The 72,089-nt window shown below is 37.7% G+C and overlaps 1 protein-coding gene across 2 annotated transcripts; it reads left to right on the forward strand.

The window, feature by feature from the left end:
- Positions 1–3,260: 3,260 nt before the first annotated feature.
- On the forward strand, positions 3,261–48,071 carry DSEL (dermatan sulfate epimerase like). Of its 2 annotated transcripts, XR_012585702.1 has the most exons (3): positions 3,261–3,737; positions 4,455–15,108; positions 47,977–48,071. XR_012585702.1 is itself a non-coding variant. In XM_074576556.1 (2 exons), the coding sequence occupies exon 2, from the start codon at positions 5,420–5,422 to the stop codon at positions 9,068–9,070; it is 3,651 nt and encodes a 1,216-aa protein (XP_074432657.1). In that variant the 5' UTR covers positions 3,261–3,737; positions 4,455–5,419; the 3' UTR covers positions 9,071–15,453. The 2 variants fall into 2 exon arrangements, 1 of the variants encoding a protein (XP_074432657.1); XM_074576556.1 differs by lacking the exon at positions 47,977–48,071 and having other exon boundaries at positions 4,455–15,453.
- Positions 48,072–72,089: the final 24,018 nt, after the last annotated feature.

Consider the following 72,089-nt stretch of genomic DNA (forward strand, 5'->3'; position numbering starts at 1 on the left):
TCCACTGCCTTGTCCTCCAACGTATTTTTGTTTGTCTGTTGTAAAAGAAGGAGATGTCCATGAAGTATATCTGAAGAATACACAATGAATTAGATCTACGAGTGGAGTTAGATTAAGATAACTGTATCTTTCAGGCCACATTTAGGTTTAGTTATGAAATAAGCACCAGGCCGTGCCAGTATGGAGAGATTTCTGAGTGGTCAAGAACTCTCCCCCAGACTTGTGATGCCTCTGAAATCAAACCTGTACTTTAAACTTAGCGGTTTATGTTAGGCAGAAGTTTCAAGAGTCCACCATTACTGGACACTTAATTACCTTAGTCCAGCTCCTACCTAAATATCTGGCTCTTTTTCTGTACGTGGACCAACGTCTCATATTTGACAGCAGCACCCCATTCATTTATAAACTTTTGAATTATTATCCTCTTTGACGCTGGCAAATAATTTGTTGCAGTCCAGCTGATTATCCTACTCTTCACTTCCATCTGTTAGCACTTGGCCTGTACTCAAGCAGGATAATGCTGCTAGCTTTTTCAAGATCATTCAGATGGCTGATTTTGGTATCAATGCAGAAAGCTATCCCTGAAGCAGTACACCAGAGCATGTCACTACCAACAACCCCTGATTTCTTATACTAAGAACTAGAATTGACAAGGAGGTCACTTTCCCATGAGTCAAAACTCATTTTCTTGGTAGATATTTTACAGCATCTTTTTCCTGCTGATAGCCCATAAGCCTTGCTTTTCAGCTATTCATAGTTATGAAGAATATTTGAAAATGCAACAATATAATGTAATTTGTTGCCAGATGGTCAGTGTTTCTACAAATAAAAATGTAAATGGTAACTTTTAATAGTTACCATCACAATTAGCAGTTGTTCCGAAAGTGACCTTGATTTTACTGATCACTCTTTAAACAGTGTTATGCAATCAAGTAAGGTGGAATGCCAATGCAATTCAGGCTCATTTTATGCAAAAGAGTTCGTTACAAACCAGGGTCACTATTTCTAATTACCTTAAGCCAACTCCTTTGAAGTTTGCTTAATTGTTTCTCCTGGATACCAGTTGAATCCAAGAGTTTTGTTTTTCAGTTGTAGTATAGTAACTATGGGTCTCTGCTGACTATTGAAAATTACTAACAGAAAAATAATTGAATACTAGTTCTACCACTATTGCTATTTGGTGGTTTTGTTGATTTTTTTTTTTATTTTTTTTTTAAGCATAATGACTTGAAAATGGCAGAAAGTAAGTAGCCTATACTAGTTGAAATCATACATGGGTAAGGATGGTCTTGCTTTGCAATTGGCTTAGCAGAAAATCAGCTTTAAGTATTCTGTCAGTGCATCTTTGATATGTGAAAGAGCTTCTGCAGAAAAAGCTAAATGTTTTACAAATGCCTTCACTGCCTTATAAATAAGACTTTGTCAAAATGGTATCATTTGTGAATATATGGGGCCAGTCAATAATTCATTTTCGTGCTTCTCCACAAATATCACATTGCAATTGAACACTGTATAGGTAATGATCTCACCACAGGTCTCAAAGAGCGAGAAGGGCTCTTGGGAGAGTTTTACTCTTGCTTTTAACCGAACACAATTCCTCCACATGTTCTGCTCATTCATAATTGTCTGTCAAATTATGGGAGAAGTCGTTCTCTGAGACTTCAATATGTTCCAGAATGGGTCAGCCTTGGGAAAAACATCATGGGTACAATCCAGAGTACAGTGGGAATAGAAGGAAAAAGATTTGAGAGGTTTTCAGTGTATTCCACTAAGTTTCTATCGACTTAAAGAGGAATCTGGCCTCTATTGTTGCTTTACATTTCCTTTGCTCTCCTCCTGGAATAAATTCCCCAGTAGCATGAAAAGGCAGAATTTTAACAGATTCAAGGTCAGGGAACTATGTGCTGATCTTTGGTCATTATGCAAATTTCTTCCAATGGGAAGATATGATCCAGGCAATAATCAGTATTTTTGCCTCTTAAACCAAGCCCATAAGGCACATCTGAAAGATTAGGATGGTTCCAGACGTAGTTCATCATTGATGGAAATGTGCATAATTTAATATTTTAATCCTTCTAAGGTGCTCTCCATAGTACAAAGAAAGAGAATCAGTATCCATAATGTATGGCCATTATATATTCATATATTCATTTCAAGATAGTTAAACATCGAGTAGCTTAAGAAATACTTAAATATGCAACTGTATTTTCTAAGATATTGGGGGGGGGGGGAAGAAACGTTAAGAAGAATATAGGCTATACCTGGGAAAAAAGTGGTGACTTTTGCTATCGGGATGATTAAATCCCACGTCCTTTAAGATACAGCTTATAAACATAGTAATTGGTAACACAGATAAAAAATCTCACACCCTTTCTTTTCCTAGAGTGCGCTTACTACCAAAGAAGAGCAGGTTATAAAATCAGGCTCGGAAAGTCATCACCGGCAATCCAAACCGCCATCCAAATCCGAGAATGGCGTTATACCTCTTGAATTTCGTGGGTGGACCACAGGCACCAGGCCGGCTGGCCAGCCTTTCCCACCGGCCCTTCACCGCGTCGCTGACCGGGAATGAGTTGAGGGGCAGAGGTTTTTACACCTCATTACGGTTTTATATTTCACTTCAGAAGCCGTCAGCTAAAGCTGAATGAGGACCATTTTAATGGATCGCATAAAATGAAGTGCCCGAGCAGGGAGGTAGTTATAAAAAGCGGGACCGCTGCAACAAGCAGATGCTGCGTATCCCCCTGGTTTCTGAGATAACCGGAGCACTGTTAATGTATTTATTCCGCACTCACAAAGTTGCTACCCACAGGAGAGACGGCTCCCGCCGCCCTGCCCTGCCCTGCCCGCCGCTCCCCGGGCCGCCGCCGTGCCCTGCCGGCCGCCGAGGCGACCCCCCCGCGGCACCTTTTCTTCCACAGAGCCCTCTCACACCTGCCTGCTGCCCTCCTCTCCGGGACCCGCTCCACCCTCGCCCCCCGGACCCTCCCTCGCCATCCCTCACCGCCTTCTCGGGGCAGCGGCCGCCGGAGCCGCCCCGGCGGCGGGGCCCCGCCTCCCCCCCGCCGCTCCGGGCTGCGTCCGTGTCCCCCCCGCTCAGCTCCGGCCCCGGCCCTGCCCCCCGGGCTCCTCTCTTCTCCGCTCCGCCGGCAGCCGGCCGCCGAGGCGCAGTGGCGGCGGTGGCATCCGCCGCCGGGAGCGGCGCTGGGCTCGGCGGCCGGCTCACGCAGTCGCAGGGAAGAGGAGCAGCCGGGAGCGGCGGCGGGGCCGGGAGCCCGCCCGCCGCCGGAGGACGGCGCGGAGGATCGGCACATCCCTGTTCCGCCGGGGGCGGCTCTGCCAACTCCCCCTCCCCGCCGCCGCCTCCCCTCCCTCGCTCCCTCCCTCCCTCGCTCCCTCCCCGCCCCTCTACAGCGACATCCCTGCGAGTTTGCTCCGCTGCCCGCACCCGTCGCCGGGCGCCCCGCCGCCGCATCTCCCCCGCCATCAACTCCGGGGAGCCGCCGGCGGAGGGCAGGCAGAAGGACCCGAAGTTGCGGCCAGCCCGGGTGAAAAGTAGCGGCGACGCGAAAGGCGACGGAGCCCAGCACAGCCCGGCTCAGCCGAGCGCAAGGCGCCGCCACCCGCAGCCCCCCGGACGGGGGCTGGCACCGCGCCCCGGGCCGCCCTGGACGGGGCAGAGCGACGCGGCCCCGCGGCGGCTTCCGGCCGCTCCGACCCCCGCCCAACCGGCTGCGGTAAGACGGGGTGACACTCGGGGACGCACTCGGCTCCCGGCCGCGGAGGAGGGGGGGAAGGGGGGAGGGATGTTTCGGGGAGGCGGCCGCAGCGGGGGAGGTCGCCGCCGAAACTTGTTCAAGTTGTGCGGCCCCGGGGCGGCGGGGAGGGGCGGCGGCGGCGGAGCCGGCGGGGGGCGCCCTCTGCTGGCGGCGGGCGGCGGCGGGGGCGCGGCAGGGGCTGTCAGGGGCTGTCAGGCTTCGTCCCGGCGCTGGCGAGGCGACCGCCCCCGGGGGTCGGTCTGGCTGCTTTCCCTCTCCGCGCCTTCCTGTCGCCGGCAGAATCGCGCGTGTGGTATTACGGAGACGTACATGACATTTACTTTGTTTCATTAATTAATTTATTTGAGCTCCATTTAATTTTTTGGTGGCGTGTTTCAAATTTGTTTTCTTGGGTAGCTCCTGGTAGCATAACAGGAAAATACGCCCTGAGACCTCACAGCCACGCAGGAAAAGGCGAAATAAATCGAGCTTAAGTAGCCAATTTGAATTTCTGTTTTGCCAGAGATAAATTCTGTGGAACTTTGAAAATGCTCCTTTTTTGTTTAATTTCTGTAAAAGAAAAGGTGTATTAACTCATCTTTCCTAGGAAGTTAGCAATACTTTGTTATCTTAAGTACTTTAAATATTTTCTGACACCTGTACAGCTTCAGAGAACTTTTGTTTCTGTTTCCACAGAAAGAACCAACATGCAAAGTGGAAGGAAACCCGAAACTGCTCTTTTTACAAAAAAACGTTGGCTTTCTGCCTCTTTCACATGTTTTCCTTTTGCTTCGTAATGGAAGGAGCAGGATTATATGAATCACTGAGGCAAAGTTTGGGCATCATTGACTGAAGATAAGATGAAAGAAGACTTGAAAATATGTCGATACTCTATGACTATTAGTTCAGACGCACCTTTTACAAACAAAGGGGAATAGCGGTTAAAAGCACTGCAGTTTCATCAAAAGGAGCTAATGGATGACCTATGTTGATTTTTTATTAATTTTTTTTCCTACCTACTCTCCCATGAGTCCTAAAAGAGAAAGATGGAAAGAGTGTGTATGGAAATTGAGATAAGGGGAAGGCTGAAGACAATAACTTCAGTTTTGAAGTCTGTTTTCCAAGTGCTGTAAATTCCCTATTTCATCAAATGCAACACATTGTTTTGAATAAATTATATAGTTTTGTGATCAGTGGAGTTTTTGTCAGCTCTAGAAGTGGAATTTGACCTGATTGAAAGCTTTTTAAAAAAGTAAATGCATGACTCCAATTCCTTTTTTCAAGTCAAGTTTTTCAAGTTATCAAGAGACGGTGTTTCAGTCTCTTACTGAGCGTTGTCAACCTGTGTTTTATATGTGTATCTTAGAGATTGTACTTTTTCCCTTATTTTAGTATTTATGCTGTAGTGTTGTGTTTGAGAAAAGTGAACTGACAAGACACCTGAGATTTAAATTTTCGACAGCCTTGTTATTTCAATGTTGTAGCGCAGATTGCAAGTAATTTGAGTATCTGTTAGAATGCACAGTACACGCTAAGTTTTTTCTCCTAAAAATATGCCTTAAGATGTTAATTTTTTTACTAACTGGGTCAAAGTTTGATATCTGAACATTGTGTTTTGTTAGGAAATGCATGCCTGGGGAAGAGGAGCAGCCTAATGGATCATGGCTCTGATGTTCATGGGGCATACTTTATTTCTAGCATTAACAATGTTTGCTGTCTTCGCTTTTGAAGAATCTGTAAGCAATTACTCTGATTGGGTGACTTTCACAGAAAATGTAGATCGGTATGAAAAAGAGCAACTTGAAGGTCTTAGTGCTGAGCAGAAGATGAAGAAACCAGTTCTTCATCCAAGCTTGTATTTCGACGCTGAAGAAGTCCAGGCACTGAGACAGAAGGCTCATACAAGCCATTCGCATCTATTTAGAGCCATCAGAAGTGTGGTGACGGTTATGCTATCCAACCCATCATACTACCTACCTCCACCCAAGCATGTTGATTTTGCTGCAAAGTGGAATGAGATTTATGGTAACAATCTGCCACCTCTAGCATTTTATTGTTTGCTGTGCCCTGAAGATAAAGCTGCATTTGATTTTGCCCTGGAATATATGGATAGAATGGCTGGCTACAAAAACTGGTTGGTTGAGAATGCACCTGGAGATGAAGTGCCACTCGGCCACTCCCTAACAGGATTTGCCACTGCTTTTGACTTCTTGTATAATTCACTGGAAAAAGAGAGAAGGCAAAAATACCTGGAGAAGATATGGTCTGTAAGCGAGGAAATGTATGAGTACTCAAAGGTTCGTTCCTGGGGAAAGCAGCTTCTCCATAATCATCAAGCAACCAATATGCTTGCTTTGCTTATTGGGGCTTTAGTTGCAGGGATGGACAAAGGATCTCAGGCAAATATTTGGAAACACACTGTTGTTGATGTGATGGAGAAAACAATGTTTCTGCTCAATCATATTGTAGACGGGTCTCTGGATGAGGGAGTAGCTTATGGGAGTTACACCGCCAAGTCAGTAACCCAGTATGTTTTCCTGGCCCAGCGTCACTTTGGTATTAACAACTTGGAGAATAACTGGCTCAAAATGCACTTTTGGTTTTACTATGCCACCCTGTTACCAGGCTTTCAGAGGACTGTGGGTGTAGCGGATTCTAATTACAACTGGTTTTATGGTCCTGAGAGCCAGCTGGTGTTCTTGGATAAGTTCATCATGAAGAATGGAGCTGGCAACTGGTTGGCACAGCAGATTAGAAAACACAGGCCCAAGGATGGGCCAATGGTGCCATCCACTGCACAGAGGTGGAGTACACTACACACTGAATTTATTTGGTACGCTGCCGAAATCACTCCTCAGCCACCTCCTGATTATGGTACTGCTAAAATGCACGTGTTTCCTAACTGGGGAGTTGTTACTTATGGGGCTGGATTGCCAAACAGTCAGACAAACACCTTTGTGTCCTTTAAGTCTGGAAAACTCGGTGGACGTGCTGTCTACGATATCGTTCACTTTCAACCGTATGCCTGGATTGATGGGTGGAGAAGTTTCAATCCCGGACATGAACATCCCGATCAGAACTCTTTCACTTTTGCTCCCAATGGACAGGTGTTTGTATCTGAGGCTCTCTATGGACCTAAACTCAGCCACCTGAACAATGTCTTGGTCTTTGCTCCATCTCCTACGAGCCAGTGCAACCAGCCTTGGGAGGGACAGCTTGGTGAGTGTGCCCAGTGGCTGAAGTGGATTGGTGACGAGGTTGGAGACTCAACTGGAGAAATTATAACAGCCTCCCAGGCTGGAGACATGATGTTTGTGAGTGGTGAGGCGGTATCTGCTTACACATCAGCAATGAAATTGAAAAGTGTGTATCGCGTTTTGCTGCTCTTAAATTCTCAGACATTGTTAGTAGTAGACCATATCGAGAAGGAGGAAGACTCCCCTGTTAATTCTGTCAGTGCCTTTTTTCATAATCTTGACATTGATTTTAAATACATACCTTATAAATTTAAGAACAAATACAATGGAGCTATGATGGATGTGTGGGATGCCCACTACAAGATGTTTTGGTTTGATCATCATGGGAGTAGTCCTGTTGCTAGGATACAGGAGGCAGAACAAGCTGCTGAATTCAAAAAACGATGGACTCAGTTTGTAAATGTTACCTTTCCAATGAAAAACACACTTACAAGGATTGTTTACCTTTTCTATGGCCCATATGTCAATGTTTCTAACTGCAGACTCATAGATAATGCAAAATCAGGATTTCAGATTTCGCTTAGTGTCAACAACACTGAAAATACCATCTCTGTTGTGACTGAATATCAGAATTTAAAGACAAGGTTGGATTACTTGGGATTTGGTGGTTTTGCCAAAGTAGTTCATGAAAACAAAGTGACAAAGTTTGGTCTAGGTACTGAATCTGTGGAAAAACAGATAAAAAAACATAGGGTGGGTTTCCCATTTGGATTTAAAGTAAACATAATTGCAGGGTTAATTTTGGGTGTTAGTTTGGTCATACTGGCTTTTCAATGGCGGTTTTACATATCCTTCAGTAAAATGTTGCGTTGGATCCTGATACTGGTTGTCACACTGTGGCTTATTGAATTGGTGGATGTGTGGAGCATGTGTACTCAGCCCATCTGTGCAAAATGGAGCAGTGACATGACAAAGCTAGAACATGATAAAGGCAATAAAGCCAAACAATTAGAAGGAAACCCTGTTGTTTTGCCAGATGTGATCATTACTTCACTTCCTGCTTCTGGAGCAGAAATTTTAAAACAGCTGTTTTTCAATACCAGTGACTTCTTATACATCAGAATACCTACACCCTATCTCGAAATTCCCGAGACTGAATTTGAAATTGATTCCTTTGTAGATCCATGTGAATGGAAGGTTTCTGATGTTCAGAACGGTCATTTTCGTCTTATCCAGGGGTGGCTCCAGTCTCTAGTTCGAGGCACAAAATTACATTTACAAAACATTAATTTATATGAAGCTAGCAGAAGTAAAGCTGCTCAGCATTCTGCCATAAGCAAGGACAAAAGGAAAAGATCGAAAAAGAGAGAATCTCTGTCAGAGCAAAGAAGCAGGGCAAGAGGGAGTCAAGATAAAGATGCCGAATATATTAGGGAACTGAGAAGGCACCTCATCTATTATCCTAATGCACGACCTGTGCTTAGTTTAAGTAGTGGGAGCTGGACATTAAAGCTTCCCTTCTTTCAGGAAATCCTAGGACCGTCAATGAGAGCATTATATGTAGTAAGGGACCCACGGGCATGGATCTATTCAATGTTGTACAAAAATAAGCCAGGCCTTTACTCCTTGAAAAATGTTCCACAACGCTTGGCTGCAATGTTTAAAGGGGAAAGTGGCAAAGGAAAATGTAGTTTAAATGAAGGCTATGCCTTTGAATATGAATCATTAAGAAAAGAACTTTCAAATTCTAATTCAAACGCAGTTTCTGTGTTGTCCTATTTATGGCTCACAAACACAGCAGCGGCACTGAGAATAAATGGGGACTTGCAGACAACAAATTATCAGCTGGTGAAGTTTGAAGATATTGTGAGCTTTCCTCAGAAGACGGCTGAAACAATTTTTGCCTTTCTTGGTATTCCTCTTCCTCCTGCTAGCTTAAACCAAATATTATTTGCCACCTCCACCAGTCTTTTCTATCTTCCTTATGAAGGGGAAATTTCACCAAGTAGCATTCATGCATGGAAAAAAAACATGCCTCATGAAGAGATTAGACGGATTGAAGATATCTGTTCTTCTCTAATGGACCACTTAGGATACCCAAAGTTTGTAGAATAAATGCTGCCGGTCAGCAGAAATTTGCACTAATGATCTCCGACTCCCAATTTGTGGATAAATATTACAGAAGTTTGTTTATTCTTGTAAAATGTGTACAGTCTGCTACTTTCAGAGAGATTATTTTAAGAAAAAGATAGTTGTTCTTGCAAGTGTGGGGTTTTTGTTTTGGTTTGGTTTATTTTTTTAAAAAAACCTTGTAACTACTTTTGCTGCCTTTCAAAAAAAGCTGTGTGAGCCTTTGTAGAACTGCCAGCTGGGTACTCTATAGCTCAGGGGATTAGTAATAGAATATGGAGCTTTTCACCTCCAGCTCACCAGTTTGACTCCAGCTCAAGTGGTTAGCTCCTGAAAGTACTTACCATCTGATGATTGTAGGACAGCTTACATGAAATTAAACTGGTTAAACTGGCCCAGTTCCCAATGGTGATAATTAGCCCCCGTGGGCAGGTTTACTGATGCATTCTGCCTGTGTCTCACTGGTCACTGTAGTGGTGCAAAACAGACATAAGCTGAGGCTTAAAGGCTGTGCAGCATCCCTTCAGCAGGAGGAAACAGCCAGAACATTTGAGTGAATCTAGTTCTTTATTTACAGTCTCAGCAGAAAGGCCTGGGACTGGAATGGACGTGGATATTGAATATCATTATAGGATATGGTTCTTTCAGCTCAGAGATGTGGCACTTAAATTGGGCTTTGTGCTTGAGGAAAGACTTTATTCTCCATGCCTGACAATGTGGTACCCTTTGTATCCGGAGAAAAAGAAATGGGGCAAAATCTGAGAAACCAACAAGATCTCCCAAACTAGCAGTTATATTTGGAGAAGATTTTGTGTAGTTTTGACCTGCCTCAACCTAACTTAATTTTGAAGGTTAACATCTTGGTTCCTTGCACTGCTTTAGCTGATACCTCTTGTCTAAGAGATTCTGCAAGCATTTTCTCTTTTTGAGTGAGACTCTTCCATCCTTCTTTTTTGTAACACATTTCTTTGCTGTTTCTTGTGCATAATTTCACTGAGACCAGTGCAAATATTTGATGATATTGTCAATGGCTTATTGTTGATGTCTGCATAAAATGGCAATTTGAGATTTAGAAGATCTTAAATAAATGTCCAGGTCTGTGTTGCTGAGGGATGTTTTGCTTCTCTGTATAATGGGTTTCTGAAGGACAACCATTGCTAACCTCAGGTCTTCTTTCAGAGAGGGGAGAAATCCGGAAGTCACCCATCCCTCAGCCACCTCACATTTGAGTGATGTTTCCCTGCAGTAAACTATTTCCAAAGTTGTCAGATTTTTATCATGATTTGTGTTTCTTTAACATGGTGCTGTAATATGATATTGGTTTGGAAACAGATAGGCTAGACAGGATAGATGTGTCTTTGTCACAGCTTATTTTCTTCTTGAGTTTGCGCATGCCCATTAAGAAAAAAAATTCCCATTTCCCAATTTAACTTGCTCAGCATTCTTTGGAAATGCATGCATATTGTAAACGTCTGCAGATGTGTAAATCAGATCACAAAGAGACATCTGTTTCCTTTACCATCTGTTTTTTATTACAAATGGAATTGTCTTGAAATATGCCTCAGTTGGTTTGTGGGAGCTGGGATTAGAGTTTTGGCTTATTATATTGAAATATGCGTGTAATCACTGTTTATTTGGGTGGTAAGCATTAGACAATGTCAAAAGTGCAGTGAGTTTCTTTGTACAGATTACAGGTACCCTTGCTGATGTTCAATATAGAGTTCTTGCCTTTCCTTCCAATCTTACTATTATGTCCCTGTCTTACCTTGCTGTCTTGTCCCTCCCATACGTACATTTCACATCCTTGGGAGCATGTTGTGATGTCTCATTTTATCCTAGATAAAAATAGCTCTTTCTCGGCCAGTCATTACTATGTCAAAATAGGCCTCTAGCACAATAAAGCTATTGATAATTTGTGGTCTCATTGACCATAACTTAGCTGTCATTTACTAGCAGCAGTTGTTTTTTTCCCCCTTCAGTCCTAGGTCTTACCTCTGGCTAGGTGGAATGCCATGTTAAAGGATGCATTAAACAAGTTCATACACACTGACATGTTAGTGAAACTTTGGTTTCCAAGTATCATTCTCTCAAATTGGCTTCTCTCTGAAACCATTTTTGATTGTATGCTTAAAATAAAATAAAAAAAAGTATTGATGTCTGTACAGTCTGTACTTGATAGAATAAGTTTCAGCATTTTCCTTTTATTTCCAGGATTTATGCTCTAGAATCAGAAAAATGAAAAGGCTTTTCTCTGTCAGATGTTTTAGGGCAGCAGAAGGTAAGCAATCAGATTGACTGTGTGTTTGTGGAAGTATAAAGACATCTTAAAATCCCTTTCTGAAAGTGACATGAAATGACACAATAGCCTGTAAACCAACTTTTTGTTTGTTTTTGAGGAGTTAGGGTGGATAGAATTGTCTGTTGGGAGCATCATCTGTGCTGCTTTTGCAATGCAGGTTGTTCCATGCACTTACGTTCATAATAGCATCGTTGCTGTCGTCATTATATGCAAGATTTAGGAGCTATTTCTTTTCTGTACTGTACTTTCCTGGTTCAAAGAATGCATCATCCATTATTCAGATTTTGTTGCATTATGTGTCCTTATACAGTTGTGAAAAGGTGGAAGAGAATTCTTTTCTTTATTTTTAGATCTTGTTGTGAGGGCAAATGCATTAAAATCATTATGCTAAAAAATATGTAAAAGGAAAAGCAGTGTCTTTGAAAACAACAGGGTAGGAATGCCTAAGGTACGGAAGTCACCAATTTGCAATCAAATGATTGTTTTGTTGAGTTTTAGATGTTAAGTTACATGACCACTTGACCGAAGTTAGTACCAGACAGGAGGCATCCCAACTATGGAGCTGAATGACTGTGTACTGGGATTGTGGCCTTCTACCTGTATGAATAGCAACCCGAGACACAGCCGAAAGCTGAATAAACACGCATATGGTTGACAAGAATGCCCACTAAAAGATGCAGATCTGGGACTTTGTAGAATAAATTTCAGTGGCGCCATCCATAAAATGACAGTTGTTGTGGTATGGAGAAGCAGGAATACTGTGGAGGCCTGGTGATAAAAAAAATAAAAAAATAAACTTGCCTTTGTCTATTAAAGGATAAATTCCAATTTTTTGTCTGTGCTGATCTTAAGTCAAATCGGTCATTAAATAGAACTTTTATTTTTCTTATGCAAATGTTCTCATTGAGACTAGTGTGGTTCCGTGAATGAAGAATATAAGTGCAATTTGATAGTATTAAGTGATTTTGTGGGCGTGCAGTTATCCTCAAAATTTTTTCTGTCTCTAGCATCCAGAGGAAGAACGGTCACTACATAGACACAGAAATTAACCTCCCCTGTCTCCGTATAGTAATGTTTAAGACTGTCAGTGAAATTTAAGAATTGATAGACCTTTTTGAAAAGCATGTCTGTTCAAGTGCATTGTACTGAAGAGTGTTCTGGCGCTTTCAGTTACACTTTCATAAAGATGATCATGAAAACTTGTCTCAGTACTTTATCTTAACTTTGCTTCCTTTTTCTCCCTGTGTTAAACGTTGGTAATTATTTGTACTATATTGTAGTTTCAACTGTCCAATTATGAGACAGCTAAGATTTTGACGTATCTGAGAAAGGGAGGCTTTATTTAAATGCTTACATCTCTGAATCATATTTGGAAGCCTAAGAAAAATAAACGCAGAGGAAAACATTTCAGTTATTTACTTAGTTTGTAACTAAGCGACATTGGCCCTGGGGAGATGCACATGGGTCTTGGCTTTCAGAGTTCTATCAAATCACATGAATCTATAGTCTCTGAGCGTACCTAAATGCCTCTATTGCTCCCAGCAGGCTTTTTCCAAGAGCAATGTCTGTGGAGATGAGCCTCAGTATCGTGGTCAGATTGGTTCCTTTCACCCTCTTTAGCACACAGTTGGCATGCAGTCCTTGTCAGATTTATGCTTGAACAGTTAATTTGCCAGATCCAGAGTTGAATTTCTGTACAAGATCCTCAATTATGTGTAAAACATATGGCAGAATTCATTTGACAGTGTAATACTATTTTGATAGTGTTAGAATGCAAATCAAACAAAAAATGTGCTTCAGATTTTATGAAGTTATTGGTCACTGATTGGTAAAGCTGCAGTCATGGATCAGGTTTTTTTTTAACCATAAAAACGGTTTCACTTGCTGTTGAAACTTAATGATCTGACTGCTAGGAGAGTCCTGGCTCTACCTAACAGTTAATTTATTTTCAGTGCTAGTCTTAGAGACACCGTTTATTTGATGACCATGAACATACATAATTTGAATATAATACTAATTTGCTGAAAACATTTGAAGAACACAGTCCAAGATTAAGGATAAAAATATGTTACCTCAATACTTCTGTAAGTTACAAAAATTAGCCCCTTTGCGAGTGGCCCATATATTGGGTTCCATATGTTGGAATATTTTATAATTAGAAACTATGATATTTATTTAGGTGACTTAGAAGTAATTTATCAAAATGATTTCTTTTTAATTACACATAAAATTATTTTCTTCAAAAGGATAAGTAGTGCATCTTAACACTTCTGTGATCAGGTTATCCTAAGCTTTCCTTCCTTTCTCTGGACCCCCTTTTAGCTTTGGTTCAGACTAAAACCTTTGTTTAAATCTTATAAAGAATGGTCTGTTTTCTGAGTGAGGAGTCTAGCTGGAGACTCTTATAATCTCAAATTCCATTTCATCGCATTTCAGTATGGAATATCATGGACTACGAGTCATGGATCAAATCCCTAAATTGTGAGCTGTTCAGAATTGGGCCATAAGCGGAATGATGCCTAGCTGACCTAAATCAATGTTGTGCTATTGACTTCAACAGGGCCAAAATACTATCATCTACTATCATCAAACCATTATCATCTACTTAGCCTGAATATTCCAAAACAGCAGAAATTATAAGAAGTGATTAAGATAAGAAATGATTATGAAAGATTAGTGTTCTTGTTATTTGATGAAAAAAGGATATGCATTTTAATAATGTAAAAAATATAAATTGCTCTGTAACCCTAATCAAAGCTACCTGTAGCCTGTGTGATAAATTTATGAACTCATAAAAGGAGGTATAGAAAAAATAATGTACAAATCACCGTTTCAAATGTCAAGACTTTGATTTTTCTTTAGTGAGGAGAAGTTTGCTGATATGTGATCTGCACTGTTTTCATAAAGGATGTGAATGGGTAATCTTGTGCTGTCTCAGAAAATACTTAATAATGGTAAAGTGCTGTTTCACATTACTGAAATGATACGGTTTTAAATTAAACTATACATCTTTTGAGCTGACAATATGCTGAGTTATATGTGATGTGGGAGAACAAGGACAGTCTGATTTCATTTACACCTGTCTAACAGAATAATTTCTGAAAGGTTCTTCATTTATGCTGGTATGAACTGAACATTTAGTTTACTGTCTTTACTGAGAAAGATATTGTGGCGTTTAAGAACACAACCTGAATTCATCTGTCTCACCTTAGGTAATTTTACTTTCACACCTAAATAGGGAGCATTGTCACTCTAGAATCAATGGAAAGTGAGCGTCGCCTTCAAAGGTAAAGCAGACATTGCTTACCTCTTTGTAAATGCCCAAAAGCCAAGGGTGTCTAAACTCTTACTCTAGATGCCTACTGAAAGGCCTCAAAGGAAGTGGGGTGAATTTGGCTTTACATGTGTATGGCCTTACATCTAAGTAGATTTCTGTGTCTGAACAGTTCTATTGCATATGCTGTCCAAACAACATTTTATGAAACATCCTGCATAAAATAAAACTACTGTTAGTAAAATAAAATTTTTGTGTTATTTTTTTTTATTTTTTTTTAGGTTATTTCACCACTTAGGATATCAAAAAGCTTTGTGATGTGGTCAAGTGTATGTATTTATTTTTTTTTTTAAATATTGCTACTTGTGTTTGTTTAGAATATGGGAGCCACTGTTATCTTTCAGAAAGTGTTGTTGGCAAGACCTGATCCTATCTTCCCTTGGATGCACAGTAAGTATGTTTGATGTTAAGTAAAAGAACACAAAATAGCTGTATTCCTAGAACAAAAAGAGAAATTTCCCACTCAGTTACTGGGAACTGGACAACTGGTGCAACCCATAATTTTGAAATGTGTTAGTCTATAAACACTGTAGCTATATGCAAACTGTGTATTTAGAATAGTACCTCTTCTAATTCCTGAACTGTATCCAGGAATTTTTTTGGAGACTGATATTTGGCCCTGAAACCGTTCTAACAATTTAACAGTTAGCAAGTTAGGTAAGCAAGTTCCAGCAGTCATGAATGTTCTCTTCAGTGTTTAATTAAAAAAAAAAAAAAAACAAAACAAATAAAAAAGACACATAATCAAGGTAACTGGAATAACTGCAGCGCTCTGGATCTCTCTTACTGAATGTGGGCTGGCGCAGGCACTATACATCAGATCCAGAGGCACAGGTAGTTCAGCATCCTTATTGCTGCTGCACCACTGCAAGTGCAACTGAGCTGCAACTAATTTCCTGAAGCAGATTTTTGCAGGTTTAACTAACTGATTTTTTTTTTGTTCATTTGATTTAGCAGAAGGTGCTTGTGATATACCTTAAACATAGGAGCAGGAATAAGACCTGATTCTCTCTCTCCTGTGAACTTCAGCACGTTGTAAAGCAAAGTTTTGCATGTTTTTTAAGTCTTGATGGGGTTATATTTAGCTATGAAATAGGTTTAATGTTAGTTTTTTTTGGAGGGTGTTAGCCCTGTGCCTTCTCTGTTAGTCGCTGCTGAATTATTTTGCACTTGGTGGGCGGTATGTGCTTATCCTTTATAGCTCATCCTAGGTCTTGTCACGGGACTCTCACAAGTAATTTTATTTTTTTACCTTCTGAATCTTGAACCCAACTTTGGCTTTTGGCAGAGTTACATGGAAAATGCCTATTATTATAGGAGCAACAAGGTGTGCTGTAAACAAATGTTGCTGTCTTGTCTATTGCAAATTCTTCAGCAATATTTGTTTCCAGCTATTTTCTGAAAGGTTGTTCTAAGTGAGTAAATCCAATGTACAAAGCTCAGAGGAAACTAGTACCAAGAACATGATAAAAGGCAGGCTGTCAGAGATAATAAATGCAGACTTTTTTTTGTGAAAGCCATTAATATTTTCACTCTTAATTGCATTTCTAAGAGAGAAGTTGCTTGCTTTTTATTTGGGGGATTTTAGACCTTTTTCTGTTTCCATCCTTCAGCTTGCCTAGAAATAGATTTTATCCCATGTTTTCTGAATCTTAGTTTGAAATGTTAATTTTGTTACATTTTCTTGAACCTTCTGTTGCGTTGCAGGATGTTCCAGTCTATTCTTTTCATCAATTACATCCTACAGATGCCACTTGATTTCAAGAAACATAATCTCAGACCTGGCAAGGACTATGGTCGGTACACAGAAATGAACTGAGAAACAGGAGAAACAAAATGCTGTGCTGCTGAAGAGAATAGACTTGAAAGCATGTGTTGGAATATTTAGATCTTAATGAGCTGCCATATCATGCACTATGAATGCCTGAATAATAGACTTTATTACTCACTTTAACTGATCAGCTGAACATTGTCTGTTTCTAATTACCATAAGAGCACTGATGGAAAGATAAGTTAAAAGGAACTTATGTTTGGATGTATTTTGGTTGTTTGTTGTTTTTTTTTTTCTTTCTTCAAAGCAGTGCCATTCTTTTCTACTCCCAAGCTGTGTTAATTTGTAACTATATAGCTATTACCCAGTGTAGCTCTACAACCTTGGTGGCACCAAAGGATGCTTTTCAATGAGAGGGTGGAGCTTTACCTGCTTCGTATAGGTTCAATATTGATGGTTTCTCAACTGCCAGCATCCTTTGGTGACACACTTGAAAGAAAAGTTGACTTCTGTAATAAAGAATTGTTTCATGTTGAAGAACAGACTACACTGTTGCTGAACAAAATAGAGGTGATGTGAAAACATGCATACTATAGACAGTCAGAATACTATCAATTACTCATGATTAAGTCAGTCTCATAATCAGATCTTTAAAAATGTGGGTGTAACTCTCATCCATTCCTCAGCCTAATTACTAACCTTCATGACCCCCTTTAATTGCAGTCTAGACTAAGATGAATTTCCTTCCATTTACTGAAAGAAAAGAGCAAGCCTACAAGAAGATACCCTGGCTTTGTTGGTATACTTTTTGAGCTGCTGTCACTTGAATGTGTGTATGTACCTCTAAATCGCTTCAGGGTGCATTTGCAAACCTTACATGATCCTATTGACTTCAGTGTATACAAATTTACCTATTTGTATTCCATCTTTCTCTGATAGTAGCTGTGCCTTAGTATCTTTAACCCATTAAGTGGATAGAATGATTAGTAAAGAGCCAGGCTAGACAATAAAGAAAAAGCTTTGATATTCATTGTTCACAGATTGTTGAAAGTGTTTGCCAGCAATCTGCTTCATCTGCATTTAGTTCAGTTGGCTGTGCATAGCAACAGACTCATAGCATCCTTTGCAGAATCTCCCTTGAGAAGTTTATAACTGAAAGGTACAGTTTTAAATTGGTAATATATGCGTATCATTGCGTTAGTGCCTCAGATTAATCTAGGTGCAATTTTCTTTTGGATTTAAAGGTGCAAGGAAAACAAAAGGGAAAAAATATTCCATTTCCCTTTAAAGTTAAATATAAATAAATAAATAATGTATAAAATAAAAGATGTTCAGATTCTATTAAAGCTTCAAAAAAATCTGTAGGATCAATTTAGCAGGACTGCTATTGAGTGTGTTATTAAATTATTACTGTTCATGCTCTATAATGTATCCTGACAAACAGGTACAAATATGACCAATATGACTTCTGAAACAGAATCAGCTAGATACACAAACAACTTTTAACTGAAATCAGATGTAATAACCTCATGAAAAGATAGTCTTACCCATATTTAGATACCATGCAGTTACTCTTGTACTTATTGGCTTTTATTTCATGTTATCAGTGAAGATTTAGTAACTCAATTTTGGTTTTATTTTTTGAAACTATTACAGGTGTATTATTAGGAGTAAGTGTGAGAGCACTGCGACAAATGGTCCATAACTATAAAGATCTCATAGTCCAAATTGTAAATAACTATTAGCGTCTATATTTGAGAGATTAAAAATCCAGTAATTTACATAAGGCTTATAGGTAATTCTATGGGAGTAATGGAAGTTGAATTTAAATAGCTCAAATCTCAGTCTGCTTGTATGAATCACGTGCAACTTATCCTTAAACATAGTAATTTGCAATATAGTATCATAGAATCATAGAATCATTTAGGTTGGAAAAGACCCTTAAAATCATCGAATCCAACCGTTAACCTATCACTGCCAAGTCCATCACTAAACCTGTCAGCAAGTACCACACCTACAGTCTTTTAAATACCTCTAGGGATGGTGACTCAACCACTTCACCAGGTAGCCTCTTCCAGTGCTTGACAACCTTTTCTCCAGGCTAAACAACTCCAGTTCCCTCAGCTGCTCCTCATAAGACTTGTGCTCTAGATCCTTCAACAGCTTGATTGCCCTTCTCTGCATGCGCTCCAAACGTCTTTCTTGTAGCGAGGGACTTGACCTTTTGGCTAAGATCAAATGTAGTGTGGTGTAGTGTATTTGTTGCGCATACGTATTATCAAATTCATAAAGTCCTGATAACTTTGGGAGAGAGTCAAAATGCTGGGAAGCAAGCAACGTCTGTGGTGTGGAATTAAGTCTTACACAGAAAATGTATGCAGTGAAGTGCAGAGAGATTTTAAGGTGATAAAGACTCTTAGCAAATACACTGAATTTGCTCTGAATTTAGAACTTAAAACAGACTGATATATGCAGCTTACTGGGAAATGTTCAGGTTGTGGCTTATGTTTTACTTGCAAATGAAGCACTTCTTTTTTGCCAGTGTGGCTTTTTAGCTGAAAGTGTTCTCACATTGGCCATCCTTTGTTCCTCCTTTTTTTTTTTTTAATGCTGTGTAATTTCCCTATAAGACTTTTGTTGATCTATTTTAGAAAGACATATTTGTTTATGAAGAGTGAATTTGGTGAACTGTTTTGTTAGTTTTTCCTTCTATTGTTTTAAAAATAGAAATCATGCTTTCAGGCATTTTTGCAAAGGAATCTCTTAGAATTTCTTAACGTTACAAATTAGAGAAAGTAGTCAGAATATAACTGAGGCTGCAAACTATAACACTTCAAAATGTTTTCTTATACCAACAAAAAGAAACATAAGAATTTAACCTTATTTTCTTCACAGCACCTTTATTGATATAATTGTATCATTTATGTTGAAATTACACCATTTTTACTTAAAATAAAATAACATTACCTCATCAAAACAAATATATATTGTTGTTGATGATGATGATGATCATTATTATTATTATTATTATTAAGAATAGCTCCTAACTGGAATTCTGTGGTAAACCAAATCTTATGCAATTTCTCTTGTACCCTTTGTGATTTCAACTGTGGCAAGGGTGGCCAACAAACTAATAGGTTTCTTGCTCTAAGGCAAAATCTGTTCATAGCACTTAAAACATTGCCAAACACAGCAAGAAAATTTGTCAATATTTTATCATATTTTATTCTTGCACATCTTATTTATGAGTGAACCTTGAACATTTTGCTTTCATTTTGATAGAAAAATGCACTCACCTAAGTAAGTTCACCTGTAAATTAACTTAACTGTGCCCCTCCAAAATTTGCAGACACATAGAATTCTAATAGGGCTACTCTTTTATTCTTTCAGTAAGGTTCAAACTTGGTTAATTGGCCAGAGAGTATTGAATTTAAATAAATAGGAGTTAAACTATTATAAATGTCTTTAGCATATGGCCTGTACTGGTTGCATCTCTTTTGACTTTGAGTTACAAGTGTACTTCTCTGAAAAGAAATCCTCAGTGATACCTCGAATCTTTCTTATTGTAATCCTGTGAAATAGAAACATTTCCTGGGTGATGGACATTCTAGAGATCCTGCAGAAAGTGCTAAAGTATTTTACTTAGCACATCATATTAAACATTACTTCTGGACTCTAGAGTACTCCTTATGTTTTGCATTCAGTACCAACAGAGAATATATATTATTTTAACGACGGACCATTCAATTCTTACTGCAAAATGATTGTAAAAGTAGCCTAAGATCTTTACCCAAGATATTAGTATATAAGAAATAGATTATTTTCTTATCAAAATGAGAACTAACTCTCCAAGTGTGAATATCAAGGCAAAACATGACTTCTCATTCTGCTCTTATGTGGTCATCTTGTTAGGATGAAGTGATAGGATGTTCTTTGGTGTTCTGATGCCAACACAAAAGCTGTCTCAAGAAGGAAAAAAAAGTAATTTTAGTCAATACATAATAATATATAACAGGCTTTCCTAATAACTACTTTTCTTGCCTGAATATATATAGAATCACATTTTACTGGGGTATGTATTTCCAACTGAGGTCAGTATCTGCTGGCACTAGGAAAACATGGTGATATGCTAGCTCATGTTATGCATTGACAGAAGAGGTAGTCAACACAGGGTAGACTATAGCCTGGAGTTTTTCATTGGTTGCATTTTAGCATTGCCAAAAAATACAGTGTAAATAGTTCGTTTTTATTGCGCTCACAGGGCACACTGAAAGCTGTGGAAAGAGTGATCTCTTTCTTCATCGGAAGACTTAGCAGAGTTTTTTCATGCTATGTCTTTCACTGCTGCCAGCACATCAGAGCAAAAGGGACATAGCTGGAGAAGAAGATATATGCCAGAATGCCCATGCAATGTGATGACCCTCAGGAGTGTGACCTTTGCTATGCAGGCGTAAATATAAACTAGAGTAAGCTTATTGCTTCCTCCTAGGGCATGGATACATTTCTGGAAATCTCTTACTTGTGAGCACCCTGCAGACTCACAAATAAGAAGGCATTTAAAAAAATAGCCCTTAAAATTACTTTTAACTCATGACATATGAGGTAATCACACAACTTCCATGACCTTGACTGATGCTCTTAAAAGACTGAAAATGCCCAAGTGTGGGATCTAGTCATGTAACAGAAAAGGTAATTTTCTGGAATATAAGAAACACAATGTTTCAACTCATCAGGCTGTAAGTACATGACACAGCACAACTCAGACAAATAAATTGAAAGAACAGACTTCTGCACAGCTTCTAGTGCTGGTTCAGGTTGATAGCTGTGGCTAGCGTCAGCACAAAGGCTAGGCACTGATTAAGATACTGATCAAATAAATGCTGTTAAGTGCCTTCATTCAGGTCTCTTAAGGAGGGTATAAGCTCCACTCCCTTAATTTCCCATGTTGGTGAAAGATACCATTGTAGGTCCTTAATGCATTGGTTCTGCACTGGTGAAATATGCCAATGTATGTACAAGGTATGGCATGTACAAGGCCAGGTTCACGACTTAACGCTGACAGCAGGGATAAGAGGTGGGAAGTACCCAGTGTGAATTAAAAGGCAGGGGCAGCTTGAGATGAACAACAGGAAGAAAAAAGGGATGAGATGTGAATAATTTGTAGAGGACTTGAGATTCCAGCCCGTCTGCAAGGAGGCAAATGTGTGGCATGTTAATAGGCACCTGCTGTAATGCTTGTAATGATACCACTTCTCTAAATTAGCTGCTGTGCAATGTGGCTATCATTTCAGGTTTCTGCAAAGGAGAACAGCATGGTTGGTTCTGTAAAGAAGCCTCATTTTATTTTATAACTAAGCACTTTTTACAAAAATGAAAATGACTAGCATTGTATGTTTTTTGGTTTTTTTATTTAAAGACAAATTAGGTCTCAGAGTGTAATATCTTGAAAGTTAGTTTTGGTTTTAATTTTTTTTTTTTTTGATCACAGATTTCCATTAGGAGTAGGCGAATAAAATATGCACCTCCATGAGCTACTAAAAATAATACGGAAGAGTGAGGGAGATGAGAGCTTTGCTAATTCCAAGCAATTCAAGTGAAATACTTTAAGACTGGGATGTCATTTGCAAAATCTCTAGATGTCCTGCCTCAGTATTATGAAATTAGATTGTAGCAAAATAATTTTACGTAGCGAACTCCTACTATGTCTCATCACTTGTTTCTTTGTTTTCGATTTTGTCATCTAATTACTGAGTTGGGGTTTTTATTTATTTTCTATGAATAAACAGCTACATATCTATGTATCCTCAAAAAACAGAAACACCTTCTCATTTTAGAAGGGGCTCCAAAAGCAAGGAGCATCTGACTCTGTACCAGTGCACATTAGCATAGTATCACTGAAGATAATGAAGCTGAGCAGGGCTACAACAGCTGAGAGTAGGTAGCCTTCTATCTGCAGAAGAAATGTCAGTGTGGGACAGAGACTTCATCTTGATGACAGGATGGCATAACATCTGGGAGGTGAGCCAGAAGATAGCTACTCTAAAACAGCCTATGCAATACATTATATGGATCCCCCCCCCCAGCCCCCCAAGACCCCCTCCTGCTTCCTTTCTGTAGTTGAAAAAGGAGCACTGTCCGCAGCCCTATTACGACCGGGAAAAGTGATCTCCCTAAAGATTTAACCTCTTTTGTTTTCTGTGTTTTGGCTTCTGTTCATTTCGATAAATAAATAAAAGCTGTCATTAGCGTCGTGTAATCAGTCTGCAATCAGAAACACAAAGGGAAAATACTGGCTGGCACTTGAACTACACAGTGCTTTGTTCTCTTACAAGGCATTATGGCAGTCCCTGTTCTGAGAATAAATAAGGATATTGGATCTTTATCTAAAAGCTGCGCAAGAACTAGCTCGATACCTATTTCTGTGCTTTGGGTACTTGAATAGTGAAAAACCTTTGATAACAAAATAGAACACAGAGGTCTAAAAGATTAAAAGATAGGCCAAGTGGTTGCTAAGCTTTAGATTTAAATCTCTCTTTGAAGACCTGACTGAAATAATAATGCTAAAGAACTTTTGCTTAGCATGCCTGATATGGTTTTGTGAGAAATCGTGTTTCTTAATCTATGTCCATACCTATGTGCTGAACCACCTGGTAGCATACTCGTGGAGCTGGTTTCTGTTCAGGGCACTTTTGCATGATCTCTGAATCTACAGGTTCGGGTTCATCTCATGGCTACATCCTGCACGCAAATCCCGGAACTTAGTACGTGTTCCAGATCTGATAATGTAGTCATATCCCGAAGAGACTTGCCAACAGTGGAGGTATTTGGTTTACAGAGCACGATAACAAAGGATGTTACCTGTACTGCTTTCAAACGGTGAATCGATAAAACTCCAGCAGTTTCAGCTCAGTTTCATTTAAAGATTCCGAATTTAAGCTCAGAATTAAAAATAATATTCTTGAATTTGAAACTTGTACAAGTGAAATTGAAGCAAGGGTTTAAATCAGACATCATCGAAGTTGATATGTTAGGAAATAAAGGCAAGGTTGTTTGACAAGTAGTAGCAGTTTGGTTTGTTTACTAATTGCTTCATTTCCTTCTTTCTTTTAAAGTGCACGCCAGTCCTTGTCTGTCTTTTCTGCTGCATGAACGCACAATGATGCTTGTGATTCAGTGCTGGCCAGCTGAACAGAAGATCTGGTTATATAAAATCAGGAATGAGATTAGAACTTATTTAGACAACATCCTATAAAGACCACCCAAGTAAAATAACCATGCAAAAAATAACATGAATAAAAAAAATCCAGAACGGAATTTGCAATGATATTTCAAGCCAGATAAAAGAAGGGATTGATGGGCCTAACCTTTGGATGGAACTGCAAAGCGTATACTTGCATAAAGTGGCATTTCTCTTGCCTACAGGGAAAGGATTTACTCCTTAGCGAGGACTGAGACGTTCTCATCTCAGAGGAACCCTTTCTATATTCTCTTGAATCTATATCCGTAGCATGTCAGCCATAATGCTTGTTTGGTTTCCTGTCACAGGTTTTCTTTATGATAAGATCACCTCATAAAGAGGATTCTGAGTTGCATCATTCAAGACAAAGGCCCGAAGTGAAATTTCTTTATTCTTAGCAAGTTTCTGTAACAGCTGTTACAGAAATTACAATGAAACAGAATTACAGGTGTTCTGCTGTTCTGCCCAAATTTGTTATTGGCTTATTAGAACTCAGTCCCCAGACGCTCAATTAATAAGTGTTTTTTAAAGTCAGTAGAGTTTCACTTTGGCTCTTAAAGCTGATGTATGCCTGTTTTAGTGTGTACAAGCCAGCTTACAGCTCTCTTGCCTCCAGCCTTCTGAAGCTAAATTTGGGCCAGCAGCAAGAGCAATGGGTATGAGAAAAGCACTCCTGAGGTCTCTACAGTTACAAATTCTATCCCATTTGATAAACAGAGCAGAGATTATAGGTTCGAGGGACATGGATCTTAGCCCATTTTTCCTCATGCACATACCCTAACACAGATGAATTAGGGTTGGACATTTTAGAGCCCCACAGCTACATTTCCACTGGCATGTCTCCTCCAAATTAATAGCGTGGAGAAGGGAATAAAGAAGAAAAAGAGGACTTAAGGAGAAATGCCGTATTTTCTATCAGTGATTTCTCCTTCAGAATGAAATTACCCCATCAGGACATGAGTTAGGGAGAAGTAGACTTCAAGTGTTAAAAAGATATGAGTTTGTTTAAACACCTAACATAACTCAGTGAAGACAAATTAAGTTTTCCACTTAATACAAAAGAAGGAAGGGTCAGAGCAAATGACCATTCAACTCTGCGTGCTGTTTCCAGTAGTTGCCATATGTGAAAACTTAGGGAAGAGTAAGAGCAGGGTAAAAATAGGATTCTTTCTCTGATCGCTTTCCCAGCCTCAGGACTGAGCTAGATGTATTTAGCAAATCTAAATAGATTTCTTTTCCATTATTTTTTTTTCAGTCTTCCCTTGAGCCCATGTAAAATTTAGAATCTATTATGTCCTCTGGCAAGGAGTTCAACAGGGCTGTTATTCCTTACTTTAAGTGCCATCTTTTAGTGTTTCTTTCCATCCTGGTTCCTGTCATCTCTTTTCCAAGCTGAAAAGTCTTTGTTTACTCAGTCATTCTTTGCTTGAAAGCATTCCATTCCTGTAATCATCTTTGCTTCCCTTATCTGATTTTTTGTTATTATCTTTTCTAAGGGGGCTAGAGCTGCACATAGTGTTGAAGATGTGGGCAAACACAAATTTAGATGGTAACATTATGACTCCAAGTTAGTTTTCCTTTGGCGATCGAAGGGGAAGTTGCCTAATCACATTTTAAAGATATTTGCCTTTTTCTGCAGCTGTAACAAGTTCTGTTTTGTATTCTGATTCTCAGAGAGAGATTTTAAAGTTTGCATGTTAAGCACAGAAGTGGTATAAATAAATTACGACCATATTAACTGAGTGTTTACAAGTCATAGCAAAAAACTTCAGACGCTGCTCTACAAAGCAAGGCCTCTGTTTACAAATAAAAGTGTCCAAATAAACACTCCAGTGATATTTAAACAACATCAAGTTTATTTTTTCTTAGAATTGAAACTTGCTACTAGTTTTCAGCTTTGTCACAGAGAAGAATGGGTGAATTTTCAGGACAAAATAGTGAATGCAAAGCTAATAAGCTAATACAAATACTAAGAGAACAGCCTGTCTTTGTTCTGAAAGTTAATGCAACTTGGGATTCAAAGTTAATAGTTTACTTCTAAAATTTTTACCCGGGTTGATAATCTGCACAAGGTGTTTCTTGTTACCTCTGAAAGTAGAATCACCCCTGGATTTTGCACAGCATTGCTCAAAAAAAAATATAATAAATGGTATGAGAACATTTAATTAACTCTTTAAATGTTCAAGAGCTGTTATCTTGCTTCAGGAATATAAGAAATGCAGAGCTTTCCACTCCCTGTCTCTCTTTTTCTCTCTTTATAGAAAAGTTTCTCACAAGTATATAGGTAAAATATACGCAATGTTAAGATACCTTGTCTATGCAAACGTGTCCTTCTCTGAATACTGTTTGTGAATTAATGTTTTCTGCTTAGAATACAGTGCTAGAGTTCTCAATGCTGTTTCCTGCATGACCATCTCATGTAATCTTCCTATCAAGAAATAAATAGGTCTAGTTTCTGAACATATAGCTGTATGTCTGTCCATAGGAAGAAGATTGTACAAAGGAGAGGATGTGTCCCATAAAAGTTGCTTTGTGACTAGGTAGACTTTGGTGGAGACCTGAAAAGATTTGCTTTTTAAAGTTATCTAAATACAGCATTTCTCAGTGTTACCAAGTTGTTTGTCTTAGATGTTTAAGTCCTATTTCCAAAGAAATGGTTCAATGGGTGCACTTGATTCTTTTAAATAATTATATTAGACATCTAGTCCGCATCCCTGGCTGTGTACAATCTAGTCACGCGTACTCTTATTGTGTCATGAGACATTTTCAGTTAGGAAAGGCATCCAGAAATCTCTGGACTATATAATGCCATGAAAGACAGATCCTTGAATAACCTGAGTTATTCACATTGGCTTGAAGTTCTTTGTCCCTCTGCAAGGGCTAAAGATACATATCTGTATGGCAGCACCAAATGGGCCCTCTCTGTTTTTTGTTTACATCAAACTCTTGTATCCCAAACAAACCAAACACTCTAGAGCACAAGCAGGATGTACAGTTGCCCAATTTACAAATTATCTGTGTGATTACAGCAGTGTTTGGTGACCTTCAGCCTTCAGTGAAGATACTTAACTCAAAAAAGCCATAGGATCCATCTGTGATATGACTATGAAAATGGTGTAGTGGCTAGGTTCATGACTTGACTGATAGTCATATAAGCATTCTCACCCCATCTGAGTTGTTAATATAGCAAACTCTCGCATCACGTTTACTGTTGCTGCACCTATGGTTTTGACCACAGTGACAAATCACATTTGCTGCTTAACTGCATATGTGAAAATATAGCTGAGTTCCTGCTCAATGGGGAATGATAGACTTTGCTTCAAGTCTCTACACAGCATTTTTCAAATTGCAGACAGTGATAAAGAGGACTGTTAACGTCTTCAATGTAAGGAACAAAGCAGCAAAGAACTTGCTGTTTCTAGAAGAAAGAAGTTCTTGGCTGCTGCCAAAAGGATTTGGGATGTCTGCAGTCAGGGCAGAGGGGACATACTGAAAAAGCCAGAAGAAAGCATGGGATTGAAAGAAACAGAAGAAGCAAGACAGACACTATGTGGGTAGCATTCTCTTGTCAAGCTGTGTAAATATGACTCTTTGCTTTGTGTCTGGCACTGACCACTTTTTCCCCCCACTCAGGTTGAGAGCTAAAGATGCCAGATTTCTCCTGTGAAACTCCAATGAATGGAGGATGTATGCACGTATCAGAAAGGGATATATCATTCTCAGTATGGACCTTCCAGAATGAAAGTCCAGGATAAGATTCACTACCACAGATCTCTCTTCCACAATATATTAGAAAGTATATTATCAGAGTACAAAACAGCAATAAGACAGTCATCTCCTAGGGTGTATTGAGTTTTCCCTGTGTTTTAGTGACAGCACGAATGCATGGGTTTGCCTGTTATTATGGATATTGAAAGAAGAGCTCATGATCCAGAGGTAATTGAAGCAGTGGAATTGGTTTCGGAGAAATGAACTGGGGAGAAATGAAGTGGGAAGAAATGGAGAGAGAGAGAGATATCTCATAGTTGAAAGTCTTAAAGAAGGGGGGGAGGAAGCAGAGAGGTGAAGGCAAAGGGAGCATGCCAGTGAAGGCAAAGGCAGCATCCTGTCTGACCTTTCCTTCATGAGCACAGAGACATCTTCTCAGTGATGTATTCCCCTCCCTGTTTTGTAGAGCTCCCTCCACCCTCTGGTGCTCTCTTGCCCAGCTCCGTCCTTCCCTGCTGTGCTCTGGAGCAATTCGTTGTCCCAGTGAGAAGACCAAAGAACAGCAGGGAGACAGTGTTTGGTGCATCATGGGATACAGTGTCATCCACGCTGAAATAAGTGTAAAGAACATGGTGAGTGCTTCTGGATGTGTCATTGTGATATCACCATCTATCAGATGCCGTACTTCCCAGCATCCTATTTATAAAAGTGCTGTTTTCCCCCCAGGTTAGGCTTGTTATACTCTAGTTGCAAGCTCTTTAAAAATGGAGGCTACGGTAGATGCCTAATTCAAGGTGACCTACTAATGTCTAACTACAGTAATTTATTTAGTGAGCTGAAATGCAACATTAGGAAAAGAGTATAATAATTTTTTCCTTATGCTAATGCTTGCGAAATACTAACAATAATCTTACAGTTGAGAACTGCTTTCTTCAGCCTTCTGTATTGCCTTATGCTTCATTTTGTGACTGTCCCTATTTTATTTATTTCAGAAAATTAAAATTGCTAAGAAGTTCCAAGCATTATTTTTAGGTCTGAAACGGTTGCCATCCTAAATTGGGTAGAAAAAAAAATGAAACGTAAGTTCTTCCTCAAAGCCAATTTACTGCATTCTTTTTTTTTTTTTAAAAAAAAAACTTATGCAGATTCAAATCAGGATAGAAGTTAATATTTCCTTGCTGAAAAGTAGCAAGTGATTTTTAGCATAGATTATTTACCACAGTATTCAAGCATGCCCTCTTTTCTGATGATTTTAGAATGCTGATTTGAACAAGAAATAGTGCATTCCTCCTTTAGGGACTGACTGGTGGGTGAAAATAAGCTTTAAAAAAAGTTAACAGCAGAAATATGTGCTCTTGCAAAATGTATTCAAGTATACTTGCATATGCAAGTACATGATAACTTTCTAATTTACTAATATTTCAAAGATAGTGTTAAATTTTGGAGGTGCTGTTACAAATCCTCCTGGAAAATATGGTCCTAAGTATTTAAAGGAAGCACAAATGATTTAAGTAACATTCTTCATTTCTGAACTGAAGCTCTTTAAGGAAAGTCTGTGTTATAGCACACGCTATGAACAGAGAATCACCACTTCAGTTTGATTTGAATAAATGAGTAACTAAAACAGTGTTTCTCAACTGGCAACACTTTTTTATTTAAAGGGACCTCTTATCCCATTTACAAACGTGAAATAAACTGAATGGTCACTACCCTGTGATATATTTGTGTGAAAGGCATTAATTTCCAAAGTTGGAGGATCAGGCCTCCTTCACTGGGTCCAAAGACCTAGTGTTAAAAGATTTTAATCTGTTCTTCCTAGGAACATGAATTTAGCTACTGGAGGACTCCGAATCAGTCTGATTTTACATGTAATGTCAGGGCGATTTGGGTAGGAAGTGAAAAACACTTCTGGGAAAGCTTTTGTATACATTCTTAATGGAGAAAGTAAGTGTTTGCTTATCTGCTTTATTTAATTGATTTGGGATTATAATTGTTCAAGTTTTCATTCCTGACTGCTTTTGTAATGGAAGCAGTGTTTGCAGTGTATTCAGTCTTCCTGGGCTTTGCTGGGTGCATTAGCCTAGCTTTATGAAGGATTTACACTTTATATTTGCTCATCATATTATTTTCGTAAGAAACAAAAAGGTCTCAAAATAAGCCCATCAGGCAAGGCTATGAACAGTTAAAAGGAAAGGCTATTTGTTATATTAAGGATTTGTAAACTAAGTCTAGCAAGGTTGGCAAAGGAAGTCAGAAAAGTATTTATACTCTCAAAGGGTAACTACTATGGTTTAATAGTAGATGGCATGGAGAAAATAACTGATATAAAAGTTTGTGGAATGCTTTTATTCTCCAGCGGAAAACACAGAAGAAGGAAAAATAAAATGAAAGAGAGCAAAAATATGAAAAGAGCTTTAAAGGTAGCAAAATGTGCAGCAGGGAAACATGGCAACAGTTCAATTTAAACCACTGTTTAATACCCCTAAAGGATTTCACTTGTGAGCTTCCAACACAAGCCAAATTTCTTGCAAGGGCTTTCTATTTTGGATAATAAACATATGTCGGACAAGTAAGTGCATCCGGTAATTAGACATAAAAGTAAATTTTACAATGAATAAAGGTATTGGCCTATGTAAAAGTAGTGGCGGTTGAAATAACTGCATAAAAATAAATGGATTAATTCTGAAAATCATTGTGAATGCTGTTATGGAAATATGCTTGGAAATGATGAACTGAGGGGGATGAAATTGGTCTACATGTAGAACAAAATGAAACCTGACCTTTTAAATTATTTAGCTTTATTTCTACCTCTACCTGTCTATTTCTTTTCCTGTCTATCTATACAAACATAGGTATGTATTAAAGATAAAGAAAGGGTTCAGAGTTAATAGAAAATGCCCTTTGGTCATCATAAACTAACCCATAGCACCGGGAAAAGGGGAGTAAATGTTACTTGAGGAAAAATTATTTTATAAATAACTAATGTATAGTGTTGTATCTTCTACTGAAACAGTCATTGTCTGTAGCTGGCTATAGACACTGCACTAGGTGGGCAGTGGGGAACATTTATGAGTTCCATAGTTTTGAAGCTTAGGAAATTCACCCAGAAAAAACCAAGTATAACCCAGAAGGAAAAGACAAGAAGGTTGACACTGATATAATCTTTGGGATTTCACAAAACGTGGGTAACGAGACAATGTTAAGGGCTGTTTTAAAGAATCAGAAAGTGGGAAATAAGTAGAGCATTTAGGGAGTAGAACCAGGTTCTGATGGCAGAATAATTAATTTTTTTTAAAAAGAATGGTCAAAATACAGATTTGGATTGACCACATTTCACGAATTTGTATTGAATTCGTCAAGTTGTTCTCCCCTCAATTTCTCCTCCCTTCTCAAAAAAAGTCAAAAATATTTCAATTTCATTATATGAAAAGAGTTAAAAGAAATTAGAGTGACTTCTTTAATAAAATAAATAAACAAAACTGTGCATCTCAGCAAGTTTCTAGGGACAAATTAACTGCAGGATTCATTGGAGTTACGTCACAGTGAAGGAAATTTTGATTACCTTAAACAAATTATTCTGTCCAGCTGGGTATTAACTATATAGTGGTGCAAAGTAAATAAGCATATAATTAATTACATTTGATGGAAAGCAAATATATTACCATGGTTTAAATTTTTTTATTCAAATTCATTAAGCAAGTATACTGGGAAATGAGAACTGCATTGTGAGTTTTAGTGAGCACTGGAAATAAAAGCTTTAAAACTTCAAAATGTATTTGTAAGTCAATTAATTTAAAAAAAGACCAAAATAACTAGTTTTTATTTTCTTAATTTTGAATTACCATATGATAAAAAATCATTTCAACAAAGGAAGTATTAGATTTATATTTTCTTATGTCTGAACACAGTGTTGTTGCATGGAATAATTTGTATCTAACTGAAGCATGAGCCCTGCAAGTTGCATTTGGTAAGGTATTGATTATTTCCTTTTAAAAATAAATTACAAAAATACGTCATCTATCACTGACTTTCATAGATCATTAACTAAGTTTTAGTTTATCCAAATTTCCCCTGAGGTGAAAGTCGTTTTTAAACCTTGCATTAGTCAATCAAGTTCACCTTAATATGCAGAACGTCCATGTTACAGGTTTCCCTTGGAGCTGTTTGTCAGAAGCTTTAAAGTCACTTGAAAAGCTTTCTACACCATGGTGTGCTTCAGATACCAGTTGCCATTTATTCTTTTTCTATGCCTTTTTTCCTTCTAGTCATTCTCTCCTATTTTTATATATACTTCCTTGGGTTTTTTTTATGTGATTCATGAAGACTATTTTTAAAAAGTATGGTGATTGTTGTGCATCATGAAGATGAGATCCTTTACCCATGTTTTGTGATTATGAAGTTATGAAATGTTGTGAGAAAATGCTATCTTGTCCTTTTCCTGTACCAGTAAATCTCATGTATCACTACCATAATCACATATGTCTCCTCAGAATCCCAGAGCCTCTAGGACCTTTGGAGCCTACAGTGTTACACAGATTTACTCCAATTATAAGGGTAAAATGATACCATTTTTAATTAAATGATAAAAAGATCCAAAGAATGGATCTGGTCCATTTTTTCCTCCCAAAATAAAATTGAATAAATCTTACACTGTATGTTAACCCAAACTTATTTCAAACCTACATAAGCTTTAAAAAAAAAAAAAAATAAAATTATAAACTGTTTCCTTACCTTGATATTTGTTGTAAAGGGTCAGGGTATAGAAACATTAAGGATGTATAGGAACTTGGACTACTCACTGGCTTGAGAACAATTCACATTAGTTACTGTCTACCCATCTCGACTTATTGTTTGGTGTGAAAATTAACTCTCCTATACCCATGGTGCCGTAGAAAACATAAACTACTTTTTTAATAACTTGTAGATCAAATAGCTCAAATCTGGGAAATGGCTTACAATAAAAGCTCCATTTTGTTATGCTGGGCAGCAAATCCTTATTATAGGAGCCATTTTCATTATTCACTGGCATTTTCATAACTTAAAGTTTCCTCCAAGTAGTGTTAACATTTGATGATGGAAATTAAGACCAATAAGCTGTACAGTGTATGTGCTATGTGCTTTGTAAAATGAATTAGCCTTTTGGGAATAGAAGAGCTGCAACTTCAGCGGTAACAGTTACGTTTTTATGGCCCAAGACAGAAATAAAATGTTGAAATGGGAAATTAATGCAAAAGCTTAGTAGGAAAATTATGAAAAGCGTAGAATCTGAGCATGTAAAAAATCATTGTAATGTAGCTGAGTATGTTTATGAATGACCAGTTACGTAGGAGCTAAGAGTTATAAATAAGGTCAGAGTATCCCATTTTCCTAGCATCAGATACTGGCTAAAAATATTTTTATTAAAAATGTCCATTATGTGAGTTCTATTTTCCTCAGGTTCCATTTTCCTCATTGCTTAAGGTAACAATTAAACACAGAACAATTCATGAATCAAAGATCACCCCAATTGCTAGTTTAATGATTAACAGATAATGACAGGTGATATAGTTATGAAGAAATACTAGTTGGATACTGTAAGCTTCAGAGTAATTTCTGATGTTACATTAGATGTGATAATTTTGTTGTCAGTTTACAGAGGTTGTCAAAGCAAGAAAACAAAATTCAACAGCAAGATGAGAGTGGGTTCCTAAATAAAATACCTTAAAGAACATCTAAAATCCATCCTGTAACAATGCTTGAAAATTTACATATCAAAATCTCTGGTGGACAGTGCTGGCTAGTGTCATCTTGCTTATTTTTCAATTTGTTATGCTGCTGTTCATTTGAGTTAAAGACAGTCTATGATGGCTGGCAGAAGTTAGGGATAGGGTAGACAGGAGTGTAATATGCTGCATAACTTGTATTGATAAAGGCTTCCATAAAATCCAACATTGTATTAAAAATTCCAAGACAACTCACTATCCATGGGAATTAAATTCATCCCTTTTGGGGTTTATTTCATCTGGTTAATCTTCTTGTGCTCTAGTGTCTGCATGCATATTTCCATGTGCAGTGTGCGCATATGCCATGTGCAGGACAGAAGCCCCGTTTTTAAGCAGTTTTAAGCTTCCAGTTGTTGAGGTGCAGACCTTTGGTTTGCAGGAGTGCGTTGCAGATGCCATTCATTTGTGCACATTTGGCTTTATATTAGTGCTGGAAAGACTTGAGTGTATGTCAGAAAGGGCAGAAAATTCATTTTTGTGTGAGAGAGACCCCATCCCAGTTCAAGGTGAAGCTATTGTACTCAAAGTTTCGCACAAGCACATTAAAAGAAATAAATAAATAGTCTCTTATCCTACTTAAAATATTTTTAAAGTATTAATGATAGGATTAAAGGATGTTGTGGTTTCCCAAGGTCTTGCATAAAGTTTGTGTCAGAGTGGGAAACAGACAACATATTGGAAAAAGACAAACAACATATTGGTATTTCCTTACACTTTGGCATCACATTGGTATGTGAATAGCAAAGAAACATTTTCAGGGAAGGCAAGGCAAGTGCCTAAAAAATTGAAGGGTTATAAAAAAAGGAGATTTTAGGCTTTCTGTATGGTGCATGTGTAAAGATAAGCACTTTCAAACAGGGTCCACGTCAGGCAGCAGAATGAGCAGGGAGTTGCCTGAAGCCGACATTTGCTCATTGTCCAATGAGAGGTAGACTGGGTGATGGGAAGTGCTGAGATGAAGAGCTGGTTTTAAAACTCAGATCTCAGAACTTCAGTCATTCCTTTGAAATCTTCAGCCTGAGATACTGTCTTGCTAATAGGTATCTATTTAGGCTGTCTGAAAAGCAATGATTTCAGTTTTCAAAAAATTTGAGGTAGGTGCTTTGGTTTTTGTTCAGTGTGTAGTTGCAGTCCCTAATTAGCACTGAGAGTGATTGTGTTCACAGGCTACAGGTGACTAAATTTTGCTTAAATCCCTTCAGACACAGAAACTGGTTTGGGGGGCAGGGGAATTTAGCGTGGAGTTTTACCTTAAAGGAAAGCCGTAACAGCAGTCCTAAGGAAAAAAGCACCAATTGCTAAAGCATTTTCTACCAGTAGGGAGGCTATGGGCAGTTTAGGGAGTTCGTATAAGTGATTTATCTTTAATTTTGTGAGCTGAAAATTCTGTTCATTTGAAAGAATAAAGAAACACGGTGTTAACTTTGCAGTAACTGGGAACTGCTGCAGAAAATTGCCAGTTGAGCAGTGGTCAGCCCAGTAATTCAGAGGGAAGTTGTTCTGGGCTTTCCAACAGCCAGACTGGTGTTAGTTTTGTGGGCAATTATCCATCCAAATCAATTCTTATTTTGTAAGATCACAAAAAAAAGAGAGATTTAAACAGATGTAGTAGAATACCTGACGAGTAGGTGTAAAATAATAAAAAAACCCAGAACATCAAATATGTTCAGCATCATGTGTTTAATAGGAAGTTATTGCTATTGATTTTTTTTTTTTAATTCACAATGCCTTAAAAAGGTTTGTATTTTTATAATGCTTTTTTTGGTCAACGTTTCAGCGAACTGCTTCTGTCTGATCTGTGTAATAGAGTCTCGGTGCTAACACAGATCAAAGTGTATCAGATGTTTCACAGTGCACAACTTAATGAAATGTGACTTACATAATTTTTAGCAATTTAAGCATCCAGCAAAGTGTCATCCAGGGTGCCTGGTGGCAGACATGCAGGTGGAAAACTCAGCACACTTGATTGAGCTCTTTGAAAGGAGGGCTGGGGCCACCCTCCCTCATGGGGCATGAAATGATGGCTCACGCAGCCATGTGTATGCTAAGCCACTTAGGTGGAACCAAAATATCTGATTTTGAGATGTATGGTCATTTTAGATTTTGTGTCTTAACTAAAGGCTAAGTGATAGAAATCTGCTACATTTCATGGGCACAGCTCTGCCTCCATCTCTGTTCACAACAGTGCCCATCATCATAGTCGCTTTGATTATCTCCTGTGGATTTGGGAGGAAAGCTTGAGAGCTTTTTTTTTTTGTTTTGTTTTGTTTTTGTTGTTGTTGTTGTTGTTGTGTTAAACCATGAGGCGAAATCTTCAGTACCAATTTTTTATTTCACTGCAAGTTGTGTTGGCCTTGTACTAATGCTGTCTGCCAGCCTTCCCTCAGAACAGCAGTGGAGGATTTAGGTTATTATTCGAGGGAGAAGAGGAGTTATGCTGCTTCTTGTCTTTATTTTGGTTTTGGTGATTTTATTCTCTGTGCACTTGCTACAGTAGTTCGGGAGCCCTCAAGAAACAATGCTACTCTTACTTCATTTCTTAAATACTGAAGAAGTTATCCGCCTGGTGACCGGATGGGTTTGCATTATCACTTGAGTTGACTGTTAATGGACAGGCTGTTCATTTCTATTGGTTTCACAACCAATCTAATCAGTTCATTACTGAGCTTAACTAAAGTGCTTCTCTTCCACTCTGTCTGCAAGAAAAGTACTTCTGGAGCAAGCAGATGGGCACTTGACTGCATTTGCTATCAATGTGCACCGTGTGCTGCACTTTAGATGGCTGGCTGGCAGTGATCCCAGCCGCTTCCCTTCCTGAGATCCTATACTGCTACAGTTCAGGTTCATGGCTGCTGAGATTTAACGTGTTCATCAAATAATGCAAGACTAAGGAGACACACATATGTATGAAGACACAGAACCTTTTTTAAAAAAAAAGGTTTATTACAGGAGTTTAATTGTATTGACCAAATGAAGACTGAAAGTAAAACATTTATTGTAGCAAAAAATTTAGCAGTAAATTGAATATTTTTGTTAGCATTTCTCGGCTTTCTAGGTTGGCATGTCATACAGAAGACTAATCCCTTATGACAAATAAATGCATTTTGCTATCTAATTGTTTGAAATAACATGACAGCAGACATATTGCTACGATAAACTTGTTTTGAAGTTGAACTAGATATATTTTTAGCACTTCAGTATTATCCTCTCCAAATGGTCCCTCATCCAATAGAATTTCACTATTTTTTTCTTACTCATTTAAAAAAGAAATAAATCTGTATGAATCCCTACACACACACACACCCCTCCACACACCCCCCCACAGGAAAAATCTAAACAACAGAACATTATCCATTATTTTGCATAAAATATATGCAGGTCAAAAGACCAGTAATCACCACCTGTGGATTCAAGTCCAGAATTCTTACACTGTTGTTCCAGTGTTTAGTAAGCTTCCATTCATTAGTAAGGAGTAGCTGTTGGAAAGGTTAGTTGTATTTCAGTATCTGCAAGATACCTTTTAGACAAATAGTATTAAAAGTGCTTTAACAGTAATACAGCTTTTGTTCATCAAGGAAATGCAAAGGCTCAGAGTTTGCATTTTGGTGCATGTAAGCAAAGGGTACAAACAAGAGAAAAAGAGATTACGTTCTCTGTCTCCTGGTTGAGAATGTTTGCCATAGAAAACTGGTTTGTATCTATCACAGGGAAGAGCTTGTACATATATACATTTTGACATAAGAAGCAGCAAGAAGGGAGTTTCTGATAGCATAAGGTGTATCACTGAAGCTGGTAATTCTTTCATTTCCACAGTAACAATTTAGGTAAAAGAGTAAAAGCAAAGCAATAAAAAAATAGGACTCTTAGCAGAACTGTCTTGTCATAACGTTGTGTAAGGTGTACAAGGTCACTATGCCTTGTCTGTTTACAAAAGCTATGCTACTTGACCTATGCCGTTGAACAGGTCAAGGATTTGTACATGATGCCATTTGTACGTGAGGAAATACCATTTTGACAAAAGCAAAATATTTTTAGAAACACATCAATTTGATAACATTTAAGGCAAGGTAAGGATATCCTGCTAACGTCAAAGTGGATCTACTGGAACATTTCAGAATGGAAAGTTTTATTTTTCAGTAGAGAAATTCTTAGAATTGTTTAAGTGTTATGCAGTATAAGATAAAATGTTTTTATAACCTCATGCTTCTGTCAACTTTTGAGTGTTCCTTCCATAAATGTTTTTAATGGAAAATTTTTATTCTTCATTCTATTTCATGGATTTTCTGTCAGAATGAAAACTCTGTTTTTCGACTAGTTATTGAATGTTGTTATAGTTGCAGTGATACAATGTTCCTCATGTGGATATATTTTCATGGGTTTAAAGTACCTTATATTGGTACAATTAATGTTATATTTTAGTATGTGTAAAAAAACACAAAAACAAACAAACCAAAACAAGTGTCTTTTTTGGGAGCATGTTGAGAACATATAAGGAATTTCTGATATTAGTTGTTTATTACTGTGTTTGCAGAATGTCATATGAATCATTGCTGATGAGATTCTTTATTATAATAATCTAGTGAGGCAGTGGTGAATCTACCACTCACAACTTAATTTATTATAAGATTTTTATTATATTTACAAAATGTTGCCATTTTGTTTGGTTTGCTGCAAGTAAGTAGGAAATAGAGCAGCTGCAGGCAAATGCTTTCACTCAAACACAGATGTGCCGTCTTTGTGTAGTCCATCATCCTGGCCTGAAAGTAGAGCTTGATCGTATTAATTCTTTTTCAGAGAAACCCTAATGATTGCTCTTTAGAGCAAATTTATCATGCTTCATCATTCAAGGCCCAATCCAAAGTCCCTGGAATTCAACGGGAGTATTTATGGGTTTCCATGGACTTTGGATCAGGAGGTGAAAAGGAGCTCCCAGTCTCATTATCCAGTGAGAACTAGTGGACCTCATTTCAAAAGGCGAAGCAGATATTGATCTGCTGTGTGAAACTCTATTACAATGTCTTCTAAACACTTGGACTAAGCCCTGGAATTGTTGTACAAGGTTCTGGCTTAATATGCAAGTCACGTTGGCTGACCAAGTGTAAACCTAACAATCCCCTGACATTTTATAGCCTACAAATTCTGGCTCACCTCCTTAACCTTATTTCATGCCTAGCTACTCAATAAATATTGTGGTGTGTTTGTTTGGCAACAAATTCCGCTAGGTGTTAATGCGAAAAGTTCGTATGTGTTAACCCAGAGAAAGCATAATTTCAGAATCAGTCTGAAGTGGTTCCAGTATAAACACATTGCCCCCTTGACTCAGGGCTTCTCCACAGTGTATATGAGAATGTAATTTTGCCGGCCTGAAGGTGAGAAGTGGAAGCTAGGCTGGGCCTGGGGCTCTCTTGGCATAGGAAGGGGAGAAAAATGGCAGAGCTTCCTAGAGAACAAGGGGAAAATTGGAGAACACTGGCTTTGCTGCTCCTGCTGCTCTGGGAAGTATAAATGGGGATAAGGGTACTGACTCAGCAGCTGGTTGTACTGGCTTGAAGGTGGCTGGGAGCAGTTGCCTGGGGACACAACCTGCCCCTCATCCTAGCCTCAGCAGGGTCAACAGCAGCCACGGAACTGTTTTTCCAAGGTTTACAGCAAACACAGATGATGTTTGCACCACAGCTATTGCTGTTTTCTCATCTGTCATCTGAAGCAGCCATCCACTTTGTCTGTGCCTAAAGTTCACTCTGTTCTTCCAATACTCATTCCTTTTTTGTTTTGTTTTGTTTTAAGAAACATATTCAACACTCATTTATATGCTTGCAAAATCAGTTGCAAAGATGTGTGGTTTTCTAAAGGCTTTGAAAATACATTCTGGGGTTTGATTGTGACAATTCAACCTCTCCTATTCTAACTTTATAGTTACACTGTTGGATGTAGGAAAAAGAATTGAAAAAAAAATACAAATCGGTCTGGTTCAGAGATCTTAAAATCCATTGAAGATTTCAGAGGGGTTTAGGTCAGGAAAAGCTGTGAAGATCACTGTGAAGACTGGCAGGAGGCATTCTCAAAACAAACATTTTAAGAAGAATCAGCATAAATTTAATCCACAATAATGAGGGCAGTAACATTTTAAGCACAATTAAGTAGTGGTGTTAAGTGTGAAAGCTTTGCTCAGATCATGTTGAATAATGAAGTACTTAAATTAAATAATGTTTATTTATTCATTCAGTAGTCATTTCCTTATTATACAGGATAACATCTATAAAGTACAGAATGTAAAAAACTACTTAACACAAAAATTCTAAGACAAAATCTTGATTTGCAAGACTGGGGTTTCCTTATACTTTTCTTGTTAGAGTAATTCCTAAAATACTTTGAAATTCATATATCCCTGAAGTCATTGGCTTTTATTTATGTTCACATTAGTGTCCATGAAAAAGTTCCAGCATAATAAAATATTTCCTAGGACTTTCATTTCTGTCAGTGATATATGGTCAATTTCTAGAGCAGTCTTTTGTCTTTTCTATAGAGAGAAAATGCCTGAAGTCATGATGAGAGATCTTCCTTCATAAAAAAAAAGAAAAAAAGAAAAAAAGAAGTACTTGTGTAGCCAGTATATTTTGGCATCTCTGATTGCTTCAATCAGATGTTCAAAATTATTATTGCAAGGAAATGTCAGGCAGGTATAATAAAACAATATTTTTCCCCACTCATTGTATATGAAAGAATTAGAAGAATAAAACCCACGAAGATTGATTTTTGCAGTCTGTGATGCAGTAATTCAATAAAATTGAAATCTGACATTTGTTGACTTAAGATTAGCAGTAGCCAGCCACAGGGAGAAAACAATGTATTATACACTTCTCTTTCTGATTTGTGTTCCTAATCCCTATAAAATGTCAAATGGAAGGTGCCAAAGAGCAGATCTCCTGTGCAAGAATGTAACAGGAGATACCTTTGCCAAGTGACCTCCAAATACTTGCAGAACATCATTTTTGCTGACAGCAGAGCAGTGATGTTGTTTTCACGCTGGTAAATCTGAACACACCAAATGAATTTTGGTGACATTTACTGCTCATGTCCCAGCTTTTCTTCTTTCATTCACGTGCTTAATCCTTTTTTACTGATTCCTTGTTCCAAGCCAACATACAGTGCAGGTGCACTGAAGTGTGCTATTTAGGCAACTTCTTTCAGACTGACTCCCACAAGAATAGCTGCCATACAGCTTGTGGTTCATTGCTTAGTTATAAAATAAAGTACACACTGTACATGGACAGAAGAAAGAAATTAGGTAAATCGAACGCAACTGTCTTATAACATTTCATGCTCCCCCCCTCCCCTTTTTTAAATTGTTTAAGGCAAAGAGCTTAATCACAACTAAATTGCTTCTGAAATATGAACCTACACTGACATCAGCTAAGTGCTATCACTAAATTGATGCAGGTTATACAGTTCTTATGACCTACTGGACGTTAATATGTTTTGAAGGCAGGATAGAGCACCTCACTCAGCACATCTGTTCTTTCCTTAGTCCTACCTTTCTGTTTGTTCAATGTGAAAAAAAATCCTTTTTTATATATTCTTTCAAAAAAAAAAATACGGGTGTGCATTTGAATTCCTCCAGTGTTTGCTTTGTCCTTTTTGCACTTAGTATGTTTTGGATAGACAACATATTTTCAACAGCATTATGTATTTGCATGTTAGCGGGTGTTTGTGAAATAGTTGGTTTGATAAATGGTTTTTCTCATTTCTGCTGTGAGAACTCTTAATTTTTTCCAGAAGAGAAGGGAAGAACTTTATAAAACCAGCATTTTTCTTCAAGTTAGATCCTAGGTTTCTCCTGAGAAATCTATTTCAAGAAAGGCAAACTGTTTCCATAGAAAATCATCTTATCAAAACTGCAGTTATTCATCAGAAAAGGTTTGGATGGAAACACTTCATCTGGTCTCACTTCTTTCTGCACAAATAGCTATCTTAAATGCGCAAGTCTTTGAATGCCTTCCAGTTACATACCCGGGCCTCAAAGATTAGAGATGTACCCTTCCCTAGCAGTTACCTCATTTGCAATTTCCTGATCAACACTCAGCCCTCAAGCACAAGTTAAGTCTTTCATAACATTAATTTCTGATAGCCAACTTAAAATTAGGGAAATTCAACATTCTCTTGAAGCAGTAATGGTATATCATCCTTTATTTGTATATTTTTTAGGTTCTTCAGTATCCTAGTGGGTTACCAAAAAAAAAAGAAAAAAAAGATGGAGTGATGGAAGAACAAACTAATGGTGCTTGCCTTTTTTTATCTTTGCAATAACAACATTACTTTCAGAGTTTTATTTCTAGTATTTTAATACATGGATTTTATTAAACATAAGTTTAATGTATTATTTTGCATTATTTCTAGATATTATAGCTAAAAGAAAATAAGCCATAACTCTAATTCTTTGTTGCAACAGTCCATTGTGCAATTTTATGCACACTTTTTGTTATGCACTCTTCAATAGTCAGATAGTACAATATTAAAAGATATGCATGACTTTTAATGACTTTTTTACTGATGGCTAATGTGTTGTTCATTATTGTCATGGAATAATTTCTAAGTACTGTGTGCTTGTTTTAAGGTTATTACTGGAATAAAAGAATGAGATCAATAGGAAGTAAAATGACAAGGAGGACTTAGTCTTCGTCAAGAAATTGATGTGTGACTGAGGATAATGCTTGTACTTCTAAATGTAGAGATTTTACCTACTTCCCATGTAATTCATAAAAAACCCTGTTGTGTCCAGGATATTAAAATCTTAAGTGCAAAAATATCTATGGCAGGCATTGTAAAGGGGGCAAGAATATTTCAGAGGAAACATGCTGAAATAAAACATCCAGGGAGTTATCTGAAGAAGATCGCCTAGTAATGGTTTGTAAAATTTTTTGTAAGAGATTCATACGTGGATTTGTTGCTGGTTTTCAAATAGCCAGTCTTATAGTTCTGGTTAGCATGAGCCAAACACATCTGTCACTTACTGAATATGCACATTTAATCCCCAAAATCTAGTAGAAGTTGAAAGCACGAGACTGACAATTGAAAGGGATCAGGTGAATAAGTAATCTGTAACTATTACAAATAACATTGCCAAAAAACCTCATTCAACCAATTACTTTCCAAGTCTCTGTGTTCTTTTGAATATATATATTTTTGGTTCTTCTTCTCAGCGTGCATTGGGAAATCTCTCCTAAATCAGGAGTATTAGTTCAGTGTCAGTTTAGCAAACCAGTTCAGCATAAATTAAAATGCTCTCTTTGCACTCTCCTTAATACTGCAATGCTCTTTCAAGCCTGTAGACCTGAAAAGTTAGGAGAATTTGTGAACTAAATGGATTTTCAGAAATAAGAGAAAAATATATTGGAGACTATTGTATAAACTCAAAGAACAAACTTTTGTTTCTTCATTTTTAACATTTCAGTCTGATGGTTAGAAATAAAAAAGAAAATCCCCATGTTTTAAAAACACCTATAAGAAATACCGCAAGAGCGGAGAGTAGAAAGTACTGCTGCTAAAGCCAAATGCAGTAAGTCAGATCCATGGCACATTTATCAGTACTGGAATCTTCCACTAATATCCCAGGAAATTGCAGGTATTGTGCAGTCTCCTAGGCTTTGTCTCATTCAGCCTGGATGGGTATGTTAAGGCATGAATGATTAGACTTTTCTGCTCCTGAGTAGTTTTACTCTTTTTGAGATATCTATTTCTGCCTTTTTCCACAGGTTGCTGTTTACTCACCAAAGGTCAGCTTTCATGTGGTAAGGGTAGTTTCTTGATAAAGGTCCCTGGTGAATTTCATGACATTTCTTGTTAGTGGATGAGTCAGTGAGACCGTACCCACCTCACACAGTGAGATGCAGTTGATTGGGCACATTTTTCATGCACAAAAATCTAGGAAGAAACAGTTACACTGAATATAACTGAGCATCATTTTGAACCTAAATGAACATGCTCTACTGAGTAGTATGGTGTATTAATTTGAGTGTTGTAGTGCTTTAATGTGCTATGTGACTGTCATCTCACGTCAAGGTGGAGCAGAAAAGGTGGATGACCAGGCACACACCTTCTGAGGTTTCTCTGCAGTGTTACATTTATTCCGGTGGTAGGGAGAGTGATTAACCTTTGAGCTGAATTGCTATGGCATGCCTCTGCCTTTAATTTGCACACATTTTGAGAGTCAGTTCTAAAGAATAGTGTTAGGCAGTGATCATTCAGGGTTTGCTACATATGACAAAAAAGTTGTACCACAAGTCAAGGACTTTTGCTAAGTCTGGGCCTCAAGAGATACAAGATTGTCAGGAGAAGTAACTACTGCTATATGAAATTCCATGGCTTGCGCAGCCAGCAAAAATCAAAAATGTGTCTTATGACTGACAGAGAAGAAATATCAAGTCTTGTAGAGGATGGGAAAGGGTAGGCACCATCTGCTGCTCTGTGGAGTAGGATTATAAAATACGTCAGTCATGCCATTGCTGAGAAAAGCAGAGAAAACGCTGCGTGTCACTGCATCTGTTATAACAGGTACCACTTCCAGGGTGGAAAAAAAAATGTCTGATACAGTGCAGAGAAGCTTCTGCTGGTGGTTATGTGAGCCTCGGCACTCCTGCAAGTTCAAGCTCTAGATTTCAGGAATAGTCTCCATCCTGATGGAGGAGGAAGCATACAGAGAAACACAAGGGAGATCTAACATTTACTTTAGTTCTTGTTAGTAGATAAAAGATAAAATATTTCTAGTCTAAGACTTGTTTTCCTATGTGGAGTCATATCTATTACTAAACTAATTAATGGCTTCATGCACAAAGAAATTTAAAGCTCCCTGACTTAATTTTTTTTACATATGTTGAAAAGCAGTTGTTCATTCTGCATCTACTCAGAGGGGCAGATGTTCAAAATCCATGACATTCAGGTTCTCAAGAAACTTGCATTCAACACAAGCATCAGTGTTGTTGGAAACATGCTCTTGGCCAAAGACAGCCCGGCCAAGGTCAGAGGACAGAAAGCCACACTTGCCAATAGGCAACTGTTGGTTGTACAGAGAATAAGGCAGATTAAAGGTGCTGGGGTGTTCAGTACAGAGGTACATGGGATGCTCAGGTGAATCTTCAGGGTGCTCTAGAAAAGGGGCTCTATTTTATTCTTTTTCTTTCTTTGGACCAGTGTTGCCTTACTGTTGAGATAATATTGGAATAACTGAAAGGTGGAGATAATAACAAATGAAGCTGAATCTGGTTTTCTACTGCAGTTTAGAATCCTTTGAGGGATGCAGTTTGGACTAGTGAAGAAGGATATTTTGTGCATATCTCATTATCTTGTGTTCCAATCTCCTACCGCATAGATTTCTTTGAACAGGAGCTGATGATTATATTTTGAGTTTTCAGAAATATCGTTTTACTAATCACGCTGAAGAATGAGGGTTGACTTCTTTGCTCAGGTCTTAGTGAATGACAAAAATTCACAAGAAGCCAAAGGAATGATATTATCTTCATATTTGACAGTGGCAGAGAAGCTGGTTCATGCTGTAGGATTTATAAGTTTTGGGATGCTAAAAGGAGAAAAGGGCAAAAATTTAACTGGTTTTTTTTTTTTTCCTGTTCAGCGTTTTAATTTTTTCTTCTTCCATAAGTATAGCATATCCAACCCAGAGAGAACTTTCCTGAGAAATACCAGTTCCTAACGGTATTTACATAACATTTATCATTTTTTAAAGATTTAATTACATGTGAACCCATGGCAAGAGCACTGCTGATCAGATTTTGACTCTACGTTACCATTTACAGGGATGTAATGTATCTGAGCTCAGAAATGCTTCAGTCCATTTTTCACTAATGTAAGTCACAAACAGACCCACAATGATCTGATTTGTTGAATACTGAGTAACAAAGGTGTGTTTAGAAATGATGTAAGGGCTTCGATTGCCCTTCTCCTGGCCCTGCCTTTGCCTTTTAAGTACTTGGCCTTATTTTATTGCAAAACTAATTATATTGCTCTGTACATTTCTGATTCTGTATGCTCTTTCTAGAAAAGCAGTTTCTATAGAAAATCACATGCAGAATCTTAACAGCTAGATTCATATTAACTGACTTGAGACAAAATTATCATTTCCATATCTATACAGATTTCTGTATTGGTTTTAGAACGACGCATAAGACCTAAAAGATATTTTGAAGTATGAATAAGAAATAAACTCCTGTTCTCACTCCTAAGGAGGCAAAAGGTGAAGACTGCTTCAAAAACAAAACCAAACAAAACAAAACACAAAAAAAAAACCCAAAAATGAAAGCCCTTTTGCATTTTTTAATATTATATATATGCATATACATTATGCATATCTCTATTATATGTATTATATATTACATATGGTCTTTAAAAAAAAAAAAGAAGCTGTAAAAACTGCTAGGAGAATTCAGCAAATTTATAGTTATTCATTCACAAATTGCCAGGAAATTTCTGATTCTGGCATCTGTGGTTTTTGAAAAAGAAAAGAGTCTGCCTTTTAGAAACCCAAAAGCACAGCTGATAAAGAAAAGCTTTCCTTTCACTAGAAAATGAACCATAATTTGTATGGCATTCACTGGAAGGACATAAATATGGAAAGCTAAGTTATCACTTCTTTGACAATCCATATTTTGAAAAGCATAATTTTCTTCAGTGACTTACATCTCAGTATGAAAGAATATGATACTGAAAAAAGAATCTGAATATAGTCTTTCTAACACATGTAGTTGAACTTTATTAGGTTTCAAAGAGTATTTCATTAATGTTATTAATCTGCAGGATCTGAATATCTTCAGATCGTATTGCTTAGATGTATAAATATTTAGAGAAACAATAGACAAATTGTTTATATTAGAAACCAGCTTCTAAGAAATAAGTTTAGAGAGCAGCTGCAAAAAGCAACAGGGGAACAGGAATTCTGCAATAAAAATTCATTTTTAAGAACATCAATTGTGGACAATTTGGTGATTTTCTCCAAATACGTCTCCTATATTTTATATTTTATTAAAGATTTGCCAATTAATAATGGTGATGTTGCTGATCATGTGGATAAACATCATGATCTCTCAGCTGTTTTCTCTAATTCTTTGAAGAAATATTAGGATCTGGTTGAGAGAACACAGTTATTCTAAGTAATTGTCTGCTACAAATTTTGTCTTGACATTTGAAGTTTGAACAGCATTTATTTTAATTTGAGTATGATTGATAAACTTCTGGTATGTATGTAGAGAATATATGGGACTGGTGAATCCTAACCTATATATTAAATCTTCATAAATGTTCATTTTAAAACCTGAAGAGAAAAAAGAAAATACAAATATTATTCATATTTGGATGGACGTTGAGAGTAGTTATACTCTGTTAACAATGGAGAGCTCTGACACAACTGTTGAAACAACTTAATAAAGGCTAAAACTGTAATTTTTTAATCCTATAATCCTTATAGTTTGCGTAACAGTAGTAGTGATTTGGTGTAAAACAGACACTACTACATACATATAATAAAATGTGCGTCCATGGGATTAAAGTTCTACCTACAAATTTGTCCATACTGTTTGGAAGGTCAAACTCTTGTTGGGAAAGAATAGAATGGAAAACTGAGTGACACACTTCTAATTTTAATTTATAAGGACCATAAATATGACTCTAGTGGTCTGACCCTTAAATTAAATTAAATTGCATTTAATCACGAGGCTTTTTTTTTTTTTTCCTACAGCATTTTAGCAGCTCAGTTATCTTAACTTTCTTGCTAAGTCTGGCTATTTCTATCTTCATGACAAAACAAGATTCTAACTGCATTTGATCCTGTTTTGCTTTGAAAATTTAAGGGAAAGTTTGTTATGATTTTTTTTTTTTAAATCACTGTATCTATTTTTTCAATGTTTTAAATGGTTCTCTATTTTATAACCTGCAATCACATTATGTAGGCTTGCTGAGTATCTAAATTACTGTACTTGATGGGACACTCCAGCACTGCCCCTGTGTGGGCAAATTCACTACTGGAGTTTTCTGGGTTCAGCACTGTCCTTGTGATGCGTGCTAATTCTCAAAAGCTTCATTTATAAGGACTTACAGAATTAATTATTTTCGGCATATTGTTTGTTTATTATCTCTTCTGTACTGCTGTGGCAGTACAAAATAAAGAGGGCTGAAAGCACACTTGCAATCTATCCTCTGCTATCTATGATCAGCTGGGACAGGGCTTAGTACTGTTACTTGCACAAGATTAACAATGTATACTGTAATATTACACCACTATAAAAATATATTTATATATATCATCTGACATATATATTATAGAGATTATAGAGTATTTGGAAGGTGTGTGTGTATATATATATATATAAAGAAAATGTGTGTGAACACTTGCACACACACCCACATGCATATATTTACAATATGCAGCCGCTCAAGTGAAGTTTGGGGCTCATTGTTCTCAGCACTGAATATATATCTGGTAAAAAACAATTGCTCCCACAACTTTGTTTCCTATATGAAATGATTAGACATACATCGAAGGAAAGGAAATTGGCACCGCAACAAATTGCTTTGTTCAGGGTCACTCAGTAAGTGGGTGATTAGTGTTCCCTTTCATAGCTAAATGGTTGGTATTTCTGTTACACAGCAAGGCTTGCACCCCAGGGATGGTAAGAAGGAAAATATCCAAAGTTGTGAAGGGCAGTGTTTAAAAACTGAGTTCTTTCTTTAGGATTTTTATGAATGAATATAATCTATTTCCATTATTATTTATGAAGGAGAAGTTTGGAAGTTGAGTAAAGAAGTGTCAGGCCATCAGCTGAAAAACTAAACAGAGAGATCATTTCACTGGAAGCAGGGATTTAAGTTTCAGGTAAGCAGCAAAGGAGAATAATAGCAATTAGTATCAAAGTCATCTTTTAAACAGCCCTCATTTGGAAACTTCATTATTTTATAAGGAACAATTTACCTTCCGAGATGAAGTAAAGAATCTTTTCTGTTTTCTCTGCTTTCACTATCAGTATACTCTCTCCTTTGAATATCCTTGCTAGGTGTTACTAAATTCCCTTTCTTATACTTTGATATTATTTATAATAGACAAGAAAGTCCTTAATGGTGTTGCAATTTATTCTAGAAAATTATTACAAATCATTAAAAAGTTTTTTTTTTTTTAAAAGAGATTTTCTACTCTTTTTCTGGAAATTATATTTCTTGAGTTACTAGGAATACTTATAATGGTGGTATGATGTGGTTTTCTCTATTGATTTTATGTTACACTGTGATATTGTATGGTGCTCTAATCACCTGGTGAATTACAGCCTTTTTTTGGTGAATGGCTGGAGGTTCAAATATGAGGAGGAATCTCCTGCTATTCCAGTGTGGTTCATCTGAGCTCTGTAAGTGTATTAAGATACTTTTTGAGTGCAGAGCTCTTAGTGTAATCAGATTTACTTTATTACTATGCTGCCCCAAAGTTTCTGCTTTAAAGTCTTCTTTTCAAGAATGTTAATAATATATATTAAAAATAATATTTTAGACAAATTTAGACACAGCATGCCAAACCGAATGTTAAAACAACCTCCCCCTCCTCCCCCACCCTCCCCAATAACTTCAATACATCTTGATATATTGTCAAAGGCTCAGAAATACATTAGTGGTTCCAAAGACACCTTTGCTTTTGTAAGATAGAAATGGCTTAAACTTGTGGTGAAAATAATTATGGATTTAATTTTCCATAGCTGGAACTGATTGTATAGAGTATTTAGTAAAACAAGACAACCCATCAGAATATTTATCATTACACTGTTCCTTAATAAAAAGATGTGTAAAGATTTGAAGTAGGCAGTTAAGCTCTGTAGGGTGCCATAATTGGAGCTGTCAGATGTAAAGTAGTTTTCTCCTTATTCTTCACAGCTTATGTTTCCAGGACTGAGCTGAAACTCTCGAAGTTGCCACTTTCAACTTTCTACCTCTGTAGACGATTTCATGGCCAAAAAAGTTCAAAGAAAGCATAACCCCACCAATGAGAAAAACTGGCAAACTGGTAACAATGGACAAGGAGAATGCTGAGGTACACAACAACTTTTTTGCCTCAGTCTTCACTGACAACCTCTCTTCCCACACCTCTCGAGTGGATGGACCACAAGATAGGGACTGAGGGACAAAAGTCCCTCCCACTGTAATAGGGCTTGTGACCACCTGAGGAACATGAACGTACAGAATTCTATAGGACCTGATGAGATGCATCCCCAAGTCCTGAGGGAGTTGAGTGTTGCCGTTGCCAAGCCACTCTCCATGATACCTGAAAAGTGATGGCAGTCAGGTGAAGTCCCTGGTGACTGGAAAAAGGGAAACATTGCACCCATTTTTAAAAAGGGTAGAAAGGAGGACCCTGGGAACTACTGACCTGTCAGCTTTCCCTCTGTGCCTGGGAAGATCATGGTACAGAGCCTCCCTGAAGCTATGCTAAGGCACATGGAGGACAAGGAGGTGATTCAAGACAGGAAGCATGGCTTCACCAAGAGCAAGTCCTACCTGACCAACCTAGTGACCTTCTATGATGGAGTGACTACATCACTGGACAAGGGAAGAGCTATAGATGTCATCTATCTGGACTTCTGTAATTGTATAGATTATTTAGTAAAACACAACAACCCCTCTGAATATTTATCACTCCATTGTTCCTCAATAAAAAGTTGTGGAAAGATTCACAGTCCCTTTGACACAGTCCCACACAACATCCTTCTCTCTAAATTGGAGAGGTAGGGATTTGATGGGTGGACTGTTCGGTGCATGAGGAATTGGTTGGATGGTTGCATCCAGAAGGTAGTGGTCAACAGCTCAATGTCCAGATGGAGATTGGTGACAAGTGTGTCCCTCAAGGGTCCGTACTGAGAACAGTACTATTCAGTATCTTCATCAATGACATAGACAGTGAGATTGAGTGCACCCTCAGCAAATTTTCAGACGACACCAAGGTGAGTGGTGCAGTTGACACACCTGAAGGATGGGATGCCATCCAGAGGGACCTGGAGAGGCTCAAGAAGTGGGACAAAGTGAACCTCATGAGGTTCAACAAGGCCAAGTGCAGGGTCCTGCACCTGGGTCAGGGCAACCCCTGGTATCAATACAGGCTGGAGGATGAAGGGATTGAGAACATCCCTGCCAAGAAGGACTTGGGAGTACTGGTGGATGAAAAGCTGGACATGACCTGACAATGTGCACTTCCAGCCCAGAAGGCCAACCGTATCCCAGGCTGCATCAGAAGAAACATGGCCAGCAGGCGAAGGGAGGTGATTCTGCCCCTCTGCTCCACTCTGGTGAGACCCCACTCTGGTGACACCCCACCTGCAGTACTGTGCAGCTCTGGGTCCCTCAGCATAGGAAAGACACAGACCTGTTGGAGTGCATCCAGAGAAAGGCCACAAAAATGATCAGAATGATGGGGCACCTCTCCTATGAGGACAGGCTGAGACAGTTGTTGTTCAGCCTGGAGAAGAAAAGGCTCCAGGGAAACCTTATTGCAGCTTCACAGCTTCTTTTAAAGTTTATTATAAGTACAAGGTCCACCTTGAATAATGAGCATACGCTGTGGAGAATGAAGAGCTACTATCAACAAGATTTGGCATTATAACTCAGCACTGACAATTGACTCCCTTCAAATACCTATCAATCCTGTGAGGTTGTACATCTTTCTTCTGTCTGGCCCAGATCAAGCATTTTTTTCAGCTATTTGGGATAAGCAAGAAAATTGAGAATATTTTCTAAAAGAAGGGAAAAGTTAGCTGGAGGATTGTGCAGTTAGCTGAGGTACTCTGAATGTGTAGCTTTGGAAATTAAAACTAAGATACCATGTCAATAGCAAGTTGACTGCAGTACTGAAGTACTCATATGTATGCAGTCTGTCTTAAAATGTAATTATGCCAACATTTCCATTATTGTGGAAGCCCCCAACCAGACACGTGCCTCATGTAGATGACTGCAATCAACAACATTATCCCAAAACTAGTGTTCGATTTTATCCCATTGACTTATGCAACCTCCAGTTGAAGATGTAGCAATCTTCTTGCAGATGGAGGCTATTGATAGTAGATAACAAGGCTCCAGAGGAAATGAACGCATGTTTTTCCTCTTTCAGTAATTGTCTCTGCTATGGAAATGATTGTTTAGAACCACCTCTGATTACCAATAAACTAAATAAATGTTGCAAATGGAAATAGCTTATGTCCTGAAATAAATGAATTGCTTACAATGAGCAGTATTAGCAAGCTGACTGTGATTTTTATATTGATTCACTTAAAGCTTTTTATGCTGAATAAGATGAGAATGACAAGTACAAAGATTATTATTCATATAACTAATAATGATTTTGAGAGTCTTCATCCAATAGTGCTCCCAAGCACTATCGAACAAAGTTCTGAAGGCTGTGTTTGAGCAAAATTGTATTGATTTAAACCCCAATTGCATCTCTTTGTCCAAGGTCAGTTTTAGTTCGTTAGTGTTTTATACTTGCATTACTGATTTATTTTCTGTTGCTTTCTGCAAAACATTGCACTGTTACTATGCTTATACAAAACAAAAACCAGCTAGAACCAGAAAGCCCTGACTAAAGCTGTATATGGCTAAAGCTGTATAAATCAGGATAGATTCTGAAACAAAAAGTCCATAAAAAAGACTTATGTCTCCTGTGTGTCTCAGAATATAGTGTGAAGTGATCTCTCCACTCTCTAAACGAGTACTTCTAAAGCATAAGTAAATTTAAATAGGATAAAATAGTTTCCAGGCTAACTAAATGCTCACCCACAATAGATAAATGCTTAAACAAGGGAATTATTTTGGTATCTGAAAAGCAATTACTTGATCTGCCATGGACTTCTGGTATTACATTGAGTAAGGTCTCTCTCTTTTCAATACTCTTTTGGTAACATAGAGGAGGATATATCTCTCCTAACTGGCAAGGCTGATAAATAGTATTAAAAAATATATAGTTCTCAGATATTAAGGTAATGACAACTGTGAGTTTTTAGGACTAGAGCCTTGTACAGTCTCTAAAATACACTAGGAAATTTATTAATACATTTTGTGATCTTCACAAGAATAAGAACATCCTGAAGGTCTTTGCAACTCACATACAGTGACATCTTTACATTTTATACTGCACATTTAAAAGAAATATACATATGAATATTTCCAGTATACAATTTTGAATGCTTTCATTGTACTGAATGTGGAAGAATAACTTAATTTTATGTATGTATGTATGTATGTGTTTGTTTATTTATTTATTTATTTATTTACTTGTATGTTACTTTAGCCTATTGTAAGTATGCTGAATAAAATTATTTTTTCCCTAAAAACTTTTCTATAGATAATAAATTACTTCCATATGTAATACTTGTGTTACTAGGAAAGGCTTTTCTATCAACTATTTTAGCCAAGGAGTTTACATTTATGACACAAATTCAAGCATTCACATATCTTTCTGTTTTGTTCAAAGTCACTGAGATAATAATAAGCTTGTATATAAGAATATCTGTCTTCTATCATTTTAATTCAACCTTCTATACTGGACTTTATCATAGTATGTTCCTCTTTTATACCTCTAAGAATATCTTGAGCTTCAGTGAGTGACACATTCTTCTTAACAAGAAATTATACTTTTCTTTGAAAGAACATAAATTTAATATTTTGTTATCACTTTAATGACATGAATATTCAGCACGAGAGGTTTTCCTGTAGTTATTGTTGTCGTGTATGCCATTCAATATCTGTTATTAACTTGATGATTAATCGCAGAATTTTATCTAGATACAGATTGAATTCTTATCACAGAAATTTTTATAACAAGAATGTTACACATTTCATTTAGAATGGTCTCATAGTATGAAACTTAGTTCTTTTTTTTGTAATCAGTGAATTCCGTAACTTGCAAAGAACCAATTGTGGAACTCCTGAGAGGATAACATTTCTTTACAGGATATGCTGACTTTCTACAGCAATAAAAACTGTGCTTACTACCGAAAGGTAGCTCTTTCTACCATTAAGGCTCTACCATTAAGTTCTTTCTACCATTAAGGCTGAAGCCTTAAGGCTGAAGGAGAAGCAATTAACACATAAGCAAAGTCCAAGTATTGCTTTTTAAAAATTGAAAAATAACATGAAAACTTGTTAACTGCAGCCTGAAGAATTAACGTTTTGTTATGCACTGTTCATCAGTGATACCAGAATTTACTTGTCCTGTCTGTTTCACTTAGACTAGTTAAGATGTCCAAAACAAAACAAACAAACAAACAAAAAAAGGAATTCAAAATATCTTCAATATCTTCTATGAATGTGATGGTTAAATAAAGATACATAGTAACTACGTGTAAGGTCATTTTATAGAGATATAGAGTAATCAAACCTTTTGTAAAAGGTCCTCTTACATTTATAAAATTAAATGGCTAGTGAAAAGCTACATTTGTGCTGGTTCCAAAAGAAGGCCAGAGAACTTTATGGAACAGATCTGTTTCAATATACTATAGATGACTACCAACTATGCTCGGATCAGTCTGGTACACTTAAAACCTCTTTGCATATTTTTCTATTAACACTTTAAATCAAAGCATCATTTGACCCAAGCTATTTATTGCTTGCTATTGAACACACAAAGGGACCAGAATCAACTATATAAATAAATGAATCAAAATGCTTGTACTTTGGACTAATTTCTTTTTTGATATTGCTTTCTCTAACATGAATGTGTGGTATGTAGTTTACAGAAACAAATGAAACCAACAATAAATAAAGAAAAAATCACACACGCACAAGCAGACAATAACATCATTGATGGGAAATCAAACAGATAGGCAGGCACACATGTGCTAAGAGTGGTAGCAGACTTTCCATAAAATAGGGAAAGAAAAATAAATCAGTATTCTTCAAAGTGGCACAAGATGCACACATAGCTATTCGTGCAGCACCACTGTGTCTTTAACTGTGTTCTCTTTATCTCTCTGTGTTTCTTACTTTGGGAACCCCAGGTGACATCACATCTGGCAATAATCAGCAATGAATAATGTACTTTTTATGCAGTTCTTTCCCTTGAAGTATTCAATGTTGAAATATTAATTCTTTTTCTGTGTAAGTCCCAAATACCTTTTTCTCAGCAAAGCCTTTACTGAAAAATGCAAAAGGTTTATCCCCCTCCACCCTAAAACCCTAAGTAGAATAGGTAGTAAATGGCATCGGCATCATGAACATATTTTGAACTAAAAAAACCCTAAAAACCCCATATGATTAAGACGGAATATAATTTCAGTCTGCAAATGCTTGCCAGTCTGTGTGACTCTCATGTAGGAAGAAGGTTCATTTCTCAAATAAATTAATTGATATTGTTTTGAATCAGAAAAAGCTTGCATGCAGGCTCAGTTTCTATTAATTGCAAGTTGCATACAATTTGAATTCATATGACTTCTCATTTTTTTCCATGACACACATGATGCAAGCTACTAGAAAAAAATATTAATCTGTTATATTAACTCATATTAAAATAGTACCAGTCAATACTTTAAAATTTTATCCACATCAGATTTGGAAATGCACATACGTACACACCCTTCACAAAAGACTTGGACAGAAATTAAAAACTATGCAATCAGTATATGGGGATTATTGGTCTTAAACATTATGTATATCTTTTGATTCTGGATGTTTCCTTAGAGAAGTTAAAACTGGTGAATCTCGGTGGATTGACTCCTGAGAGGTCAAATTCCCAGTGAAGGCAAGGAAAAAACAATCAGAACTATAATCCCATGTTAATTTCTTGATCTCTATTCTGCAGTCAACAGGAAAATATAAGAGGTGACACTGTTCATATTTCGTGCCAGATTTTTTTAATTATTATTTTATTTATGAACTGGGGATCAAGTCTTACAAGATGCTATATAGTTTTTTAATTTGTCTCATACCTTTAATTGCCTAATGGCTATTGCGAATTACTTAATGAATTTACTGATGTGATTCTAAACTGTTGGGTGCTGAATTTTCAGGAGGTATTCTATAAATATACTAGAATTACATAAATATATGAAAATGCTGTAATGCAAGAAGTATTTTTTAAAAACATGCTGTTTTTAAATCCTGCAGGACCAGATCTTCAGCTTCAGAAAAGCTGTAGCTTTTTTAAGCTGCTAGAGCCCCTGGTAAACTAAGTTGGCTTTCTTAAACATGCATTCAAATCTCCATGAAGATTATATTTCATGCAGATTTGATTTCCACTATTTTAATTTTTTTAGGCAAGGAAACGTTGCCATACTTTTCTGACATGTTTTCATCTATCTGTACACTTATGCAGGGGATTTGCAAAGGCAGGTAGCCAGTAACGTCATAATTGAGCACTAAGAATAGGAGGCACTTTCAAAACCAGTGCACGAGTGTATGTGCTTGACAGGTTGCTGAAAAAAGGAAATGTCATCTCTGTAATATGCAGTTAGTGCCATTCAGTACCACACTGGTTTAGCACAATTCTGTAGTTTCATATTCTGATTCAGTCAGGTCTCTAACAAAAAATGAAAAGCAAAGAAAGAAAGGAAGAAAGAAAGGAAGAAAAAAGGAAGGAAGGAAGGAAGGAAGGAAGGAAGGAAGGAAGGAAGGAAGGAAGGAAGGAAGGAAGGAAGGAAGGAAGGAAGGAAGGAAGGAAGGAAGGAAGGAAGGAAGGAAGGAGAGAAAGAAAGAGAAAGAAAAAGAAAGAAAGAAAAGGAAAGAAAGCAAGAAAGCAGGAAAGAAGGAAAGTAGGAAAGAATGAAAGAAAGAAAGAAAGAAGGAAACAGAATGAAAGATTACTATTCTTTATGGTAATTAGAGAAATCTGTTTGCACACAGTCATGTTAAAGGTGTCTCTTAGACCAACAGTTGGTAACAAATGCAGGCTGACAGATCATCCTCAGGTTATTTGTCTCATTTAGTATAATTAATGAAATACGGAGAAAAAAATAAAACAGTATTTTCCATTCATGCTTTTCAGTGTTTAGCCTAACAAAACATTTAGACAGGAATGTGTCCCAGTAGGACTACTCAAAGACCTTCAGCTATGGTCTTGTTGGTATATTTGATTGGGTTAGGGTATCAGAGTACCAAAACAGATTTCCTTGGCTTTATGTGTAAAGGAGTAGATTCTGTCCAAAGATCCGGCTTTAATTTCTTCTCTTCCTTTCAGTGGCTAAGTTTTGCAGATCAGTTCAAGAACAGAATGAAGTTTTTACTGCGCACCTTGGGCTTTTGAGCTCTTTGGTATGCATTTTTTATCTGGTGTAAAAATTAAAAACTGAATTTCTCAGTGTTTTTGTGTGTGTGTGTGTTTGTTTTTTTTGTTTGTTTGTTTGGTTTGGTTTTGGTCAGCATTTTGACCTATAGATCTTTGTTAATGGTGAATCACACACAATAATTGTTCACTATAGATTTTGAAGAAGGCCTTAGTTGATACATAGAACTGTTGTAAACCTGTTTGTATATCTTATGAACATGACCTCTGATTCTAGACGTGGCCTGACTAGCATCCACAGAGCTACTTAAAGGGAGAGAGTCATAGACTTAATTGTCTAAATAAATAAGTATACTTGTAAATGATATTAATATCTAATATTATTGAACTGTACAAATCACTTATGGGCATGTTATCAGATAATAAGCCAATTTTTTCCCCCAAACACCCAGTGGAATCATGTAATTGGAATATTTCTCCATAAGGTGTCTGAAAGCATTTTAAAGGTGTTGTATTTGTATTGCAATAGTGCCCTGGTCTCTCAAATAGGATTAAGACAATTTACTAAAGATATAGAGGCTGCAGATATCAAGAAGGTTGGTCTCCATAAAAATGGATAGGGAGGCATAGAACTGCAACCAAGCTCTTCAATATATTCTTGTATATTCTGCTCAGTGCTTGATTTGGCATGATCTGCAGATGGGAGGAAATTAATTACTTTCTATCAATGGAAGGCTCCAGGGTTTTTATTGTTCTGGGGAGAGGTAGTAGGGTAGAGCTTGTTGGAAAAAAAGAATTAAGCTGCTTAAAGAGATTCAGTCTTTAAGCCAACAGATTCTGTTATTTCAAACATAAGAGGTGAGAAATAAGACACAGCAGAAGCCATTTAATTTTTGCCAATACTCCATTAGACCTTTGGAATAACTTGTTCTCAGTTTGGCTTCTGGTCAGTTACAGGGGATGGACCTAGGGTAGTTTTTGTTTCTTTACAATTGCCTTTTGTAGATAAAAAATGTTTGGTTTGTTTTTCTCCCACAGAATTCCAGAGACGTTATTAGCTCCCCTTTCTAAAATGATTGCCTATTTAAAGCTATTTAGAAGCTATAGGCATTTTGTTTAAATTCTATGCAGCATATTCAGCCTTTAGCAAGAAACTGTGAGGGTTATCATTATTACCTATGCACTATACATTGGCTTGTCTGACTTAATTATAACATTTGTTCCTTTAAGACTTTGACTATAATTGAGAATAAAAATCTCTCTTGTTCATATGTGTTTGAGGTAGTAATGATAAGGCTTATATGCCAAGCTAAGTGAATTCTGGCAAACCTAAAGAAAGATTTGGGAACTAGTAAAAGGTAGGGGGCCATTACATTAAAAAAAAAAAAATAAAATGCAGCTTTTCATGGTTTCTCTGCACTAATTTAACTATTATTTAAAATGTCCTCTGGCAACATTTGTAATATTAATTGTATAATGATTTTCTTGTATTTTAACTACAGTAATTAAAATGTGCAGAGACTATTTCTTATTGCTGCTGCAATATAATGTTTTCACTTGATTGAAGCTGAACTGCAATTTGGCCTTTATGTTGTAAGGAAAAAAAAAAGGAACCAAAAATCCAGGACTGCTGGGAGCAAATGGATCAATTAAACAATGTTATTTTGTAATGAGGGTTACATCATTCTGCCTATGATAAAAATCTGTAGCCGAGTCTGTCACTAATGATATATGCCATCTTCTTAGGCCCATTATGGTAACCTATCAGGTGGCAACTACCAGGCTTAGCTTTCTATTGATCCTTGCATGCTCTGTTTCAGAAGTCAGTAAAAAGTGCCCATCAGCTCATTATAAAATACTAACTTTACGATCAGAGGCTACTGGAGGCTGGAAATAGCAATACGAATACTAGGCTGAAAATGTCATTTGCGAATACTTCTTCTCTAACCTATTTTCCCATTTTACATCTTGCCTTTTGGACAGCACTATTATTGTATCAAATGACAACTAAGCTGCCAGGGTGCGCTACTGGGGCAAACACGAGCAAACCAAGTTTGGTGATAGCAGATGTACGGAGCACCATAGCACAAGATGTCAGTGATCAGTTCTGCATACCTAAGTCTGGAGAGCTTGCGTGACTTATGGTGTTTGTTATAGCCTTATACACCTAGACAGGAGGCAGGTCCACCTAGGCTATTAGTTGTGGTTGTGAAGTTAGGGCTGACCACCTAAACACTGGGACCTTGAGGGCATCTGAGGAACAGTGGAAAGTGTAGGAACCTAATCCCAGTGAGAAGGAAGCATGCTGAGTTGACTGCTCCTTAGGACCATCCAAGGAGGAACGGAGTGAAACCCACTCAGAGGTGTCAGTATGGAAATTCTCTCCCTGTAATGCCCTTCAGACTGAAGGAGGTCACGGTCTAAAGGGCTGCAGGGATACAGAGGAAAGAGCATTTTGGGACTTTGTAAAATGTATTATGGGGTCCTACATGAGGGCTTTATGGCAATGTCTGACACTTGGTGTAAACTGCTTAGGGAAAGGACCATAGGGAGGGATAAGGGTGAATCAAGGAGGAAAAAGAATGGACAGAAAAGGGGATACAAGAGGCTGGTCACATATAAACAGGAGGTTGTCAGTATGCTTGTCTGGTTCTGTGCCTTATCATTCCGGTCTATCCTATGTTTTTATCAAACCCTACTTCCAAATGCAATCTCTGTGGGTGGGCTCCCAGTTCTGACTGTATGTGTGGGTGCCAGTGACCTTTGAGCTGGACTAGCCTGCGAGAACGATAAGAGTGACAGCAACTGGAGGGGGACCACAAACCTCAGGGGCCTGTATGTGCAAGTGCAGGAACAGAGGGAGACCAGGGGTCAGCTACTGTGTAGGCTGGGTGTCTAAGACCAGGGGCAGGAGAGAGCCACATGTTGTGAGTGCACACGATCCGCTAACAGACTTCAACCCTGATTAGCTAGAGAGGATGAAACAGGATGGGCCTGTCGGTGCTGCTCCTGCATGTGTGATTGCTGTGTGTCTGTGTGGGTACTGGGAAGGGCACTGCTATGTGGTTGCTGGAATTTTAAGTGCACACACACACACACAGACACACATATATATATGTGAAAAGCCTTTATACACGCACAAACACACACACACACAAATATATTTATATATACACAGATATATATTTAATTACATATATATAATTATAATATAAAATTATATATTAGTTATGTCTATCTATAAAAATGCCTTTTAAACAATATATAGTTAACATCCTGTTATGGGTTAACCCTGGTGGGCAGTTAAGCACCACACAGCTCACCCCTCCTCCCCTCCTCCCCCCCCCTCAGTGGGATGGGGCAGAGAATTGTAAGAGCAAAAGCAAGAAAACTCATGGTTGATATAAAGACAGTTTAAAAGGTGAAGCACAGCTGTACAAGCAAAGAAAAGCAAAATAAGAAATTAATTCACTATTTCCAATGTAGTGGCAGGCAGACTTGCAGCCATGTCCTGGAAAGCAGGTCCTCAGCATATGTAATGATTACTTGGGAAGACAAATGAAAGTGTCCACCTCTGCCTCCACTCTTTCCCTGTGATTTTATTGCTGAGCATGATGCTGTAAGGTATGGGATATCCCTTTGGTTCAGTTTGGGTCAGCTGTCCCAGCCTTATCTTCTCACAGTCTCTCGCCCACCTCCAGCCTACTCACTGGTGAGACAGTGTGAGAAACAGAGAAGGCTCTGATGCTGTGCAGTCACTGCCCAGCAATAGCTAAACCACTGGTGTGTTATTAGTACTGTTTTGGTCACAAATCCAAAACACAGCACTATCTGGGCTGTCACAAAGGAAATAACTTCATCCTAGCCAGACCAAGGATGCATCTTAACATCTGCCAGACTGTGCCAGTACAAAAGGCAGTAGTGAAACTTTTTTATTTAAATATAGTTGAATGTCTTCAGACCACAAAAGTAGGAACGAAAAAAAAAGTAGAGAACAGCAGTGACAGACCATCTCTCAATGATATGAACTTTCAGCTTTTAAAATGGTCTGTATAGCTGAGTGATATTTGTAACAGGGGTTTTACAATTTCGTGTATAAATAGTAAGAGTGAAGTCCTAACTCTCCTGTGTTTTGTTCATGGTCCTGTCACTAGATTCTCTTGTTATCAGAAAAGCCATGTGGCCTATGTCTGAATTTGTCCATCAGTAAAAGAAAAGTAAAAATACAATCTGGGTGTTTTGTTTTACTTGTCTAAAGCTAGAAAGTATTTTGAAGTGTTTGGATGAAAAAATCCTCCACATATCTTTTTATTATTGTCTATCCCTTAAAAAAAATACACCTCAAAAAGAAACTGGAAAATTAAAACTTGTAGACTTCTTCCATGCAAGTCTTTTATCTGTACAATCTCCACAAATGCATTTATGTCTTCACTTACCCATTGGTTTGGCCTTCAGGATGATTTTGCTGAGTGCAAAGGCTGTACTCGGGATTCCCAATATACTTGCTGACGTGCAGTTATCGTGGATTTGGGAAAGTGACAGCACACCAACCAATGTGTTTGCTCAAGCAAATCAAAAAGGCAAAATTTGCTATTCCATACCTTCCCCAGAATACCCCGGGGTTACCTCAAGGGCAAATTTGATCCTTTAAAAGTATTAGGAGGCTGACTCCTCCTGTGCTTTCTATACAAGTCTGCACGAAACAGGTGACCTGTGTTCATAGACTTGCATTCTCAGAGATGGACGAATGTCAGACCTGACAGAGCTGTGAAGCAAGGCGTGGAGATAAGGCAACCTCAACTCTGTGTAGGGAAGACCAAGGGATATGCCTCCCTCTTGCTGGCTAAATGCTATCATAGTGAATATTGACAACCCTTAAGTATTTGTCTGCTCAGGTCCAAATTATCCAAACATGCTGCAAACCAAGAAAATAAAACTGGAGATACCATAGGCTTGTAACCACAATTCAGTCCAGTTGCTATTTTCCTCACTTTAGTTCAGATAGGAAACATGAGTTTAACCCATTCAAAAACAGGAATCACTTCTTTAAATTAAGTTCCTCATTTGTCCTTTTTTTTCCCCCTGTGTTTTCCTACAAGCTGTCTTTAAAAAATATTACAGATAGTTAGCCGTATATGTTAAGTTGAATGTAACCAATTTTGCATGTTATATTCAAACCTTATTTATTGGGAAAGAAAGCGCACCTTATATATAAGTAAACACAATAATTTATTGCTACTATAACTGATACATTAAGAGTCCAAGCATTATTAGTCCAAATGTGTTTGCTATAGGAAAAGAAAGAATAATAATGTGGTTTAATTCAGTTATATGCTGTGGTGGGTTGACCCTGGCTGGATGCCAGGTGCCCACCAAAGGAGCTCTATCACTCCACTCCTCAGCTGGACAGTGGAGAGAAAATATAACTAAATGCCTGTCGGTCGAGATAAATACAGGGAGAGCACTCTGCAATTACCATCACAAGCAAAACAGACTTGACTTGGGGAAATCAGTTTAATTTATTACCAATCAAAATCAGAGCAGGATCATGAGAAAATAAAAACACCTTCACCCCACCCCTCCCTTTTTCCTGTGCTAAACTTCACTCATGATTTCCCTACCTCGTCCCCCTGAGCAGCACAGGGGGATGGGGAATGAGGGTTACAGTCAGTATGTCACATGTTTTTTCCACAACTCCTTCCTCCTCACACTCTTCCCCTGCTCCAGCATGGGGTGCCTCCCATGGGAGACAGTACTCCATGAAGTTCTCCAACATGAGTCCTTCCCACAGGCTACAGTTCTTCACGAACTGTTCCAGTGTCGGTCCCCAATGAGGTCACAAGTCCTGCCAGCAAACTCGCTCCAGTGTGGGCTCTTCTCTCCACGGGTCCACAGGTCCTGCCAGGAACCTGCTTCAGTGTGGGCTTTCCACAGGGTCACAGCCTCCTTCATGCATCCATCTGCTCTGGCATGGGGTCCTCCATGGGCTGCAGGTGGACAGCTGCCACACTGTGGCCTTCACCACAGGCTGCAGGGGAATGAATCTCTGCTCCAGTGCCTGGAGCACCTCCTCTCCCTCCTTCCTCACTGATGTTGGTGTCTGCAGTGCTGTTTCTCTCGCATATTCTCACTCCTCTCTCCAGCTGCAGTTGCTGCTGTGCAGCAGTTTTTTCCCCTTGTTAAATATATTACCCCAGAGGTGTTACCGCAGTCACTAATGGGCTCGGCCTCGGCCAGAGTGGGTCTGTCTTGGAACGGGCTGGCATTGACTCTATTGCAGATGGGGGAAGCTTCTAGCAGCTTCTCACAGAAGCCACCCATGTTCCCCCCCGTTACCAAAAACTTGTCACACAAACCCAATACATATGCACACTTCACTTCTACCCCATTTCTTGCAGTTATGTTCAAACCCTGCTCCTCTGGGTCCTGAGGTCTGTGGCTTCACTCTGGTGCTGGGGGTGAGTGTCAATGTTAGCAGCAAATTGTCATCATTTGAGTCCCTTGCCAGGAGGAATATGATGTTCATGTTGATGGTTTCTTATTCCTCATTCTGGGATCTACTTTGGATCATTTTTATATCTTTGGTAACGTGCATTTACACTTTTTGCTTTTTTCATTGGTCTGCAGCTTCACATTACACCCAAATTTACTATATATGGTCACCTTTACTTATGTTAGTTACTATTTCTTCATTCTCAAGCTCCAGATTCGCATGTCTTTGAGTGTTTGTCAGTTGTTTGCAGCTGCGGGGTTTCCAGTGCCAGAAATGCAAAGCTGCGTAGTTATTATAATTTATAATGGAACATAATAAATGAAGCACAATCGAATTGGTATTAAAAATGGAGGAAGGCGAGAGAAAAGTTAGTTCTTTGCTTATATAGGTACTTAACTAAAGAAAAATGGAAGGGAGGAAGGAAGGCAGGAAGGCAGGAAGGATGGAGGAAAAGAAGAAAGATTAGAAAGAGAGATGGAAAGAAGGATGGACAGGGGAAGGAGCATAGGGAGAAGGAGGGAGGAAGGGAGGGAAGTAGGGAATAATGAAAGGAAGGAAGAAAGAAGAGAGGGAGGTAAGAAATAAATAATGAAGACAGAAAGGAAACTGACTGAAACCCATTTCTAAGGCTCAAGAGATTATTTTCCTGTTGTCATCTATTCATATTTCTGTTCAGTAAGACCTACAGACTCTATTGGTGAAGAGATTTCTTTGAGAATGTCCAAAAAGCTGTCAGTATCATCGCTTTTTTTTTTCAGTTGGCTGTATAAGTCTTACAAAGCATCAGTTAAATGTGAATTGGCTTTTAAAATGTTATATTCTGTGATTTGTGTGTGCAATTTGAAATGTTTGTCTTTTCAGGAGGGTTTCTTGCCCACAACAGAAGAAAAGGCCACAAAGCTTTTCCTTCCTCTTAGTTTTAAGTAGAAAATATGTTCAGGAAAATACAGTGCTATGTACATACAACACATTCATGTTAAAGTTGCCCTTGGGATTTGAAAACTTTAGCATTTCCATATTATTATCATTTCAAGGTGTTCAATGATAACAATGTATTAATGTAGGATTGTTTTCAAATATTTGTTCATCCTTCTCTGAGATAAGCAACTCTAACTGTCTAGAATTTATGAATTAAACAAGGTTGGACTGGATCAGATTTTGTATAAAAAAACACTGTAGTTTTCTGTGATGGGAAAAAAATAACAACCCATCACACAAGTGAGGTGTTTTACAAAGTAATATCATAATAGAAATTTACATTACACATTTAAGAATATTAAATAGCATTTATTTCCCTATGCAGTATAGAATATAGGAATGTTATTACTTAACTATTATTATATTGAAACTGTATCTAACAATATATAATTTCTTAATATATTTTGCATTTTAATTTTTATTTTTGTAAGTGTGATTATATTGCTTGCATGGCAGGCACATGAGTTTAAATTTCTCCCTTGCTTATTGGCATGAAAAATCCGTTCTTACAGCATTTTTTTGGAATTGTCTTTGCTTGAGGCTGTGCCTGCAACTTACAAAGACTATCAAAGGAAAATGGTGACTGAGATTCAAACTGAACTGAGCTGGAGGAATACAGCATTCTTTTTAAAGTTTATTTTAGATCTTTAAGTCGAGAAGTTTTTAAAAAAATCAGTCTCGGTCATCTCTAATACATGAAACAGCATTTGAGTTTTGCTGGTGAGTTTATTTTTAGCTTTCTACTAGAGGTGGAAAGAGACTGTAAAAGAGGAGGACAAGAAAGAGCTTTTAAAGTCCAACAGCAACCTGAAATAATTTTAAGGTTAAAATGGAATATAAGATTTTTCTTCTTCTCTTCTTTGTGAAAAGGTGATCTTTTGGGATACACAAAATGTTATGCTTGCTGTATAGCTTCTCAGAGAGAGAATCTGTAAAGTTTAACAGAGTACTAATTTAGTCATTCTAAGGATTATTTGAAAGTTAAAAATATTAACTTATTCCATGATAGGAGAGAGAAAAAATGATGAGAAAAGAACTTTCTAGCATTGGATTATGGAATCAAATACTGGGGTTTTGGTATATTTACATTCTGGTTATGGAAAAATATTCTTCCTTCCCTCACACTTTAAGATTTTTCATCTCCTCGGTTACATCACTGCCTGGTTTAGAGTGCAGGAACAACTATTTATTTCTATTTCAGGTATCTATCTTTGTTACCTACAACCGAAGATGGCAGAATTTCCAGCTGTCTAACTGATCTTATATTCTGGGCTGGCATTATATGCTGCTTTAAGAAGAGCTTGACTCATATCTACGCATATTTGCATAGGTTGCAACTCCTATCCTGTCTCCTCCAGAATCTCATTCAGAGGTCAAACTGCATCACATCTCCTTTTCTTTGCACACCCCTCCAAACCCACAAAAAGTTGGGACATCTCCTTGTCAACCTCTTGCTGGCATACCCACACTAACCATCCTTTGCATCAGGAGAAAGAAGTCAGAGGAGTAAGTCCAGGCATAAGTAGTTGTGGAGACCTTTGTCCTGCAGACAAAGGCGATATTTGTTTGCTCTTAGCTCACCTTCTGGGACTTATTTGTCTTTAGTGGTTCTCTACTTTTCCCGGCTTTTTGCTTGCTGGTTTGAATGCTTATGACTTACTTTCCCACCCAGAGGTATTTTTTATATTTGTTTGGTTTTCATATCCATTTATTTGGTTGCTATGCTTTTTTCCTAAATCAGAGAGAGTGAAGGAAATGTTTGTATGAGACAATTGTAAAACAGTCTTCTCCCCCAAAACAGTTAGATAAATTGCCATTGCATTGTACTACTTGCTTATCTAGTTAACACTTGAATGAAGGTAAAATTAGAGAATTTTTGAATTATTTAGTCTCTGGAAAAAGTCCAAATATTCATCATACTGTTTTGGGACAGCAAAGAAGGGGACCAGATCCAGATCTGATGTCTCAACCTTCTTTTACTCTCTATGTAAGGAATCTTGTTACCGTGGAAGCTGAGAGGGACCTGTTTTTGCTGCATTTCATCTCCTTATCAATATGTGGGTTACTCAAGCTAGGTTGTTATGAGTTCATTTCTGTGGTTTTGTTGCACTGCTGATAAAATATTGGGACTAAATGGACTTTGTTTCTAAATTTCCTGGACAACCATTTGGACAAGCCTGACTCTTCTTTGTTCAGTACTGTTATGTTTAAGCCTTTGTCAACAACACCATCAACCATTTAGATTATTGGTACTTCTTTAACATGTTGTAAAGCTTTCTTTGTACCGACACTGCAGACGTAGCTCTACCACTGCCTCATGGACCTGACAACACTGGTTTATTAGTTCTGGTGGCTATGTACTATAATCGATTTACTGGGATAAGGAGCTAGACTGGTGGGAAAGAAAGAAACATAGTTCTAAATCCCCCATATAAGTGAGTGTTTTTGCAAATTAACAATATATGTGTAAAACATACATTCAAGGATCATGAAAACGAAGAAAAGAGGTATATGTTAAAGCAGTAGCAATAAAGTAATCGGAAAACATTAAAGAAGGCAGCAAAAAAAAAAATCTCTTCATGCAGATTATATCACGATATCCTACATATATGTATACCCCCCCAAACATCTACAAACATGTCAGAATATGTGTGTGAAATATGACTGTATAGTGGTATTATATCATGCTCTTGTATATGGTACATATCACTTCATGTTTCAGAAAAAAAAATGCCATCTGCATGAAAAAAGGTTGTATTTTGAGTTTTTTCTAACTTTATTATGTTGTTAAAATTTGAATAGTGTGTGCAGTGGCTTGTTTTTTCTATTTTTACCTTGAAAAATAATTTTGTGAAGCTGAGATATCAGGTTTTGCTCGTGCAAAAAGACCTCTGAGAATTGATCTGTTGTGCTTTGCCTCAAAGGATTTTTTTATGGCACTCACAAGAAAGCTGACATACTTTCATCAATTTTTGTGTTATTTTTTAGAAACAGCTGTTCCAAAAAACATCAGTAGAATCCACATTAAATACTTTCCTTCCTGGATCCAGCTAAGACAAGAAAGAGTCATCCCTGCCAATCTACTGAGTTCTTGCCTGTGAGAATATGTATTTTCTATAAAGAGCATCTGTGCCACTATCTTATAGGAATACTAAAGTGATATGTTGTGAAGTGGAAAAGAACCAGAGCCTTTTCTTTCAAGAATTCCACAAAGCAAAAGAATTCTCCAAAGCGAAACCCACATATCTCATTGTGTCTTTACTTCTTTCATGGACCTGGTGTAAAGAAAAGAATAAAAATTGCCAATTATTTCAAGTAGAAGACACAGTTCTTCAAAGTGCTGAGTGCCAGTTGAAAGTGGAGGCACTTAGTCCACGTGGGAAGTCAGCAAAGGTTTGACCATGCTTAGCATTTATGAATGAAAATTAGTTATTTTTTTTCTCCAGTGCCAATCTAAGAAGATATCCCTTATTTCCACTCAAACTTGTCACTCTGAAAACAAACATAATTAAAAATCCAATTTGAAATCTTGTCCCCTTGCACATTGAGAGAGTGAGTCAGAAAAGGTGGTGCAATGCTCTGTTACTGTTATTTTGAGGGTGGGCACAGGTTTGCATTGGTGATGGTTTTTTTCTGACTAAAGCTTTTAATGTCCTTTCAGACATATTGTTGAATAATCCCTGGACAGTTCTTATTTCAGTGTCCTTGCCAGGGGTTGCACTTGACTGCTGGTACACCTTAGAGTTATAAAATGTTCTGCCCTCACAGTTCAGTTGATGGATTTCTACCCTAATATTAAATCCAGGCTGACGACTTCAACATTCTGCTGAGTTACTGCCTATATCCCCCTTAGGCCCCTTATTTTTTTATAAGCTTGAGTGGAGCTATCACAGCAAAGAATTCAGCCCATGCAATTCAAATGTGGGAGTCTACTAAATGTAACGTTTGAAGTTCAGTGTGAGCAACATGTGGCATTAAAAAACGCGCTAAATAAGGCATAGCCCACTAACTTACTATTCAGGCCCATGGGCTCCCTCCTGTTTAGAGATACCCTACCTCCTGCAGGTCCAGTAATGCAACACACTGCTCTTTAATTTAAATAATGTCAAAAAGATTAAGTGCTACCAAAGCCCATGAAGATAATTAATGCATAGTTGTTAGCATGTCAGACTAGACTTACTCCTCTGTCATTTTTAGCAAGTTTTATCAGTAATTGATTTAACTTTCATTTCCACTTCTCTGCATTTGAACTGTTAATACTTCTAAGCTGGCAGAGGAATGAATAAACAATCGTAGAGCTATAAGCAATTATGAAAATTGCTTAACTGGTGTAATTACAGTACAAATTTCTTTGCCCATTTGTCACATTGTATTTGAGTTCAGCATGGCATAAGTTCATTGAGAGATCCTCCAGGTATTAACACAGGAGTTGCAGAGCAGCCTCTGGCTTCTGCAGCAGTCTCAGCTCTGTTGTGGGCTCTAGGAGGCGATTTCTGGGGTAACTTTGTTAGTGATGGGGAAAAAGGTTTTCAGAAAAAATTGAGTCACCTACTTCTCACCTGGGAAACATTGTGCAGGCACTCTGGGGTTGCTGAAGCTTTCTTCCAGGTTTCGGCTATTACAGGCAGCACTTTCGCAGGCACTGTAATCTCAAGAATCTGTGAAGAGGACACAACAAAGATTCAAGTTCAATGGGATCTATGTAATCAGAAAGGCCCACAAGTCCATGAAGTCTTTTAACTTTCTTTGATATATGGGGAATATAATCCCTCCTTTGGCTAGGAGGAAGCTGGTAAGACCGCTGAGAATTAATATTTCCCATTTCTTCGTTTGTTTGTTTGGGTTGTTTTGGTTTTTTTCTGCTGACCTTTACGACCCTTAAGTTACAGCTTTCTGTTTGTTTGGGTTTTACGCTGTAGAAAGTAAAGACTCAGCCTGCTGAAAGATACCCATTTGGAAATAAATAGTTTCCTGTCTCTGAAAGCAGCAGAATTTTGCAAATTTAGTTAAAATAAAACCAACTGTACAGCAAAACCAGAACCCCACTACTACACTGGATGTTAGATCTGCTTTTCTTCATCATCTTCTTTTTTTTTTTCCTTTTTTCTTTTCTTGTTCTTTTGTTTGTCTGGTAGTACATCAAATAGCAGCAAAAAAAAAATATCTATTCCCTATTATTTGTTTTCCATGTTATACATATAGTAAAGACTTTAGAAATTGAATGATATTTTGAATATACAGAAACTTCCTGCATTTCGTTTTCTGAATTTTGCTTCAGTCTTTATCAGAAACATGCTTTGGGCTTTTCATAAGACTGTCTCTTTCCCATACCTGATGTGCCATATGTGCTTGTCTGCAGGTCTTTTAATTTACAGTCAAGTGACCTGCTAATGAAACAGCTTTCAACATTGTTTCTGTTTCCTTAATAATCCACCGGGGTATTGCTACTGTATGTGTCCAAAAAAGCCCCAAATCCTAGTACTAAACTTGTTGCAAGACAAGAACCCAGAATAAGCATTTGAAAACTTACGTACATATGTATGTATTATACCTCTTGAATATAGGAGTGTCTTAAGTTGATAGGTGGTGAAAATTAAAATTAAGACACTTTTAATTTTTTATCTCTTTCTTTAATTTTATTTCACTGTTTTATGTTATCTGCATACTGCTTAACAACTTCTATTTTTTCTTTGTTGTGTTGCTGTATAAAATTTCATTTTTTTCCCTTCATCTCCCTGATTTCTCCTTCTTGGTTATATTAGTGAAAACCTAACTTCAACAGATTTCTTTCAAGGTTACCCTGATGTGAAGAAAAGTGGTCTCATTTTCCTTGCAGAAAGGCTAATTATTCAAAGCTTCAGAGATCTTGTTACTCTGCATATACAAATGTTGAACCCGTAGGAGATTCTTAATCCAAGAAGTATGTTAGCAATTGCCACTTCTATTGTTCTTGTGACTGAGCTCATGGGAAGAGGTTACCTCCAAGCAATAAAAATATGCATTTTTAATGATAATTACAAAAGGACATCTGAAGGAACAGAAAATAAGCCAAAAAATGGTAGGCTGTTACATTCTATTGCTTTGAATGGTACCATTATATTTTATTGTACTTGAGACATTTAATTCAAGGCAGTGATTACAGAGTGATGAAGTGTCTCCTCTTAATTAAGGTTACAATAAGTGTTCCATTACTAGCCGTTTTTTTATATCCTTTTTTTTTAACCTCTTTTTGTCTTAATTATTTTTTTCAGATGAACCTTTAAAATGAACTAAAACTATCCTAAAAATATGAAAATAATTGATCAAGTTGTTCTCCAAAGAGTAATTTAGAATTGCTCTTTTTAAATGGATTCCAACCAGGATGATTCTTTTCCCCTGTAAGCACTACTGATAATCAAGTTTTGGGGGAAAAGTAGAAATTGCAATTTAAGTTTACTCTTGATCCCTCCAGAAATCTGTCCTTTGTTTAGTATATAACCATAGAAAAAATTCATGTGTTCCATATGGTTCAGTTCATGTGAAATGTGCTAGCTAAGGGCAGTAAGAGAGGAAGGGGAGAAGAGAAAGCCATAATGAGGGTTAAATTTATTATGTTTGTAGAAATAAAAGTGATTTATTTTTCCAAGATCCAAGATCCTTAATTCCTGTCTCACAGAGGTTACAGTGCCTTCTATTTTCCTGAGATATAAATTCCTACAATGTTAAATGCTTGAGCTGTGGACAATGTCTCAATAAACTCACCAGTCCCAGTTCCGGTGAGAATTCAGAGGTTGGGACTTGTCTATGCTGAGCACATCATGGATTAACAGGGCTGAAACAAACTCTAGAGGTGAATCCTGAGACCAATTGACAGGCCAGTGCTGATTAATAAGACTGGAAAGTGAGGACAGTATTTCGCCCACATTGTGTCAAATAACTCTCTCATTACATGTTTTTAACTGTCCAACGTGTTTATCCACTTCCTTTACTACATTCCTTCATTTCTGATCATGATATTTCCCCTTAGAAGGTAAAAAGAAGGATAAAGAGGCTAAAGAACACAGACTGAAAATGCTTAGAGGTTGATCTAGCTGGAGTTCCTTCCTGCAGATGTATGAACTGCATGGAAGGGAAATAAATTGATTTGTAGAGCAACTTTTTAAACTTAATTGTTGAAACATCATCTGCATTCTGAAGCAACTGCTTTTAAAATGTCTTCTCTATGGCAGAGTGAATACGTTGCTAAATTCTTGACTTAGAAAAATGTGCCTATCACATTTATGTTCTTGAAGATTCACATTCATTTGGTTGTGGTAGTGGGTTTTTTGCTTTATAAGCTGTTTTGTTTTCTTTTTTTCCCTGTCACATGAAATGATTGGGATCAAGCTAACTACGGAAAACTACAGAAATTTCAGGGACTTTGAAAATTATTCAAAAATTATTTCACCCAGCTTTACAGCAGTTTTAGGAGAACCGGGAGATCTGAGGCCTTATTCAGGATGAATATAGTTGTATTAAAAATATCTGCATTTAATAGTGTTTGCTTCTTCAAATCTCGAAAGTTTTTGGCTTTATGGTCTTTTTATGGTGTTTGTATTATGGTCTTGTATTTGCTTGCTTGACATTCTTGGGATTTTAAAGAGAACAGGACAGCAAAAGATACGTCATTGATTTCTCTAATCTGCTGGTCCTAAACTTATTGCCATAAGGAGCATAGAGCTTCATGTATATTTAATTGTTGGAACTGTGCAGCGGGACACTGCCTGGGATGTGTGAGCTCTTGTTTCACTCCATGTTGGCAAGAGATCCCTTGTGCCAAGCTGATGGCTCAGAAAGAAGCCTATTCTCTTAAGTGCATAAACAGGAAATAGCTGTTTGTAAGGGGATGTGCAAAACACTATTCACTTTTTATTGACATTTCTCTTCATGCAGCATCTTTGAAGAAAGGTCATTCCTTCTGTTCCTTCTGTTTCTTCTATCGATGATTCAAATTACACTTGTTGTTGTGAATAGAAATGCAATGCCATTAACACCCTATGGTGCTAACCTTTATTTTAATGAAATATTCATTCCTAAAGAAATAGGCAGCAAGCTGTTAAGAGTAGGGGCTGACATGTATAACTTAGGTTGGTTGAAGTTAAAGGGACAAGAACAGAGTGCTGAATGTGGTAGCTTTCAACTGTTCCTTCTATTCTGGGTAT

This window comes from Larus michahellis, chromosome 2 (genome assembly GCF_964199755.1).
Source record: "Larus michahellis chromosome 2, bLarMic1.1, whole genome shotgun sequence".
In the NCBI taxonomy this organism is placed as follows: domain Eukaryota; kingdom Metazoa; phylum Chordata; class Aves; order Charadriiformes; family Laridae; genus Larus; species Larus michahellis.

What these genes read in the sequence shown, in the direction of transcription:
- DSEL (XM_074576556.1), top strand. Translation starts at nt 5,420, where the DNA reads ATGGCTCTGATGTTCATGGGGCATACTTTATTTCTAGCATTAACAATG.